This window comes from Hemicordylus capensis, chromosome 6 (genome assembly GCF_027244095.1).
Source record: "Hemicordylus capensis ecotype Gifberg chromosome 6, rHemCap1.1.pri, whole genome shotgun sequence".
In the NCBI taxonomy this organism is placed as follows: domain Eukaryota; kingdom Metazoa; phylum Chordata; class Lepidosauria; order Squamata; family Cordylidae; genus Hemicordylus; species Hemicordylus capensis.
In genome coordinates, this window is record NC_069662.1 from 8706362 (window position 1) to 8777662 (window position 71301).

At 44.7% G+C, this 71301-nt stretch overlaps 7 protein-coding genes and 1 pseudogene across 7 annotated transcripts; 5 read left to right on the forward strand and 3 right to left on the reverse strand.

Moving 5' to 3' along the window:
* Positions 1 to 1781: 1781 nt before the first annotated feature.
* Positions 1782 to 2708, forward strand: LOC128329699 (olfactory receptor 10G6-like). Its single transcript, XM_053261276.1, has one exon. It carries the CDS (start codon positions 1782 to 1784, stop codon positions 2706 to 2708), a length of 927 nt encoding a protein of 308 aa, XP_053117251.1.
* Positions 2709 to 11797: 9089 nt separating this feature from the next.
* Positions 11798 to 12727, forward strand: LOC128329703 (olfactory receptor 10G6-like). The gene has a single exon (XM_053261307.1). The coding sequence runs from the start codon at positions 11798 to 11800 to the stop codon at positions 12725 to 12727; it is 930 nt and encodes a 309-aa protein (XP_053117282.1).
* Positions 12728 to 17036: 4309 nt separating this feature from the next.
* On the forward strand, positions 17037 to 17993 carry LOC128330654 (olfactory receptor 10G6-like; annotated as a pseudogene).
* A 6626-nt stretch (positions 17994 to 24619) lies between these two features.
* Positions 24620 to 25543, forward strand: LOC128329704 (olfactory receptor 10G6-like). Its single transcript, XM_053261308.1, has one exon. The coding sequence runs from the start codon at positions 24620 to 24622 to the stop codon at positions 25541 to 25543; it is 924 nt and encodes a 307-aa protein (XP_053117283.1).
* A 6618-nt stretch (positions 25544 to 32161) lies between these two features.
* LOC128329705 (olfactory receptor 958-like) lies at positions 32162 to 33142 on the forward strand. The gene has a single exon (XM_053261309.1). The coding sequence runs from the start codon at positions 32162 to 32164 to the stop codon at positions 33140 to 33142; it is 981 nt and encodes a 326-aa protein (XP_053117284.1).
* Positions 33143 to 37252: 4110 nt separating this feature from the next.
* On the reverse strand, positions 37253 to 38176 carry LOC128329712 (olfactory receptor 10G6-like). Its single transcript, XM_053261323.1, has one exon. The coding sequence runs from the start codon at positions 38174 to 38176 to the stop codon at positions 37253 to 37255; it is 924 nt and encodes a 307-aa protein (XP_053117298.1).
* Positions 38177 to 46647: 8471 nt separating this feature from the next.
* LOC128329713 (olfactory receptor 10G6-like) lies at positions 46648 to 47719 on the reverse strand. The gene is made up of 2 exons (XM_053261324.1): positions 46810 to 47719; positions 46648 to 46706 (listed from the first exon to the last, which is right to left on the reverse strand). The coding sequence occupies exons 1-2, from the start codon at positions 47717 to 47719 to the stop codon at positions 46648 to 46650; spliced, it is 969 nt and encodes a 322-aa protein (XP_053117299.1).
* A 6575-nt stretch (positions 47720 to 54294) lies between these two features.
* LOC128330778 (putative olfactory receptor 10D4) lies at positions 54295 to 58449 on the reverse strand. The gene is made up of 2 exons (XM_053264099.1): positions 57543 to 58449; positions 54295 to 54320 (listed from the first exon to the last, which is right to left on the reverse strand). The coding sequence occupies exons 1-2, from the start codon at positions 58447 to 58449 to the stop codon at positions 54295 to 54297; spliced, it is 933 nt and encodes a 310-aa protein (XP_053120074.1).
* Between the last annotated feature and the right edge of the window lie 12852 nt (positions 58450 to 71301).

Sequence of the window (71301 nt, forward strand, 5' to 3'; positions counted from 1 at the left end):
GAAGCGACATCTGACCAAGAGTTCTGTGATGCACACAGGCTTATACCACAACATCATTTGTAGTCTTTAAAGTGGTTTAAGGTCTTTCTTGCTTTTGCTGCTGCAGATTAAAACAGCTACTCCTCTGGAAGGAAACTTTGGTTTCAGACATTTCTTAAAGCTAAGCTAATAGATATTATGCCTGAGGAAAGATATACTTGGGGGAACTGAAATTATATGTCTCTTACTGGAGAAGCCAGATGTGCTCTCAACAAAATAGCTTATGGCTTTATTGAACTGAAACAAACTGAAATGATAAGAAGCCATAGGCAACATTTAACCTTCTGCAATCTTTTACTAGTGATGTTTTGTAAAACAATCATATTTTTATCAAAGTCCATTCTTCCAGGCAACAGCAGTAGAATTTCTGAAGCAGGCAATACACTTCATAAAACTCATGATTTTGCTTGTTGCTGTTTTCATATTCTTGGCAAGGTGGGTTATATTGCTGGATTATTTAGCTGCTCCCAAATGTATTCAGAAAACAAAAAATTGGCTTTCAAGAAGCAGATGAAGCTGAAAAAACACTGTCTGAGTGACATGCTTGTTTTGATGATCTCCTGGGTGGTTTATGAGTCTTTGGAGTTCTATATCCAGCTCTTCAAAATAATGGCTATTTAGGAAACTAGTGGGAAAGGAGTACAGCTCAGAACTTCTGGGGTTTGCTCCAGTCCTTTAGATAAGGAGTGAATTGAACAGACTGGGGGGATAAAAATATTTTAAGACATGGACTCTCTTTCCTCTTCTGTTAAAAGAGTGTTTGCAGTAGAAACAAGAGAGCTGGTCTTATGGTAGCAAGCATGACTTGTCCCCTTAGATAAGCAGGGTCTGCCCTGGTTGCATTTGAATGGGAGAATGGAAGTGTGAGCACTGTAAGATATTCCCCTCAGGGGATGGAGCTGCTCTGGGAAGTGCAGAAGGTTCCAAGTTCCCTCCCTGGTGGCTTCTCCAAAATAGGGCTGAGAGAGATTCCTGCCTGCAACCTTGGAGAAGCCTCTGCCAGTCTGTGAAGACAATACTGAGCTAGATAGACCAATGTTCTGATTCAGTATATGACAGCTTCCTATGTTCCTATAGGAAAGAGATTGTAGGTCAGTAGCCTGTTGTTTCCTTTTGTGTTGTCTCTAGAGGTCTGTAATGGTGGTGGCATTCACTCAAGAGTTCACTGCCCTATGTGCAAAATGTCATGGCTGGTTGATTGGTTAGGGAATTGATTGCTATCACAGCACCTGGCTTTGATTCCTTAAAGTTAGTATTCTTCAAAGGTCTCAAAACTCCAGCCCTCTGTTACCCACCCAGCCCCCTTCCACAGCTGCAAGTGCAGCAATCCTCACAGGCAGTTGTCTGCATGCAACCGGATGTAGCATGCATTGATCTGTGGAATTGGACAGTAACTGCACAGTGGCATTAGTAGAGGGAAAGAAGAGGATCTTTCAGAGCCTCAAAGGAACAAAGCAGCAGCTCTTTCTGAATTCTCTGTCCCCAAATCGCATCAGAATGATGGGAGAGTAAAAGTGCAATAACCCTCACAAATCCACTGCCATTCTTAACTGGTGAAAGAGGGCACTGCTTTCCTTGGGATCTTCTCCCTCTGCAAATTTCAGCCTTCTCTCCCAGACCCAACCTGAAGAAGTGAGCCCATTGGTTTGAATAGCACTGTTTTAAGCAGTGATATTTTCCCCTCACTTATTCATACCCTGAAGAAAAACTGAGTCTATCTTGCTGCGAACAGTATTGCACAAATGGAGTGTCCCAATCAAACAGCCCCAACTGTTTTTGTCCTCTCTGGGCTCCCATACCCACAAGAGATGAAGGTCCCTTTGTTCCTCTTCTTCTTGCTCATATTTATATTAACCCTCTCTGGAAACTCCTTGATCCTCTGGGTGGTAGCATCTAACCTCAAACTGCACAAGCCTATGTACTGGTTCCTCTGCCATTTGTCTATCCTAGACATGGCTTTCTCTTCTGTGGTTGTTCCCAAAGTGATTGTGGGATTTTTTCCTGGTGGAAAGATAATCTCTTTTGTGGGCTGTGTGACACAGTTATTTTTCTTCCACTTTATTGGATGTGCAGAAAGTCTTCTGTACACCTTGATGGCTTATGACCGCTTCCTGGCTATTTGCAAACCCCTCAGGTACAACACCATCATGAACTGGAAAGCCTGCCTTATCCTCTCCTTGGGTACAGTGATTGGAGGCTGCCTGAACTCAGCTATGGAGACAACCCTCACCTTTTGCTTGCCTTATGGTCAGAGAAACCAAGTTGACTACATCTTCTGTGACATTCCTGCTGTGCTGAAGCTGGCTTGTGCTGACACAACACTTAATGAGATGGTGGCCTTCGTTGACATTGGCCTTGTGGCCATGACCTGCTTCCTCCTTATTCTGACCTCTTATGTCTATATTGTCTCAGCCATTTTGAGGATCAACAGTACTGAAGGGCGTCGCCGGGCCTTCTCTACTTGCTCAGCCCATGTAACTGTGGTGGGTATATATTACCTCCCTGTAGTTTACCACTATCTGAGGCCAACATCTCAGGGCTCGATGGATGGTGTGGTCAGCATGTTCTACACCACAATCACCCCATTTCTGAACCCTGTCATATACACACTTAGGAACAAGGATATGAAGACTGCTCTGGGGAAACTCTGGGGTAAGAATGCAGAGTAAACCGCAACCCATTCCACCAATCCCCACCACCACCATTTTGATGTAGTCACAAATGTTATCTTTGCCATGAGATGATCGGCTTATTACTGAAGAGACTAGAACAGATTGAGCTGGTTTTGTGTCAGTTTTGTTGACTCCTTCTCAACTTAAATCATCATCATCATCATCGTTATATTTATTTATTCGATTTCTGTACTGCCCTGCCAAAAATGGCTCAGGGTGGTTTACACAGAGAAATAACAAACAAACAAACAAACAAACAAACAAACAAACAAACAAACAAACAAGATGGCTCCCTGTCCCCGAAGGGCTCACAATCTAAGAGAAACATAAGATAGACACCAGCAACGGCCACTGAAGGGATGCTGTGCTGGGGGTGGAGAGGGCCAGTTACTCTCCCCCTGCTAAATAAAGAGAATCACCACATTAAAAGGTGCCTCTTTGCTAAGTTAGCAGGGGTTAGATTTAGGCTCATTTTTGTGATCATCAAGATCTCAGCTCGACGAGGACCTTCTCCGAGCTCCACTGAAACCTGATTTTTAACAAATACAATAACTGGGCACAGATCGTTTTATTCTCAAGCATAGAATATATTTACCATATTGGTAAATTAAACTCATCTTGGGGATCAGCTCCTTTTTTTTCAAAAGCAGCTAACACTGGGGAAATGATTGGGTTGCCCCCATCTGCTTCAATTCCACAAAAATACTTACAGTTCATATCATACATGTTAAAATTATGATATGCAAATTGTTATCAGTGTTGCCTTCAAGGATCGAATGGGAAATGTTGTTACAGTTGGTACACGTGTATGTCCACACACAACACATATTATATCACTGAAATACTGAGGCTGTTCTCATGAGCAGCCAAGCCAAGGATGGGCTGCCTGTGAGAACCACCAGGTTCCCAGCGGTGCCATGGTGCCAACTCAAGTGCTGAAGCCCAGCTTTTAGCCCTTAAATCAGCTGCCAGGATTGTGTGTCAGCACGAGCTGCTTGTGCTGACAAAAAGTTGGGAGCCTCCCCTGGGGGAATTCCCCACCACACCACGCTTGATACACAGTGCACTCTGGGATACCTGGCAGTCTTTGAGATAGATAATGAGCCCCTGGTGGCGCAGTGGTAAAACTGCCGCCCTGCAACCAGAAGGTTACAAGTTCGATCCTGACCAGGGGCTCAAGGTTGACTCAGCCTTCCATCCTTCCGAGGTCGGGGGGGCAATATGCTAAATCATTGTAAATATGTTGGAGGGCAATATGCTAAATCATTGTAAACCGCTTAGAGAGCTTCCAGCTATAGAGCGGTATATAAATGTAAGTGCTATTGCTATTGCTATAATGATAACAATAACGATAACAATAATGATAGATCTGTGGGATACCCAGCAGTCTTGGCCTCAGAGCGATCCGCCCTGCTCTGTGCTTCATGGAGCACTGCGGATCGTGTCCGAACATGCTCTGCACTTCCACCAAACATAGGGTGATGATCTGGGGGGGAGGCAAGATTTGTGAAGCTTTCTCCTCCATCTACCCACCCGCCTGGTAGGTCACATGAATGACCCTGCTACCTTCTATGTCTTGGTTAGAATTTCAGTTATCCCCACTACTAAGAATCCGCCCAGGTTAAAATAAGGCGGAATGTAATTTGGCCTAGGCTAGGAGCCAACATTCCTGATCACACTTTCATGGTTTTGGAAGTTCACTGGCTTACAACAGAAGAAGATCTCAATTTCAAAAAACAAAAAATTCCTCCCCTTCCCCACCCTCTCAAGAGTCCTCAAGGATAATCGGTTGACAATGGAGTAAAGATTTATCAACTTTATTTATCAAACCTGGATTCCACCCCTTCCCCACCCTCTCAAGAGTCCTCAAGGATAATTGATTGACAATAGCAATAGCAATAGCACTTACATTTCTATACTGCTCTATAGCTGGAAGCTCTCTAAGCAGTTTACAATGATTTAGCATATTGCCCCCCCGACCTCGGAAGGATGGAAGGCTGAGTCAACCTTGAGCCCCTGGTCAGGATCGAACTTGTAACCTTCTGGTTACAGGGCGGCAGTTTTACCACTGCACCACCAGGGGCTCATTATCTATCTATACATGCCATTTTCACAGGTAGCTTCCAGACGTCACCCTAACCACCAAAAAAATACAAAACCCTGTAAAAATAAATTTCTTTCCTTGAAAAACTGCACAAACTCTCCCATTGAAAATAATGGGGAATCAGACCTTATTGAGCTACACAAAGACCACAGACACAGGCTCCCTGAAGGCTGGCTTGCAAACTACAATCCCTTTACTGTATCTCTATAACATAAAGCTGCTTTGGCCTCACTGACCATTGAACACAATTTGTTTGGTCCCCTGTAGTCATGTACCACCACATTCAGACCCACTTGCAACTGGCCAGACACACCACCCTCTTTTCCAGCTGCTTGACTCACTTGTTGATTTCTGACATATTTGTGCAAATCAGGTTTCAAGAAGTCTAAATATGAGCAGAAGTCTTTGCCAATGAGCAGCATCTCCGGTGATCGGCTAGTGGTGGCATGGGCAACATTGCAATATGGTAATAAAAAATCATGCCAGTTTTTGTTGTAGGAATCCCCTTTCATCAGCAATTGCTTTCAGGGCCTGTTTCAAGGTTTGTAGAAATCTTTCCACCAATCCATTGGTGGAAAGTATAGTGCCAAAGTGATGCGCCAGGTGCTATTGTGGTGCATGATACAATTCAACTATTCTGAAACAAACTGTGGCCCATTATCAATAACTACAAGTTTTGGCAGTCCTGCTCATGCAAACAAGCTCTGAAGAACCTCAATTGTCTGAAATGTAGTAGTAGATTGCTTGCAAAATACCTCTGGTCACTTTGAATGGGAGTCCACAATAATCAAGAATATCATCCCCAAGAATGGTCCTGCAACGTCAATGTGCACACATTCCCATGAGGTGGAAGGCCACTCTCGTGGATGCAGAGGTGCTGATTTGGGATGATGCTGCACTTTCTGGCATCCTAAACAGAGCCTGGTTAACTGTTCTATTTCCTGATCAAGTCCAGGCCACCATGGTGAAGGCTCCCATTTTTTACTATTCCAAGTTGTCCTATGTTGAGCTCTTCCAGAACCTTAGAGCTCGCCTTGTGTGGTATAACAACTTGGATAGCCCATATCACACAGTCTTGGTGTATAATAAGCTCTATCTGGCGCCTGTAAAACGGTGTTTGGAGAGGGTCATCTGTAAACTTCTAGCCTTTGAGTGTGGCTTCAAACATGTGGGCCAAAACTGGAACCCTCTTAGTTTCTCGTTCAATCAGTTTATTCATCATAGAGACACCCTTTGGTGGTCTGCTTCAGGCAGCAAAATGACATAGGCTGGCACTGAATACACAAGAAATCAGTTGTCAGATCATTGCAGTGGACTGAGGTCTGACCTTCAGACTGTCTGACCTTTAATTAGGGATTGCAGCAGGGAATGCTTTCTTTTTAGAGGAGCATGTTAAGTGATGCCCACTGGAGTTTCAACTGTTACAATAAGAGTGTATAATAAGATGTGGTCAGTTGCACTCTTAGAAAAGATCACTGATAAGATTCGATTGATGCAGGCTGTGAGAGTAAAATCACAGTTCCACCGTATTTGAGCAGATTATATTTATTATATTTACAGTACTAGATATGATTTTGGATTTTCTTGTGATATTTGGTAAATATGATTGTTAAATGTACGGTGTTATTATGTGATACTGTTCTATGTTATTATGTGAATACTGCAAATAAAAATAAAAACAAAACTGTTACAATAATTAACTCAAGAACAAACCAAGTCTCATGAGGAGAAGTCCCAATGACGCAAGGGACACAAAGCACATAAGGAGCAGAAAAAGAAAGAAAAACACAAGAAGTATAAAAGAAAAGGGTAAAATATATTGAATACAGCAAGCAAGCAGTTGTTCCGCAGAAAGGTATGTAGTAGGACCAACTATCTCCTGCCTAGAGTGATTTGCCATTTGCATGAGATGAGTCTTTTCTTTGAGCACGGCTGTCCCTAGGGCATGGCAAGCAGGGGGACCATCCTGGGCCCCACTCTTTTAACCCCCATTAGAATTAACTGGAAGGGGGCCCTGCACTGGCTGATTTGCCCCGGGCCCCGCACTCCACCAGGGTTCTCTCAAGGCAGCCCTGCGGCCAGCTATTTCAGAAGAAGGCATCACACATTAGACAGTAGTTCAGATGTCCATAAGGAGTTCATTCTGAACACCTGATGCAGTTCTGGATTCGAACCAGCTGTTTTCTTCACTATGATCTTCAGCTGCTGGACCTTATCTCAGCTCCACTGCAACATGTAGACAGGTGAGGACTGAACCGACTAAGCAAAGCCTGGTTTATCTGTGACCAAAAGAGTGGTAGACATAGCTAAACTTTAGGAAATGCTGCTTTGTTCAACATTGGCTAACGCTAGAGAAGTGGTAACATCTAGTACCATTCTAGTTAATAATGGCTAACTAGCTGCTTAATTTAAACATATGACTTTCTTTCTTTCTTTATTTATTTATTTATTTATTTATTTAGTATATTTCTATACTGCACCATAAAGAAGCCCCTGGGTGGTTCACAGTCTAAAAACAACCATTAAAATATTAAAACAATTTTAAAATACAAATAAAAACTCTAAAACCCAAAGCTTTAAAATTATAAACTAAAAGCCTTGCTAAACAGGTATGTTTTCAGGTCCTTCTTAAGAACATTCAGAGAAGGGAAAACCCTAATTTCATTAGGAAGCACATTCCAAAGTTCCAGGGCAACTCTAGAAAAGGCCCAGTTTCAAGTCGCCATCAACTGAGCCAGTGGCAACCATAACCAGACCTCCCCAGGTTATCTGAATAGGTGGAAAGGTTGATGAAGAAGGAGTTCTCTTAAATACCTTGGGCCCAAGCCATTTAGGGCTTTATAGGTAATAACCAGCACTTTGTATTTCACCCAGAAACCTAATGGCAGCCAGGGGAGTTCTTTTTAAATGGGTGTAATATGATGTCTACAGGCAACCTCGAGGACCAAACTGGCTGCTGCATTCTGTACTAACTGCAGTTTCCAAACTATGTAAAAAGGCGGCCCGACATAGAGTGCATTGCAGTAGTCAAGTCTGGATGTTACCAGCAGATGCTGGGAAAAAGTCTCTCGTATTTGGGCCGACTTAGACTCTACAATTACTTCAGTGTCTAACGTGGAGGTGTCCAGTGACTCCTCTTGTGTGGTTCGGTTGGATCAGTTCCAGTTTGTGACTCCTGAGGATGTGGATGACTGCTTGGAACAGTGCGGCCCACCACCAGTTCTCTTGACCCTTGCCCCACATGGTTTATACTATCTGGCAGGGGAGTTGTTGTTCTACAAAATCTGAACTTTTGTATGGTGTCCTTCAGAGCTCTGTATTGTCTCCGATGTTGTTTAACATCTACATGAAACCTCTGGGAGAGATCATCAGGAGATTTGGTGCAGGGTGATATCAGTATGCTGATGACACCCAAATCTATTTCTCCATGTCAACATCATCGGGAGAGGGCATAACCTCCCTAAATGCCTGCCTGGAGGCAGTGATGGGCTGGATGAGGGATAACAAACTGAGACTGAATCCAGATAAGATGGAGGTACTCGTTGTGCGGGGTCAAAACTCAGGAGATGAGTTTGATCTGCCTATTCTGAATGGGGTCACACTTGCCCAGAAGGAACAGGTATGCAGCCTGGGGGTGCTTCCAGATGTGTCTCTCCCTGGTGTCTCTGGTTGAGGGAGAGGCCAGAAGTGCCTTCTATCAGCTTCGGCTGATATGTCAGCTGCGTACATTTCTTGAGATAAACAACCTCAGGACAGTGGTACATATGCTGGTAAACTCCAGACTGGATTACTGCAATGCACTCTACCTGGGGCTGCCCTTTTAGTGTTTTAATAGTTTTAACATTGTTTTAAAATATTTTAAAATTTTAAATTGTTGTAATGTGTAAATCTTTTTTATTATCATTTATTTTGTTTTAATTAATGTTTTAACTTTTCTGTCATTTATTCTGTTTTAACTAATGTTTTAACCTTTCTGTTGTAAACCACCCAGAGACGTGAGTTTGGGCAGTATAGAAATATGTCAAATAAATAAATAAATAAATATGCACTACTGTTTTAAGATCATTTATCTTCAGAAATGAACATAGCTGGAGAATCAGCCGAAGCTGATAGAAAGCACTTTTGGCCACTGCCTCAACCTGAGAAATCCGGGAGAGGTTTGGGTCCAGAAGTACTCCCAGACTACGTACCTGCTCTTTCTGTGAGAGTGCAACCAGAACAGGCAGATCTAAACCACTTCCTAAGTCTTGACCTCCCACTTCTGTCTTGCTTGGATTTAGCCTCAGTTTGTTCTCCCTCATCCAGCCCATTACCGCCTCCAGGCAGGCATTTAAGGAAGTTAGGCTATTTCCTGATGAAGTTGACATGAGGAAATAGATTGGGGTGTCATCAGCATATTGAGAACACCCTGCACCAAATCCCCTGATTATCTATGCCAACGATTTCATGTAGATGTTAAAAAGCATGGATACAGTATGGAGCCTTGTGGGACTCCATACCAGAGCTCTTGTTTTAAAGAGCATCTCCAAGTGACACCATCTCGAACTTACCCAAGAGGTAGGAGTGGAACCACTGCAAAGCAGTGCCTCCCACTCCCAACCAGTGTTCCCTCTAACAGAGATTCCCAGATGTTGTTGACAACAACTCCCAGAATCCCCAGCTGCAACAGCTTTTGCTTGGGGATAATAGGAGTTGTAGTGAACAACACCTGGGAATCCTTGTTAGCGGGAATATTGCTCCCAACCCCTTCAGGCACCCCAGAAGGATACCATGGCCTATGGTATTGAAAACCACTGAGAGAAACAAAAGGATCAACAGAGTCACACTCCTCCTGTCGATTCCTAATTGGAGATCATCCAACAGGCCAACCAAGGCCGTCTCAACCTCCTAGCCTATCCAAAAGCCAGTATGAAATGGGTCCAGATAATCCACTTCCTCAAAACAACCCGGAGCTGAGATGGCACCACCCTCTCAATCATCTTGCCCAACCTTCGGAGGTTGGAGACAGGCATATAATTGCCTAATTCTGAGGGATCCAGTGCAGGTCTCCTCAAAAGCAGTCTAATAATTGCCTCCTTGAGACAAGGAGGCATTATAGCCTTACTCAGAGAAGCACTGATGATCTTAACAAGACCCTTTCCAATAACCTCCTTGCTAGATCATATAAGCCATGTTGTACAGGGGTCTAGACAACAGGTGGTAAGGCAAAGTGGTCCAAATATCTTGTCCACATCCTCAGGAGTCACAAACTGAAATTGTTCCAATTTAATCATACAAGAGGAGCTTCTGGACACCTCCAGAGTAGACTCCACAGTAACTGTAGAGTTTAGTTCAGCTCGAATACAAGCTGAACTCATTAAAAATATCATAACTGGTAACTGATGAAACCAAATACTCATTCAGGGGAGGAGGGGCATGTACCAGCCCTCTCACAACCCTAGACAACTCCACCGGACCTGAGCTTGCAGAAGCAATGCGGGCAGAAAAGAACTGCTTCTTTGCTGTGTGCATTGCCGGAGGATAGATCTTAAAATGCACTCTGCGTTGTAATCTGTCAGATTCAAGCCAAGTCAATCAATCAGTCAATCTTTATTGTGGTCACAGACCATCATATTCGAGCCAAGTCTTTCTCCACTTGTGCTCTAGCCATCTACCTTGCCACTTCAGCCCCTGTAGTTCTTCCGTATACCAAATTTAGAAGCGGGTCAGAGAGGGCACTTAGGAGCAATCATATCTACTGCCCTAGTAAGTTCATTATTTCAAGTCGGAACCAGGGCATCGACAGAATCACTGGCAGAACCAACCTTAAAGCCTTCCAATGCTTCTTGCAATGTTATTGGATCCAATAGCCTTTGGAGGCAGACCATCCTAATAGGTCTTCACGCCTGCGGAGGAGGGTTGAGGCTGTGAATCCAATCTTTACCAGATAGTGGTCCATCTATGACAGGGGAAATCACAGGAGTCCCCTCTCATGGAATACCATTCTGATCAGAGCAAAAAAAAAAACCAAATTGAGAGTGTGACCAGCACTAAGTTCTGTCCCAAGACCACTTGGGATAGGCCCATAGTTGTCACGGCCACTATGAACTCCTGAGCTGATCCTGACAAACTGGTTCCAAAGTTAACATTAAAGTCCTTGTGTAAGGATGTTGAATCAAGCATGGAATAAAAATTTGTGTTGGGAGCTAGTACACATAAATGCCCATGCTTCTATGGTTCAAAAATAGTTCAGTGATGCCTTGAACAGGTTGGAATGAGGCAGATAATGATGTAGGCTGAGCTAAGATACAAGATTTTGGTGAGACCAGTGGTTTACTACATGAATTCAGAAACCCTGAATTTCAAACATATACACCCATGACACCGTGGGCGATGGAAGATTGCAGCATCTACTGATCTCCAGATTGAATATGGGAGGCAAGAAGTCATGTATTCTATTTTGGGATAAGAGGGAGAACTTACTTACTTTCAAACCACTGTTATTTATATACTCCTTTTCAACAACAAAAATTCTCAAAGTGGTTTACACAGAAAAAGAATAATAATAAGGTAATGGTTACCTGTTCTCAAAGTGTTCACAATCTACAAGGAAATATAAGGTAGACACCAGCAACAGCCACTGGAGGGATACTGTAGTGAGGGTGGATAGGAACAGTTGCTCTCCCTCTGATAAATATAAGAAAATCATAGCTTAGAAAGATGCCTCTTTGCCTAGTTAGCAGGAGACAGCACAGGTAGTGGACTCTATATCATAAGAAAGTGACCTGCTTTGTATCCAGAATCTTTTAATCTTTCTGGAGCTGCATGAAAACTGATAATGTATTCTTAATCATTAAAGTTCTTTCTAGACCAGTTATCTCAGATTCATTTTTAAACATCAAAAATGAATTCTAAAATTATCCCTCCAAAAATTGTTTTCTTGTCTTAAAACATTCCAGATAATCACCATGGGTCTTATTCTGCCATGATAAGTACTTCCTGAATGGAGTGTGAAAATGTAACCTCATTGCTTAAGAACTTTGAAATTATGGGATTCCAGTACCCCAAAGACCTGACGTTCCTGCTGCTCCTCTTCTTCTTCCTCATGTACTTGCTGTCTCTTTCTGGAAATGTCCCGATTCTCTTGGTGGTAGCTCAGGATCCTCGTTTGCACAAGCCAATGTACTGGTTCCTCTGTCACCTGTCCATCATGGACATAATGGTCTCCTCAGTGGTGGTGCCCAAGTTGATTTCTTGGTTGGTAGAGGGCAATGGAGTCATCTCCTTTGCAGGCTGTGTGTCCCAGCTCTTCTTCTTCCACTTTCTGGGTTGCACAGAATGTTTCTTATACACTGTGATGGCTCTGGACCGCTTTCTGGCCATCTGCAAACCACTCCACTACAGCACCATCATGAACCACCGAGTTTGCTTCTGCCTTTCAGTTGGTACCTGGTTTGGAGGCTCCCTGCATGGTGTGATACACACTTCCCTCACCTTCCACTTGCCATTCGGCCGGAGGAATCTGGTGCACCACATTTTATGTGACATCCCACCTATGCTGAAGTTGGCCTGTGCAGACACATCCCTCAATGAGATGGTGACCTTGGTTGACATTGGGTTGGTAGCCCTGACCTGCTTTTTCCTGATCCTGACTTCTTATGTCTATATCATCTCTGCCATCCTGAGGATTCCCACTGCCAAAGGGAGACGCCGGGCCTTCTCCACTTGCTCAGCCCATATCACCTTGGTGGTGGTATATTATGCTCCTGTGGTTTACAACTATGTGCGTCCAGCATCTCAGGACTCCCTTGACGGCATGGTGGCCATGTTCTATGCTGCAATGACCCCCTTCTTAAACCCTCTTATATACACACTGAGGAACAAGGAGATGAAAAATGGCCTGCAGAAACTTTGCAGTAGGAAACCACTGTGATCCCATAAGTAACTTAAATAACATTCTTGGACATTTGTGTGGTGTGGTGTTGAAAGTCCATGGAAAAAACATTGTACAGGTTTTGTATGAATCAGTTTAGCACATATGTTCATAGCATTGCATAAATCAATAAGCAACTGTTTTCTTTTTTTTAGTAGAGATTTTTTCTGGGAGTCTTATCATTCAAATTTTTCCCTAGATTTTAGAGTTTCCAAAGCACAACCTTCCATTAATTCATATTTTAATTTTTGGACTTTGTAGAGAGTACTTTGCATTCACAGCCTACCACAACTTTCTGTTTATGTGTTGTCTTCTCTCCCTCTAGATTATCAGTGCACTGTGTGTTCATAAAATGCTGGGGGAAAGCAAAGTTGATGTAATAATATATATAAATAAATGAAGTATTATTTGTTTGTTTTCCCTTGGTGTTTGCTTTATCAATGAATATGTGCATGTCAGTGATATGTTGGGGGAAATATCGCTGCGTCAAACTGTACACTTTAGTTGTGAAATTAATTTTAGAAATTCTCCAAGTTTTATTTTATTTTACTTATTTGTTTTATATACTGCCCCTCCCAAAGTGCCTCAGGGCAGTTTACATTTATAAGAAAAACCATAATAAAACAAAATTTAAAAAATATTTAAAATCAAAGCAAGATTTTAAAATAAAAACATTTAAACCAGATAAAATTGAAATTGAAATTAGACATTTTTAAAAGCCAGACTTCAAAGATGAGTCTTTAAAGCACTCCTGAAGGCCTCTCATGTCCATGTAGAACATGTTCCACAACCTAGTGGCAACAACTGAGAAGGCCCAATCCCAGGTCACCATCAGATCAACAGGTAGCACCCGAAAACGAACCCCTCCTCATGATCTTAATGAGTGGTGGGGATCTTGTAGAGAAAGGCGGTCTCTCAGGTAACCTGGACCTAAGACATTCAGGGCTTTAATGATAATAACTAGCACTTTGTACTTTGCCTAGGAACATATCAGCAGCAAGTTTCCAAACTACATTCAAAGGCAGCCCTACATGGAGCGCATTGCAGTACTCTAACCTGGAGATTACCAGCTGGTGCATCACAATTTCATTCTCCTCGAGAAATGGGTGCAGTTGTCAAACCAGTCGTAGCTGGTAAAAAGCACTCCTGACCACAGCCTCAACCTGAAACACCAGGGTGAGACCCAGATCCAAGAGCACTCCCAGGCTACGAACCTGTTCTTTTTTTTGGTGGTGGGTGGTGGGTAACCTCTTCCATAACAGGAAGTTCAATCCCATCTTGCCAATTATGACCCCAACAATGAGCACCTCCGTTTTGCTTGGATTCAGCTTCAGTTTATTATTCCTCATCCAGCCCATTAATGGCTGTAGAAAAAATATAAGGGGAGAGTGGTACTACTCAAAATAACAAAGAAAAAAAATACCACCCAATGCAAGAAATAGAAACAATGCTAATATATGCATGAATGGAACTTCTTGAATTACTTCAATAATATAAGTCACTTATTATAATCAAACACTGAATGTACATGAATCACTTGACAAGGTTTCACGATAAGTCCTTGTTTCCCAATAAGCTTCCTCAGAAGTGAAAGAACAATTATTCTGTCCCAAACGTGATAAACTTTACATCCTCCCTAGTGTATAGAGTTCTTCAAAATATTCTCCAAAAATGTTTCTTCAGTTCCTCCGAAGGGAGTGTAGATTGTATCCAAACATTCTTAGATTTCTCCAAGGGAGTTAGACAGAGTCCTTATAAATACAAAACACAAACCATACATAAAAGAAAACATTTGCAAAACATGAGAGAAAACGTTAACAATGTACTGAAATTCATATGTTTACATGAAAGATAATTACCCAAAAGGTGCAACGGTTCACAAACTGCTGCCCAAGCTGACACCCAGGGCATGATCAGATAGCAACCTTGATGGCTTTCAGGCCACATAACATTCAGGACAGCATCACATGACTGTTGGCAAGTCAGTAAGCCAGGAACATGTCGGGAACCAGGAGCATACACTCTCAGCAGGCATGATGTCTGAACTTGCCAAAAGCCAGATTCCTGAGATTTGCCTGACATTATCATAGGAACATAGGAAACTGCCATATACGGAGTCAGACCACTGGTCTATCTAGCTCAGTATTGTCTTCACAGACTGGCAGTGGCTTCTCCAAGGCTGCAGGCAGGAATCTCTCTCAGCCCTGTCTTGGAGATGCTGCCAGGGAGGGAACTTGGAACCATCTGCTCTTCCCAGAGCGGCTCCATCCCCTAAGGGGAATATCTTGCAGTGCTCACACATCAAGTCTCCCATTCAGATGCAACCAGGGCAGACCCTGCTTAGCTATGGGGACAAGTCATGCTTGCTACCACGAGACCAGCTCTCCTCTCCTGGGATTCTTTGCCCAACTTCAAATGTAGGTTACAAGGGGTTGGAGACTTTTGGGAGAATGTTGGATTTCTCTCAGGAATCTGGTTTGGGAACTGGACTTGCGTAGGTTCAGATGTCACACCCACTGGGAGCACATCCCCCCACTTCCTGACATTTTCTGAACATATTCCTGGCTTATTGACTTACTAGCAGCTGTGTGAAGCTTCCCTCAGAAAAAAGAAAGCAAGAAAAAGGAAAGGATATGTATTCAATGAACATGAAGTGAAGCTCTCCAGTCCCTATATCCTCTTATAATGGAAGCCCAAAATGATATGTATGTTGTTGAACATAATGTGTGGTTACAGCAATTATAGCCACTCCTCCTTGAGACTTGGACCAATCAGTACATAACCTAGCTGTTATGGAGCAAGCTAGATTTGGAAGAGCCAATTATGGGACCTCTGTAATCATAAGGTCTCCCTGTCCTAGGCAAATAGATGTTACAGGAGAAAATAGAGTTATGACCAGTTTGGCTTGTATCACTAGGAAGGGAAAATTTTCTATTAAGTGACTTCAGAACACATACAACTGAGTTAGCAGCACTGAATTAACAAGATGGTGGAGGCTTCTGCTGTTTAAGGTTACTTCCCACTGAAGGCTATGTCCCATAAAGAGATTTAGGCCTCTGAGGGCACTTTTGCAAGGCAAAGCTTTAAGTCTTGCTCAAAACAGATGCTAGGCCATCCTCAGATGTTTAAACTTTAAAAACCAGGCCAATATAGGTCTAATCTATCTGGTTAGCTGCTAGAGCTACAAGAGTAATATATGTACTGGATGCTTCTCCACCCATCCCTCACTGAAACCATTGGGAGATGATCCCATCCTGTGCAGGAGAGTTTGGGAGAAGATGAGGGTAAATGGTAGAACACATGTTTTGTATGTATACATTCACAAGAGCAAACCTCTAGCTCCAAGGAATGTCAGATGGCAAGACCCAAATGATAGATCTGCAGTCAGTTAAAAACTAAGATATGAGACAGTTTGTGAAATCTTAGGGACTCTCAAAACCTCAATCAATATCTCTTCTTCTTGATGAACCCTCTATTTTTGACAGCACCCACTTGAGTCTTCCAGAAAACAATGCCATTATTAATGTATAAGTAAAACAACCCCCTGGAATCTCCATAGGGCAATTGTGTGCTGTGCTTTGGAGGGAAGGTAATAATACACAAAGGGATAAGAGAAGAAAGGATTCGTGAGGAGCTTGTGGATGGTGTAGTGTTCTAAAGACATAGGAGAAGGAGCTGAAGGGAATAAATATCAGCATAAAAGCTAATCAGCAAGCGGTTTGTTTGCCTAGATTCTTAGCCTCCTATTATCTTCTGCCATTAAGACTTTAGAGGAAGAAAACCAGCTGTAGCTTCCTGAAGGATTACCTGCTTGTTCCTAATTTCACATCTCTGTCTTCTGCACATCAGGAGCAGTAGATTTGACAAGCTAAAATGTTAGAAAATGGGAAAAGTCTTTTAGGGATATGTGCATGTGAAGAGATGATTTGGAAGATGAGAGAAGAAAGATGCAATAGACTTTGAACTCCAATTCTCTGCTTCAAAGAAGAAGCTCCTTTCTGAGAGGTAACAGTGGTATATATTCCAAATCATATAGGACTGTCTTGTGAAAGAAACATCTCTTAAAGTCATTACCTGCAGTTTCTTTCCAGATTTTGTGCACAGCAGCAAACTTAGTACTATCTTCAAGGGTGATTGTCTGGCTGTGACTTTAGCAGAAATTTTTAAAATTGTTATTATTAATAATGATATACAACCCATCTTGGTTTCTTCTTCAACAATGCAAAATACAACTTAGTCAACATGGTTTTCTCCCATGTTCCATTAATCATTCTAACCAGATTATCGCCATGGGTTTTGTTCTGCCTTAATGGGTGCTTCCTGAATGGAGTGTGAAAATATAACATCGGTGCTTGAAAACTTTGAACTTTTGGGGTTCCTATACCCCCAAAACATAAAGTTCCTGCTGCTTTTCTTCTTTGTCATCATGTACATACTTTCCTTTTTGGGAAATGGTTTGATCCTCTTAGTAGTAGCATTGGAGCCTCGTTTGCACACACCAATGTACTGGTTCCTCTGCCACCTATCCATCATGGACATGATGGTCTCCTCAGTGGTGGTGCCCAAGCTGATTTCTTGGCTGGTAGAGGGCAATGGAGTCATCTCCTTTGCAGGCTGTGTGTCTCAGCTCTTCTTCTTCCACTTCCTGGGTTGCACAGAATGTTTCCTGTACACAGTGATGGCCTTGGACCGCTTTCTGGCCATCTGCAAACCACTCCACTACAGCACAATCATGAACTACCGAGTTTGCTTCTGTCTTTCGATTGGGACCTGGTTTGGAGGCTCCCTGCACTCTGTAATACAGACCTTCCTCACCTTCCGTTTGCCATATGGCCGGGGGACCCAGGTAGGCTACATATTCTGTGATATTCCCGCTGTGCTGAAGCTGGCTTGCGTGGATACATCCCTCAATGAAATGGTGACTTTGATTGATATAGGCCTTGTGGCCCTGACCTGCTTCCTCCTGATCCTGACGTCCTATGTGTATATCATCTCTGCCATCCTGAGAATTCCCACCGCCAAAGGGAGAAGACGGGCCTCTTCTACTTGCACGGCTCATATCACCTTGGTGGTGATCTACTATGTGCCTGTGATTTACAACTATCTGCGTCCACCATCTCAGGATTCCTTTGACGGGGTGGTGGGCATGTTCTACACGGCAGTGACCCCCTTTTTAAACCCTCTCATCTACACACTGAGGAACAAGGAGATGAAAGTTGTCTTGCAGAAGTTGTACAGCAGGAAACTACAGTGCCCCCTGAAGTAACTGAGACTGTATTCTTAGAAGCAGTTTTGCTGAAAGCCAGATGAAGCAAATATTGTATGAGGTCTGTTAAGGTCTTGTACATTCAGGAGTGGTCTTCTTATGAGGCAAGATGAGGTTGTCACCTCAGGCGGTGGATTACTTGGCCACCAGCAGGGCAGAAATATGCCTGGAGTAGCTCCTTGGGATCAAACTGACCCGTGCAAGCTTTCTAAGGAGTATGAGAAGAAGGAGCCTGCAAGAAGAACAGGGAGAGGATGCTGTCAACCTTTCCTCCTCCATGCCTTGTGTGCTGCTTACAAGGCTTGCAAAGGTTGGTTTAGAAAGAGGGTTGTGTTCCCCACCAAGGGTGTGTGGCAAGGTAGCATCGGGCACTTTGCCTCAGTGCAGCAATAACTTGGGGCACCCCTAATCATTATAGCATGAGTATTAAGAATATTGCAACATTATGTAAACGGTTGCTATCAGAAGTCAATTCCAGAGTGGACTTCAACATGCACTCATTTGTTTAATGTTCACACAGTACACAACTTGGACATGAAACAGTCACCTGATCTCTTTCCTTTTTTCCCCCATTTTAAATCTTTATTGGCTTTTATAATTCAAATTTTATTGGCTTTCACATTCAAATTACATTCATTTATCTAATTCTACCCATAAGTAAATATTGACTTCCCACTTACCTGTCTGCGCGGTTCACATTAACTATACATATAAACCATTGCTATAATAATTCAAAACATACATACTCCACAATACTACTCGATTTTACCCAACCCAACCTGCTGTTATTACTATATTTCAAACCCTACTGAAAAGTCCATATTAGAAAAATAATTCTTTAAGTCAAGCAAAAATGGTTCCCAATCTTCTTTGAAACATTCCAAATGTCTGATCTCTTTCCTTTTATGGCAATTACCGTCTCTTGTCCACAGGCTGCAAAATAAAAACCTGTAACCACAAAATCTTGCTTTTCAGTATCTGCCGAGCTAGCACTGGGAACACACACATCTCTCATGCAGCTGCCGGATGTGGTGAGCCACCAGGGCTACCTACAGGTCACAGCAACTCTAGCATCTCCCAGAGTGGTAATTGGCTCCCAGAGACAAGGTCCACCCATTCAAGCTGGCCACTGGCTCTCCTCAGCAGCAAAGATGAGGAATGATTCCTGCACATGTTGGAGTTTTGCTTGGACAATGATACTGGCTCTAACCCTTGGCCCCTGCTCCATGGCTGCCTACAGCTCAGTTCCATCACTACTGCTCTTCTGTACATCCATTTGTGCACACGCACAATTCCATAGTCCAATTTATAAGGTACAGTGTGGTTGCACCTGATCAATGGCAGGATCCCATACTGCAACATTAATAGATCATAACAAAGGCTGTAATACTGCACTAGTACCTTGCACTTTGATAGTTCCAATAAGTCAGGAGGTTATATTCCAGACTAGTGTTTCACTGGAACAAAAGGGTACAAGGTGTTCAGTCTGTGGCACACCTCCGGCTGTGAAATATTTTCTTCATTACATATAATTTTCGGAGGATGATGCAAATCTATCAGCTATCCTTGTTGCATAAGCACTATGCTTGTGCAAGCTAATTGAGAGTGCGAGAGATTGTGCAAATGTGAGCATCTGCTCAGTTACATGACTTCCTTGTATGGGTGCATCTTTGTTCATTGCACTACATAGGAACATAGGAAGCTGTCACATACTGAGTCAGACCATAGGTCTATCGAGCTCACTGTTGTCTACACAGACTGGCAGCGGCTTCTCCAAGGTTGCAGGCAGGAATCTCTCTCAACCCCCAGCCAAGTACCTCCAGTGACTGTTGCTGGTGTCTATCTTATGTTCCTTTTTAGATTGTGAGCCCTTTGGGGAAAGGGATCCATCTTATTTATGTATTATTTCTCTGTGTAAACCTCCCTGAGCCATTTTTTGAAGTGTGGTATAGAAATCAAATGTAATAACAACAACAACAACAATGACAACCCTATCTTGGAGATGCTGCCAGAGAGGGAACTTGGAACCTAGATGCTCTTCCCAGAGCAGCTCCATCCCCTAAGGGGAATCTCTTACAGTGCTCACACTTCTAGTCTCCCATTCATATGCAACCAGGGTGGAGCCTGCCTTAGCTAAGGGAACAAGTCATGCTTGCTACCACAAGACCAGCTCTCCTCTCAAGAGAGGAGATTAACATAGCACAGGGTTAATCTGGATATCTGCAATGTCTTTTACAGGAAATATCAAACTGCATAAACACAAAATGTGGATGTCATAAATGACCATCTGGTCATCTGGCAACATATGTATGGCCATGTCCAAACACCCAGGGTTCAAGCAATATAATTACCATGTTTGCACTCTTTCCTGGCTTCCCCTAAAACAGCACAAAAACAGTGGTGATCTACGATTGTGCTAACACCTGCTAGTAGTTAGGGATAATTCGATTTCTCTTTTAACAAACCAAAACATCTGCTCATTAGTGGCATGTAGCACCATCAGAATAGGTAAATATGAATGAGAATTAAGGCTAAATCTGGAATACATTCTGGAATATACTCCCTCTTGAAATAAGAGCATCTCCTTCTCTGCTTGCTTTTAGGAAGAACCTCAAGACGTACCTGTTTTCCCAGACTTTCAAATGAAATTTTAAAATTTTTAAATATGTTTTTATCTTTTGAGTTTGTTTATACTTGTTTTTTACTTGTTTTGTGAATTGTATCTGTTTTATATTGTTTCACATTCACTATTTCTTAACTTAGAACATTGCCCTTAGATGTCCATATCTGGTGGTATAGAAATATGATTGATTGATTGATTGATTGATTGATCAATTGTAATTTGAAATTGTAGTAAAAAAGCAAATAGAGGAATTAAAGAAATCAAGACCACATGGCATTTCTTAGAATAAGGGAAATTTCAAAATGCAACTGAAAAATGGGCCTTCTTTCCCTAGATGGAGAGACAAGGCACATATTTACTTCTATGGTAATGGCTCCTAAGCCCATGTTGCTCAGAAGAGAGCCAGATTAGAAGGTTGCTCCATGGCCAAGAACATCCAACTGGAACTGGAACTAGAAATCTAAATTCCCAATATCTGAGAGAGTCCTGTCTCTCATTAGAAGACAAGACTAGTTCATGATAAGGTATCTGCCCTCCCTTGGGAATGGAACCAATCAATAGTTGACTCACATGACTGTGTGGGACCAGGCCCAGAACAGCCAATCAGGGAAGCTTTATGCCAGGCCCACTCAACCTTGCTCCCCCCCAGCTGTTTTTGGACTTCAGTTCCCATAATCCCCAACCACAGTGGCCCATAGCCAGAGATTGTGGGAGTTGTAGGCCAACATCTGCAGGAGGGCCAAAGTTGAGCATCCCTGCTTTATGCTAATGAAGTCACCATATCCTACAGAAATACATTTTGCTGGAGAGGACACAATTACCATCCATTTGACTGGTCTCACTAGGAAGGCAACACTCCTGCAGCGGGACTCTCTAACACCTAATGTCAAAGCAGCATTTAGTTATCAGGATAACAGTGTAAAGAACCTTCTGTTGTCTAAGGTCTAATTTCCCCCGAAGTGTTAGATTTGTTCTTAGCTTTACCATTTGAAACTGCAGTTGGGGCTCACATTACTGAATACATCTCCAAACACCAACACCACCCCCGCCCAAAAACCCTCTGCACATAGGAAGCCTTTGTCAGCAGTTTTCCAAGCTGCCTGACTTCAAGACAGAACTCTAGGCACTGCTAGTAGTAAGAATGTTGAATTGACCAGGGAGACATGAGTTCAAATCCCCGTTCAGCCATAATACTCACTGAGTGAAATGCTAGTTGAGCTTGAGAAATCTGGCAAATATAGGCCTAGTCTGTCAGGCCAAGTGCTTGACCTACAAGAATAAAACATTTATTGGATGTTCCTCCATTCATTGTTCATGGCGAGCCCCTAGAGAGGCACAGGGAGGCAGCTTCCTCAGGTGGCAGAATGGTGAAGGTGGCAAATTAGCCACCTCCACCAGCCTGGCACCTAAAGCTGCCTGCCTCAATTAGTGCATCATTTGTGGTCAGGCAGCCACGCACCTTCCTCACACTGCTGGCAGCAGTCATCCCCCTGCTCTTCTTCCTCCTGCTTATTGCCTCACTACAAGGTGGGGAGCATGGAACGGAGTCCCCCACACCCTTCTTTCCATTCCAGGCCTGCCCCTTGTCTTTTGAAAAGGCCGGAAGCAGAAAGAAGAGGGAGGAGGAAGGGTGTCAGCTGCCACATAACAAGAGATCAGAGGGTTGAGGAGCCTTGGTGGTGGAAGTGATTGTTGGAGGATGCAGAGATCGACTGGGCATGATTTTCAAGAGGCGGCAAGATGAGGGGTGGATGTGATTTGGGGGAAAGTAAGGAAATCTGGATATGGTGACTATGGGGGGGGATTAGTGTGCAGCATGGGTGAGAAATCAGAGTGGGGTTGGGGGAGATTTGTGTACAGCACATCCTGAATTGTCCCCTTTGCTAAGCAGGGTCCATCTTGGTAATGCATTTGGAAGTGTGACTCCATGTGAGTGCTGTAATGTATCTCCCCTTAGAAGACAAAGCCATAACTCAATGGTAGAGTATCTGCATGCTTGCATGCAGAAGGTCCAGATTTACTCCCGGGCATCTTCAGGAAGAGCTGGGAGAGACTCCTGCCTGAAACCTTGGAGAGCCACTGCCAGTTAGTGTAGACAGTACTAAGCTAGATAGACCAATGGTCTGACTCGTATATGGCATACTGTATTCCAGTGGTTCCTCTGAACATCTTCAGGGTGAGGAGATGACAGTTCAACATGGCATCTCAAGCACTATGCATCCTTCAAAGCAGCCACTGGACAAATGATCCCAATCTCTACTGGAGAGGTAAAGATCAGTGGTAAAGCATCTGTGTTACGTGATGGATAAGTTCTGAAATCCAGATCTCTGGTTCAAAGAAATTTCAGATGGCACAACTCACGCTAGATAGTTCCTGCCAGTTAGATCAAGATATCAAGGTCATTCTTGACATCTTAGGCACCCTCAAAACATTGATCCATGTTTTCTTCTAGAGCACAGGTGTCAAACTGTGGCCCTCCAGCGGTTGTTGGCCTACAAACCCCATCATCCCTGCCTACTGGCTACTGTGACAGGGAATGATGGGAGTTGTAGGCCAACAGCTGGAGGCCTGCAGTTTGACACCCCTGTTCTAGAGGAAGAACCATCTATTATTGACAGCGCCCACTGGAATTTTCCAGACAACAGACCCATTATTAATGTACGAGCAAAAGAACTTGGCATCTCCATGGAGCAATTGTGCACAATACTTCAGAGGAAAGCTAATAATACACAAAGGGATCAAAGAAGAAAAGACAGATGAGGAGCACACAGATGGTGTAGTGTTCTAAAGGCATGGAAGGAGGAGCTGAAGGGAATAAATAGCAAACGAAAAACTATTCTTACGAGTGAAAACCTTTTTGCCTGACTATTAAGCCTCCTATCTTCTTCTGCCATTAAGACTCCAGAGGAAAAAATCCATCTTGAGCTGCATGAAAGATTACCTGCTCATCCCTAATTTCTGCACGTCGGAGTGCAATAGAATCACCAAGCTAAAATATTTTAAAATGGGGAAAGTCTTGTAGAGGGATGAAGAGATGTTTGAGAGGAGAGGAGAGGGGAAATGAATTCGATTTCCGAGCCTATAATGGAGCATCTGCTGCAAGCAAGGTACTATGTTTGAGGCTACTGTGCTATTCTCGTTGTATTAGACCAGGCTTCCCCAAACTGCGGCCCTCCAGATGTTGCTGAACTACAATTCCCATCATCCCAGCCACAATAGGTTGTAGCTGGGGATGATGGGAATTGCAGTTCAGCAACATCTGGAGGGCTGCAGTTTGGGGATGCCTGTATTAGACTGTCCTCACCTCGGAGATGGCATTCCGTCAAAGACAGCACTGGGCTGTGAGTGAATCTGAACTCTTATTGAAAATAAGATAATAATAACCCTTTCCTTCCCCAGTGGAAAAGGCAACCAGTTAAGATGAGAGGTAGAAGAGTGTGCATTCTTTAGTGAGCATCCAACAGTCACAGGGGAAGCCAAAAGGTGCAGTGATTTAGGACACGAAGTAGTACAGCTGGCAATGGCACTGTAGATGCAGCCTTAGTGAGGACCAGAGAAATGGTTCCACCTCTTGGATCTGAAAGGGGGAAGATGTAAAGCAGTAGCCATTCTCAACTCATGTGGGTTTTCCTCTTGAATGTCCATGCAGCCTATTGCTGCAGAAGGTAAGAAGTCACCTGTGGGCTGGCCCTCCTGAGTGAAGGAGGCAGTTTCTCCATGGAAAATCTTGACAAAATGATCAATACCCACAAATCTATCTCTAGTCCAGAGTCAGGGGTGCAATGAGGGGAAGGTTCTAAATCCAGAATCCTTTGTACTACTTGTGAAGAGCATGTGATTCTTAACTACCTGGGAAAACTTTAGCAATCTGATACTTCATAAAGAACACATTTTTATCTCCAGTATATCCACAGAATATCCTTGTATTTCTCAGAAGCCTTCCAATGTTCTACCTTGAATAATCTCATCAGTTTTCTTCTGCAGAGAGAGCACTGTTGCATGAATGGAGTGTGAAAACCAAACTGTTTTGCCTGAGTTTGTCCTCTTGGGCATTCCGTACCCTCAACAGCTCCAGGTCCCCTTGTTTATCTTCTTCCTGCTCATATATCTACTGACCATCATTGGAAACGTCTTGGTCCTCTTGACAGTGGTCACCAAATCTGATCTGCACAAACCCATGTACTGGTTTCTCTGCCATTTATCTGCCCTGGACATTGCCATGTCCACTGTGATAGTACCCAAAGTGATTACCGGGTTTGTAGAAGATGGTGGGATCATCTCCTTTGGAGGCTGCATGACTCAGCTCTTCTTCTACCACTTCTTAGGCTGCTCTGAGTTCTTCCTCTACACTGTTATGGCCTATGACCGCTTCCTGGCCATCTGCAGACCTCTTCATTACAACACCATCATGAAGCCCAGGGTGTGTCTCTGCCTCTCATTGGGCGCATGGCTTGGTGGATGTCTTCACTCTGTGATGGAAACAACACTTACCTTTGGCTTGTCCTATGGCCTGAGAAATGAGATCAACTTCATCTTCTGTGATATCCCAGCCATGTTGCAACTGGCTTGTGCAGACACAACCTTCAACAAGTTGTTCACTTTGGTTGATATTGGTCTAGTGGCCATAGCATGCATCTTCTTGATTCTCATGTCTTATGTATACATTGTCTCTGCCATTCTGAGGATCCGCTCAGCCGAAGGACGACAGCGGGCGTTCTCCACTTGTGCCGCCCACATGACTGTGGTGATATTTTGCTATGTACCTCTAGCTTTCAATTATCTGAGGCCAGGGGTTCAGGATCTCCTAAGTGGGATAATAGCTGTCTTCTACACCACAGTAACGCCATTTCTAAACCCCCTCATATATACGTTAAGGAACAAGGAGATGAAAGCGGCTATGTTTAAACCAAGGAGCAGAAAACTATAGTGTCTCTGACTAAAAGGGAAACCCTGGCACTCGGATGTGAACATTTCAGCTAATATGTGGCCACTCCAGTCCCATGCTCTTAGCAAATGGCCACTCCATTCCTATGCTCTCAGCAAATCTTCACACAGGACAGTTGCTCACTCCACTATAATGTATTTGACTGACTGACTGACTGATTTGGCATAATGCCTCTCAAGGAATCTTACATCAAAATAATGCAACTTTGGGATGTAATGCACATTGGGATGTAAGGCACATTGGCCAGAATAATCATTTGCACCACAAATGTACAGCTTCTTTCTCCTACATGAACCTGTTCAGGTACTCAGAGACTCAATGCAGTGCCCTTCTAGGGTCCTCTGCCATCTGAAAGGAAACAAGCTGTGGTCCAGGATAGAGGGTTTGGAACACTCCCCTCAAGGAGTCTTGCCTTGCACTGACTCTGCTACCCTTTCAGCCCCAAATGAAGGGCTCTTATTCACTCATACTCTGTGGAGTGTTTGACCTTGGTTGATGGTTTGACCTGGCTTTTAAGATGTTTTTCTACGGCTCACTCTTCACTTTTAACATGTGTTTTTGTGAGGCTTTTAGGTCTAAAGTATAGGGTTTTGTGAGGTTCACCTGGAAACTGGCATATGGATGCCATAAATAAATAAATAAATAAATAAATAAATAAATAAATAAATAAATAAATAAATAAATACTTCATACATAACGCTCCTCCTCCACTCTCTCTTCCTCCTTAACAATGCTCCACCATTCTCATAATCAGTTGCACATAATGTGAAACTGCAGTTAAGCAGGGCAGAGCTTGGAACTCCATTACATCCAAATGCACGCAACTGCAGTTTGGTGGCAAAAGCGACCTAAGGTCCTTGTCAAACTCCAAGTTGAACCTTCAATTTTTAGTGAGTTTTGCTTCCGTAATCTGAGGTTTTTCGGCAGTAGCGTTACGTCCGAACGCGGATGCTGCCATAACTGCGGTTTTGTTCACTTTTCTGGAGTTGTAATCATAGAGAGGGCAGTACAGAGCCACCCAGGATTGTGCTTCCCCTATGCCTGTGCTGCTTCTCTCTGGCCACTTCCCTGAGCACTCACCCCGCCTCCTGTCTCTGATCCAACAAAGCTGTTGCCTGGCAACAGGGATGCCACAACGCCCCATCCCTAGCTTGGCAGCCTGTCAATTGGCAACGTCACACAGGGGCATGCCCTCTCCCTACCTTGGTATCCCCTTGGTATAAGGTGGCTTCATGATTTTTGGGAATAGAGCCATAGCCCAGTGGCCGAGGTTCTGCCTTGCATGCAGAAGGTCCCAGGTTCTCTCCCTGGCAGCATCTGAATGTAGACCTGGGAAAGACTCTTGCCTGAAACCTTAGAGAGCATCTGCCAATCAGTGTAGACAATACTGAGCTAGATGGACCAATGGTCAAACTCTGAATAAGGCAGCTTCCTATATTTCTCTGAACACCTTCTGTGTCGGGGGATGGCAATTGACCATGCCACGACTAAGGGGTCTTCAGCCAAACTTGCCATCCTGCATTACAACCACTGGACAGACAATTCCAATCTCTATCGAAAATGTAAAGATCAGTGGTAGAGCATCTGAAGTACAGATCTCTGGTTCAAAGGAATCACAGATGGCAAGACCAAGATTGGAGAGCTCCTGCCAATTAGCCTAAGATATAAGGTTGTTCTTGACATCTTAGACACTCTCAAAACAGTACAGTCTTTGGGATGACTGCCCTACATCCAAAGATCTGTGGGGGATAATTTGTTCGAAAATATCCTGATGCGATAATCTTGCAGATTGGGAGGGTCTTCACAGTTGGTTTATTTCAGCTGTATGTCTTCTAAACTTTTTAAAGTATCTAGATACTTTCTTGACGGGGGTCAAGAAACTCTTGAAGGGGATACACAACTCTACACATAAGAACATAAGAACAGCCCAGCTGGATCAGGCACAAGGCTCATCTAGTCCAGCATCATGTTTCATACCGTGGCCCACCAGATGCCACTGAAAAGCCTGCAGGCAAGAGATGAGGGCATGCCCTCTCTCCTGCTGTTGCTCCCCTGTTGCTCCCCATCATGCCTCTGAGGCTGGAGATGGCCCACAGCCACCAAACTAATAGTCATTGATAGATCTGTCCATCAAGAATCTGTCTAAGCCCCTTTTAAAACCATCCAAGCTGGTGGCCATCACCACATCCCATGACAAAGAATTCTACAGATTAATTATGTGGTATGTGAAAAAGTACTTCCTCTTCCCAGCCTTCAGTTTCATGGGGTGACCCCTGGTTCTAGTGCTGTGAGAGGAGAAAAATTTCTCCTTTTCCACCCTCTCCACTCCATGCATACTTGTATACACCTTGATCATGTCTCCCCTTGCTGGAGCCTAGCCTCATAAGGAAGGTGTTCCAGGCCCCTGATCATTTTTGTTGCTCTCTTCTGCACCTTTTCCAGTTCTACAATATCCTTCTTAAGGTACGGTGACCAAAGCTGTACACAGTACTCCAGATGTGGCCACACCATAGATTTGTATAAGGGCACTATAATATTAGCATTTTTATTTTCAATCCCATTCCTAATTTTTCCTAACATGGAATTAGCCTTTTTCACAGCTGCCTTGCCCTGAGGCAACACTTTCAATGAGCTGTCTACCACGACGCCAAGATCTCTCTCTTGGTCAGTCAACAACAGCTCAGATCCCATCAGCGTATATGTGAAGTTGGTGTTTTTTGCCCCAATGTGCATCACTTGCTTACATTGAACCTCATTTGCCATTTTGTCACCCACTCCCCCTGTTTGGAGAGATCTTTTTGGAGTTCCTCACAATCCATTGTGGATTTCACTACCCTGAATAGTTTACACTGCTTTGAAAGTGCTAATCACCTGTTCAGAAGAGGGATCAAAAAGACCAGTGGGAATAGTCATCATCCTTTCTGCAACCAGCCATCGGATCAGTGATTATCAGCATTTGGGGGGGCCACATATTCTCAGAGAAAAATGCTTCTCCTTTGACTATACTTACAAAAGTATAGTATTGGGGGAACTGCCCTGAGCCATTTTTGGAAGGGCGGTATATAAATCAAATAAATAAATAAATAAATAAATAAATAAAAGTTCAAAGGTATATTCTCATCATTTGTGTTATTTTTCAACTTTCCTAATTATGGGAGAGTGATAGGGAATAGGGTTGTAGGTCAATGGTAGAACATCTGCTTTGAATACATAAAGTCCCAGATACAATCCCTGATAGGATCTCCAGGTAGATCTGGGAAAGTTTCTTGCTTGAAACTTTGGAGAGCTCCTTCCAGCTAGAGTCGACAATACACTTGTCCTTCAACAACTGCAGGTTTTCCAGTTGCGGTTTTGAGTATCTGCAACTGGGGAATTGTGTCAGGACTCACCAACCACAACCTGAGTATCCACGGTTTGGTGAGATTTTTTGGAAATTAGGGGGGTTGGGGAATTTGGGGGGTGAGTGGGTCATTTCTTGGGGCTTGGGGGAAATTGGGGGGTTGGAGCAATTTTGGGGGGTTGGGGGTCATTCCCAGGGGCCAGGGAGCATTTTGGGGGGCAGGAGGTGATTTTCAGGGGTCAGGTGTGATTTGGGGGGGTCAGGGGGTGGCTTTTTCTATTTTAACTCTTTTTTCAGTCTTTTTGCAACTGTGATTCCCCTAACCCCAGTTCCCATTGGGAATAATGCCTTCTCAACTGCAAATTCACCAACTGCAAGGTTTTCCAGGAATGGAACCCTCACGGTTGGCGAGGGACAGCTTTACTGAGCTAGATGGATGAATAGTCTGATTCTTTATAAAGTAACTTCCTGTTTTCCTGTGTCGGTATTTGTGAAAATCACCAAGTATAAAAGCATTTGGAAAGCATTTGGCAAATTTAACATTATCAACAAGACTTAAGGTTAATTAATTGGCATGGTCCAGCCAAATGATCCACATGATAATTGGCATGATCCAGCTACGTTGAGCACTTCAATGTCTCATTGCTTCACAGTGGGAGAGATCAAAACATGTGCTTAATTGTCCCATTGAAATCAATAGAGGTTTTAATGTGTAACTTTGGCTGGGTTGTATCCTATGGTTAGTTAGCTTGCTTTTTATAAAGCACCCTTCAAAATCAAATTTCAAAAATCTCCCCCCCCCCATTTTAAATTCTGTGCAATTTTGTTTAGTTGCAATATACAACACATATGTATGCAACCCACTGAGTTCAATAATTGCATAAGACCAAACAAATTCTTGCACAACAAGTCAGGCTTTAAAAAGTAAGGATCACACCTCTTTTGATGACCTGAGTGACATCACCAATAACTTACATCAGCCAAGAGTCTCTTGAGTTTACTCTAACCAACATTTGCCTTCAATGAAAACAACATGATTAATTGCTGTCTCCATGGAAGATTCTGGACTAAAAACTCAAGGGGGCTTCACTGTAGGGAACTGGACCCTGACGGACTCCGATCAATTCAAAAGATTGTTGAGGTCTTGAAATGCTCAAGGCTACAGAGAAGGCCTGAAATTACATACCTGTGTGAAATTTTAATTGTGCACAGTATTGAATAGACTGCAACAGAGTCAGCCTCATGCCTAGACAATGTAAGAAATAATCATGTATGCTTTCTTTCATTAATGTGCCGCCACCACCCATCCTCCTCCCTCCATCGTCCTCTGGCTGGAGGAGGAGGCCAAGGCCCGGCCAGGGGGGAGGTGGAAGCGGAGGCAGCATGGAGGCAGTCCAGCCGGGGAGAGGGGAAATGGGGCAATGCTTCCCTTCCCAGCCGGGGAAATGGGGGGCCAGGCAGTTGGTGGGCAGAGACTGTGTGCCCGCCAGAAATGGCTGTGCGGGGGTGAGGGGGTTGGTGCATGCACACACACACACACACACCTTAGAGGGAAGCCTGGATTCATCCCTCATCCACCCAATATTGAGCTGAAAGACTAAGGCAAAATGTGTGTGCATTAAGCCTAATTTGTAAACTGAGTTGCTGACTGAGCAATATGCAGATGACACTCAGCTCTATCTCTCCTTGTCACTTGATCCTAGGGAGATAGTGGATGTCCTGAATCGGGGGCTGGAGGCCATGATGGGTTTCACGTGGGCTAATAAACTGAGACTGAGTCCGGACAAGACGGAGGTAATGTTTGTCAGTAGGAGAGCCAATCGGGATGAGGAGATTTTACCGGTTCTGGATGGGGTTGCACTCCCCTTGAAGAAGCAAGGATACAGCTTGGGAGTATTACTGGACCCGGCTCTGCTTTTGGAAGCTCAGGTGGAGGCGGTGTCCAGGGGTGCATTTGCACGGCTTCAGCTAGTGCGCCAGCTGCGTCCCTTTCTTGAAAAGGCAGATCTGGCCACATTTACCCATGCCTTAGTCACGTCATGGCTGGATTACTGTAACGCGCTCTTCGTGGGGCTGCCCTTGAAGAATATCCGGAAACGGCAGCTAGTGAAAAATGCGACAGCTAGGGTTTTATCCAGAGCTGCCTGGTGGGATCATATCACACCCATTTTGAAAGAGCTGCACTGGCTACCAGTTTGTTTCCATGTCTAATTCAAGATGCTGTTTTTGACCTTTAACCTTTGACCTTAACGGTTTGGGACCGCAATACCTGAGGGACTGCCTGCTCCCAAGGGTTGCTGCCCACTTGACGAGGTCATCTGAGGGGGCTCTGCTCTGGGTGCCGACAATGAAGGAGGCTCGATTGTCATGAACACAGGACAAGGACTTCTCTGTTGCTGCCCCCAGACTCTGGAATGCATTCGCTCCTCAGTTTCCATCACAATGTTAAATCTTGGCTTTTTACCCAGGCTTTTATATGATTGACTCTGCTGCTGCTTCTTTGTATTTTGTACAGTTTTTATGCTTGTATTTTAACTCTTTTAAATCAGATTTGTTTTATATTTTAGCTTAATATTTTAATTGTGTCATTTTTTATAGTCTTGTTTTTAATTTTTGTGTAAACCACCTTGGGATTGTTTTAATGAAAGGCGGTATATAAATTTAACAAGAAAAGAAAGAAAGAAAGAAAGAAAGAAAGAAAGAAAGAAAGAAAGAAAGAAAGAAAGAAAGAAAGAAAGAAAGCTAGCATGATATATGAGACTATACAAAAATGTTACTGCTTACATGGACAGAAGTAGAGGTGACTACCTTAACTTTCAATTTCCAGGCTATTTAGAGCACTGAGATTAAAAATTTGAAGCTCCTTAACTTTGAACGTTTTAAAAGCAAATTATTTTGGTATTTTAATAATCTATCTTCCATTTATACAAAAAGCACATTTCCTCTAGTATAAGAGACAGAAACAATAAGCAGCTACCCTGAATACCATGCAAATGGATGTCAAATGTACTGTACCTGTTAAACACATGACATTCCTAGAATTTGTTTGTTTATGATATGTTTATTGTGCTTTATCACTGACAGTCTCATGGCAGCTTACAATAACAGTGATGTTATTTTTCCACTGGTTACATTTAGGGGCATCTAGACTAAATGACATCTGAATGCTCCTATTCAAATTAAGCAGTCCTTTGAAGAACTCCTGAGTCGTACCAGTGAGTAACGTAGTCTGAATGTCAGCCAGTATTTACTAATCCATTATGCATTATTTTTTGTTGTTCTTCTGTAGGAATGTGCCCCACGGAGAGAATCACACAGTGGTGACCCATTTCATCCTCCTTGGAATCCCCAACACTGAAGGCCTCCAACCCATCCTCTTCCCTGTCTTCATAATCTTCTATGTGTGCACTTTGTTGGGGAACTTGCTGATCATGACCGCTGTCTTCACAGACTCTCGACTCCACACCCCAATGTACTTCTTTCTTTGCAACCTCTCTGTCCTTGATATTGGTTTCTCTTCTGTCAGCACCCCCAAGATGTTGGCCAATCTTTGGGGACAAAGCAGAGTAATACCATTGGGTGGATGTGTGTGCCAAGTTTTCTTCTACCATTTCTTAGGAAGCACTGAAGCACTCCTCTATACTGTCATGGCCTATGACCGGTACGTCGCCATCTGCCATCCACTGCGGTATCTCATCATCATGAACTGGAAGGTGTGTGTTGTCTTGGCTGCTGGCACATGGGTCACCAGCTCCTTTCATGCCACTATCCTCACCACATTGACTTTCACACTACCATACTGTGGGCCCACCAAAGTTGATTACTTTTTCTGTGATATCTTCCCTGTGGTCAAGTTGGCTTGTGCTGACACTGTCATCATCGAGACGGTGAGCTTCACAAACATTGGTGTAGTGCCCATGACCTGCTTTGTCCTCATTCTTGCTTCCTATGTTCGAATTGTCTATTCAGTCCTCAGGATGAGCTCTGGGGAAGGTCGGTGCAAGGCAGCCTCCACTTGTGCCTCACACTTAACTGTAGTTACCCTCTTCTTTGGTCCCTGTGCTCTGATCTACACTCAGCCACAGCTAAGTGAAATTCTGGTGGTCCCAGTGCAGATCTTTGGCAATGTGGTCACACCCATGCTCAATCCAGTGATCTACACACTGCGGAACAAGGAAGTGAAAGCAGCTTTGACTAAACTGACAGGGGGCAAAAAGGTGTCCCAGACAACAAGCCACTAGCTTCCTGGGGTTTATTGTGCTTCCATAACTTGTGTGTTAGCTGTCGACAGGCAAAACCTGGGTTCAGATCATCCCATTATTTGTTTAGCACCCTTGATCAAGTCACTGTCTTTCTCAACTTAGCATATATTACAGGGCCCTGTGTGTAACAATTGCATTTATTGCAGACAAAATCGGGCACAATTTCCAGGCTGGTCATGACAAAGTCCCATTGAAAACAAATGAATGTGACCAAGTCATGACTAATTTAACGTATGGCTTTCTTTTGCTGAATTGAGCTAAATAAATGTAGGCTTTCATTAAATAGATTGTTATACATTTGTATAAGATATGGCTAAGGATAGTTGCTTTTTTGTTAGTTTCTTAATTAGAACCAGCTCACCCAGATGCAGAGAATCTGCACCTCTAGTTCTCCCCCGCCTTCACGGATCTCCCCCCATTCTCAGCCCCCCAGCTGCCGCCACTTTCTCTCCCGTAGCTGCCGCAGCTTTCTTTTTCCCTTGCCGCAGCCGTTTTGTTCCCCCCGCCATCACCATTTTCTCTGTCCGTCACCACTTTCTTCTCCCCCTCCCGGACGCTTACTCATGAACTCTCACAAGAGCTGCCACACATGGGATTAGTGACAGGTACGTCTTAGAGAATTATATTTATAGATCTTCAATATTAAAAGCCTACCTTGTGAATGGGAATAGCTTGTCATTAACTAGTTACAAGTTAATGACCCAGATTGTCTTTTTTCACTTTTTCTTGCTGTAATATATTAAAATGTCCTTATCTCTCAGACATTGATTTAATAAATTGCTATCAAGTGTGGCAGAGAATGTAAGAACATAAGAACAGCCCTGCTGGATCAGGCCCAAGGCTCATCTAGTCCAGCATCCTGTTTCAGACAGTGGCCTACCAGATGCTGCTGGAAGCCACAGGCAGGAGTTGAGGGCATGCCCTCTCTCCTGCTGTTACTCCCCTGCAACTGGTACTCAGAGGCATTCTGCCTTTGAGGCTGGAGGTGGCCTATAGCCCTCCAACTAGTCCAGCATCCTGTTTCATACAATGGCCCACCAGATTTCTCCAAGAAGCTCACAGGCAGCAGGTGTGGGCTTGCCCCCTCTCCTTCCATTGCTCCCCTACAACTGATATTTAGTGGCATCTTGCCTCTGAGGCTGGAGGTGGCCTATAGCCACCAAACTAGTAGCCATTGATAGACCTGACCTCTATGACTATGTCCAAGCCCCTTTTAAAGCCAGCCAGGCTAGTGGCCATCACCACATCCTGCGGCAGAGAATTCCATAAGTTAATTATGTGCTGTGTAAATAAGTACTTCCTTTTGTCGGTCCTAAGTTTCCCGACCTTCCGTTTCATGGGATGACCCCTAGTTCTAGTGTTGTGAGAACAGATTTGCTTTCAGAGTCTCTCCTGTTTATATATGCAAATCTTGACCTGTAGGTAAGATCTCTGTATTTTGAATTCCAGTTAATTATTATAATACAGTATTGGGCATGACTGATAATCAGATAAATCACAATTTTATATATATACAGAGCCAGGGGCCAAACTATAATTGTCGGGTGGGTTCATAGAACCCGAGCCGCCCAGCTCCTGAGAGCCGCCTGGCTTGTCTCTCACCCATTGCTATTTTCTTCATTCTCTCCCTTGCTCCAAGCCAGCTGGGAAATGAATTCAGGAGAGCCAGATTGGCCCTTCCAGGTGCTGGACACACCCACTGTGTACATCACACACAGGGGGTGTGGCAGGCATGCATGAGGGGCTGCTGGGAAGAGGGGCAAACATGAGCCCCCTCTCCCCTTGCTACACACCTGTAAAGGGCAACATCTAGACTAGTTAACCCTAAGCACCATCATGACAAACATTAAAGGTAAAGTTGTGCCGTTGAGTCGATGTCGACTCCTGGTGAGCACAGAGCCCTGTGGTTTTCTATGGTAGAATACAGGAGGGGTTTACTACTGCCATCTCCAGCACACAATGAAATGATGCCTTTCAGCATCTTCCGATATTGCTGCTGCCCGATATAGGCGTTTCCCATTGGCTTGGAAACATACCATCGGAGATTTGAACCAGCAACCTCTTGCTCCCATGGCAAGTTACTTCCCCACCAGGAGCGTAACTACTATTAGGCAAGGGGAGGTGGCTGCCTGGGGGCCCCCACACCTCAAGGGGCCCCCCAGAGGCAAGTCACATGTGAAGAGTGTGTGTGTGTATCAGCGAGGGGCCCATTTTAAAATTTTGTGTCTGGGCCCACTCCAGCCTTGTTATGCCCGTGTTCCCCACTGCACCATGACAAACGTTAATTTACATTTAAGTTACATTAATTCCAATGGCAGTTAATTCTGACTAACTCAGTCTGGATGTTGTCCATTTGTTTTGAAGCTGATAGATGTCAATTTGATGTTAGAATCCTTAAAGCCACAATTCTTATTTATTCTACTCATTGCTATTAGCATGGTTTTATAATTATAACAGTACTGTTGTGTGATTATGGCTGAACAGGTGTAAGTTGTTTCCCCTCCTAAATGTAATGTACCACCGCACTGTGGATCCTCGATTGGCTGTGGATAGCCGGGCCCAGTGCAGAGAGCCATCCGCCTTGACAATGGAGAGTGGCCAGAAGCAGACTGCCTCTCGCCCGTAGCACATGGCATGTCCGTGGGGAACCTGGGGCTAAATCATCCATAGACAACCTGATCCTGGGTTAGGGTTTCATACATAGCAGAGCAGTTACCTCACTGCAATCTATTGAAACTTAGCCCTTGACACAAGGTTTTGTGGGTGAAACTCTTTGAAGATATGAAGTAGAATGGGGTTTGCACCTTGTAATACACACACACACACACACACATCTGTCTCATATATACCACATGTATTCACTTTATCGCATTATTTTAAGCATATTATCACATATGATTGGATTTTGCATCCAAGGCAATATTTTTTTAATTATAATCTATAATGACATCTTTCTAATTAAGACGGGTGATATCTTCTAGTTAGAAGTGGCCTATCAAAACGTAACAAGTACCCCAACTATCCTCTTGGGTGGGAAGGACATTCCCCTAAATCAAGAAATTATGAAAGTTTGGATCACAGATCAGAATTTATATTTTTTTTCCCTTTTTGAACTCTTTTGATTTTTTTAACTTTTCCATCAGTTTGTGCATCAAGCTCTAGCACTAGCTATAGTCCCTTTTTGGTTTGTCTTCTAAATTTTATCAGGTCTCCTGTTTTGAGTTCTATCTTTTGTATTGCTGAAACTGATCTTTGGAGAGGTGAGATACCTATTGAATTATTTAATATATTTAGACTTTTTAAGATTTGTTCCTTTGACCTACTTCTAATATAATTAAAATAAAACATTAATTTGATTTCTGGAGTGTGTGCTTCATTTTCTGGGCAGTGGGCAAGCAGCTGGTCCATCCTCAATGACCTCATGCCTAAAATTTTGGCTATTGGGGAATATTAGGAATTAGACATGAATAATTCCAACATTACCACCTATGTTGTTACATAACATTGATACAATTCTTATCTAGGAAAATAAAACAGATTTTGTGTTGGTCAACAGGGTCTGTTGTTTCTCAGCTTGGCACTTTAGCTATTTGCAACCCAGAAAGCATGTGCAGATATTTTATTTAACCTGGGGATGTTGGAAATGTAAATAGTTGCATGATGATATCTTCACTGACAGAAAAGTTATTAGAAAAGACAGCATTAGGAAAGTTAGTCTGGCCTGCTTCAGGCAGCAGGTAAGAGCAACAGGCAGGAGTACCCTCTGTCTGCCCTGTGACTGCCTTGACTAGTGGCAAGGGCCACTGGGGGTCTGCTAGCAAGACTTAGAAGAGCCACCACCACCAAAGCTGGTAAGGTGCCCTCTCATCCTCCATCCCCACCTGGCTGCCCTTAGAACACATTTAAAGAATCCCCCCACTCCTTTGCTTATGAACGTGACTCCTCACTGGATAGTTTATTATGCATAGAATAAACATTTTTTTCGAACTGAAAGCTGAAATTATCAGGTCAAGGGACCCTGTGCCAGCCACCAGATTTTGTTTTTTGTGTAGCAGACCATTAGACACATGGGATACCCAAAACTCTGTACTAGGGTGCTTTGCTAGACAGTCTCGCCAACGCAACTTTTATGTCCTTGTTCCTCAGTGTATAGATTATGGGATTCAGAAGTGGAGTCACTGAAGTGTAGAATACAGCCACCACCCCGTCTAGAGGATCCTGGGATCCAGGCCTCAGATAGATGAAGACAAGTGGTATGTAATAAGTCACCACAACAGTCACATGGGCTGTGCAGGTGGAGAAGGCCCGCTGGCGCCCTTCAGCACTGCGGATCTTTAAGACAGCAGATACAATGTACACATAGGAAATCAGAATAAGAAAGAAGCAAGTGGTGGCCACCAGTCCAACATCAACCATGGTCACCATCTCGTTGAGTGTTGTGTCAGCACAAACCAATTTCAGCACAGCTGGGATATCGCAGAAGATATAGTTCACCTGGTTTCTCCAGCCAAAAGGCAGGCGAAAAACAAGGGCTGTTTCCATCACAGAGTGAAGACAGCCACCAAACCAGGTACCTATGGCAAGAAAGAGGCATGTCCGACGGTTCATGATAATGCCATAATGGAGCGGTTTGCAGATGGCCAGGAAGCGGTCATAGGCCATCAGAGTATAGAGGAAGCATTCTGTGCATCCCAGGAAGTGGAAGAAGAAGAGCTGGGACACACAGCCCCCAAAGGAAATGGTCCCACCATCCATTACAAATCCAGCAATCACCTTGGGAACTATCACAGAAGAGACAGTCAAGTCCAAGAAGGACAAGTGACAGAGGAACCAGTACATGGGTTTGTGCAGCTGTGGACTGGAGACCACAACCAAGAGAATCAGAAGGTTTCCAAACAGGGTCAACAGGTAGATAAGCAGGAAGAAGATGAATAAAGGACCCTTCAGATATGGGGGATATGGGATCCCAACAAGAACAAACTCAGTCAATGAAGTTTGATTTTCAGATTCCATTTCTGAAACATAAAAGTCGTGGATAGAATTAGTAATGATGGAGGTCCAAGAGAGAAGCTTTCTGTAGCCAGCAAAGAGCATTAACTAAATTGTCATCACAACATTTGATATATAGCCTATCAAATTAACAAGATCCTTGTTTTCCTTTGTGTCTCAGAGTGGATAACCTTCTCTCATATTTGCAATGGTAGGACATAAGAACGGCCTTGTCTAAGCCAAACCATTTATCCATTTAGTTCAATATTGTCTACAGTGCCTATTAGTGTCTGCAGACTGGTGTCCCCAGTCCTACCTAGCAATGCCAGTGATCTCTGATTCAGGAGCCATGCACACTATGTTTTAAGATTGTATGCTAGACAACAAAATAAGAGTAGGACCTGGGAGCTTGATTGTGAGCTGAAACCCAATTGGAATGAACATGCCCTACCCAGATTCTGTCCCAAGCTTCGGAAAGAAATAGGAAGAAAAATTGTTCTGCCCAGCTGGGACTTAGCTCACAATCAAACTCCCAGCCTCTGGCCTTGTGTTACATAAAAATGATCGTAAAACACGAGACTGCATGGCTCTCAAATTAGGTCAGTAGACTTCTCCTACCCTGATGCTGATCATGAGAACAGCCCTGATGTGTTCCATTACAGTCCTTACCCAAAGGGAAACCTAGAAGCCTAGCCCCCCACCCCAATAAAAATGTCCCAAACTGTCCCCAAGCAGGGTAAGCACATTGAGTACAAAAAGAATGAAGCCACACCCTAGCTATTCTTCCTCACATATGGGAGTGATCCAGGCATGCATTGTTCAATCCAGCCCCTTGTCCCTAACTGGAAGAAATTCTGATGAGCCCCTTGAATCCTACATGCTAAAAAGTCTGCCTTTCCCCCACAAATCCTATTTTACATGTTCTGCTCAATCAATAGTAGCCTCCTCCATGTATCACTCCTGCACCAGGTTGGAAGAAGAATTCTTCATGGTTGCATGCTAGAGATGAGAGCTGGTCTTGTGGTAGCAAGCATGAATTGTCCCCTTTGCAAAGCACGGTTCCCTGGGCTCCCTGGTTTGCCTTTGAATGGGAGACTACAAGGTGATTCACACGAGCAGCAGAAACCAGGCTAAGGGAGCCCAGGCTGGTTTCTGCTGTTCATGTGCAGCAACGGGAGCTGTGCAGCTCCCGGCAGCATGCCTGCCTAAATGCCCTCTCCCTTAAATGAGGTTAACAGAGGAAGAGCTTGGTTGACGCCAGTGTTTTGGCCATGTGTCCACTGCGGCTGCTTGCAGCCTCAGTGGACACACTCGGGGAGGGGGGAGAGGAACCCCAGAAATGCACTGCACACTCATGTGGTACATTACTGAGGCTCTGGGGGGGTGGGGCACTGCATGTCAGCGCTTCCCTTCACCCAACCCCCGAAGCTGCTGGACGAGCCGCGGCTGGGCACAGGAGCGCCTGAGTGAAGCTGCCACTTATCTGGGCGGGTGATCCTCCTGCCCAGCAAAAGGCCAGTGATTGTCTGCAGGGAGAGTGGATCGAACCCGCTCTCCCTGCAAACCCCCTTACGGCTCTTCAAACTAATTGTGTGAAGAGCCTCTACATGCGTGAGCACTGTATGATATTCCCTTTAGGAGATGGGGCCACTCTGGGAAGAGCATCTGAATGCTTGCATGCAGAAGGTTCCAAATTCCCTCCCTAGCATCTCCAAGACAGGGCTGAGAGAGACTCCTGCCTGCGACCTTGGAGATGCCACTGCCAGTCTGTGTAGACAATGCTGAAATGGACCAATGGGTTTGGTCAGCATAAGGCTCAGCATAAGGCAGCTTCCTATATTCCTTTGTTCCTAGTTCCGCTGTTTCCTTCCTTCTGCTGTTTCCTTCCTTTACACCAATGTCTGAGTGGAAACAATTTCAAAAAAAATTTTTTTTTAAAATGAGCAAGCGCCTCATGTTGCAGAGAAATTACTTATCTTTTATAAGTAATTGAACAGGAAACCAACTTTAACTGAGAAACAAGAGTTTGATATTTATTACTTACTAAAGATAGGCTAAGAAAACAATAAACTGGCTAACAGTCTCTTATGCAGAGACAGAGATAACCTCAGTTTGAATTTAAGTCAGCAAGTGAGGAGCTGAGATGGAACTGGATATTTAATAAATACAGTCTTATGACCTATAAATATTAACAATGCATATCACCTAATAAAAAAACATATCCTTAAAATAACACAAATTTTACCATCGGAACCACCAATATCAATATACAAAGAATATGGGAACTTGCAGTGTAGTTCTACACTGAACTATTATTTGTTGGGAAACTTGCCATATGAAAGACTGATTTGCAAGTTCCCATATTCTTTAGTATATACATCACTAAGTCTGATTCGACGTTCATGCTGTTAAACACTATGGAGCTCTTCTCACGATCAGTGGGAAGAGCTTAAGTTGGGTCTGTGGGGAGAACGGGTTTAGCCCACTCTCCCTGCAGACGATCACTATTGCAGCCCTGGGCAGCCAGATCGGCTGCCCACGTGACTGCTGGCTCCATCATAGAGCTGACAACTCACTGTGCTAACCCTAACCGCTAACCCCGATTAAGGGGAGGGGTATTTAAGCGGGCTACCCGCTTTGGGGAAACCAGGCTCGCCTATGAGCCCGGTAGTTCCCACGATCCATAAAAAGCAGGCTAAGCTCCCTTAACCCGCTTTCCACTGATCGTGAGAATACCCTCAACACATCAGTTTATAACATATGTTATCCATTAAGTCTGTAGGTATAAAGCTAAATCAATAAACAGATTCAAGTAGAAATTAATAAGATCCTTGCCTTCCATTAGCTTATGGAGAACCCAGAATTACTAGTCATCTCTCATAGCAGGGGACATCATCTGAGAAAAGTGGTCATGTCTACATCCACTGACACCTGTTTACCTGCATGGTTCAACATGGGGCATCCCAGTAGACCAGCATCTGCTTCATCCTCTTCTCTATAGAAACATTATACAACTTGATGAGGTGCTTTCAAACTCTGTGCTTCAGTTCCGATTCCACCCAGATAATGCTTTTGTCTTCCAACACCAGCATTAGTGAGGCTCAAAAGAAGAGCTTTCCTCTCCATTTAGCAAATGCTCACAAAATAGATTATTTTATTTTATTTTTTATTGTTCAATTTTATACCACCTTTCATAAGACATGCCAAAGTGGCTTACAAAAGTTAAAATACAATACAACTCCATAAAAATCACATTTAAACCTTTAAAATCCATTAAACAGTAAAAACCATAAAACCTTTAGAGCATTTAGTAGTGCTTTATTCTTCATGGAACCATGAGACTAGCCTGGAAAGGGAATCTGACATGACCTAGAAGCGATGTCTCAGGTCTCCCCATCCTTTGCTTGTTATTCTTCAGATGCTCCTGACTTCCTTTGTGATTTTATAATGTTGTTTTTATTATGGTCCCATGTTGTCTCTCTCCCCCACCCTTTGCTTTAAACCTAAATATATTTATCTTCCCCGAGGCCCTATGACATCAGAACCACTGAGAGTTGGGCATATTTCAAAACAAAAAAATAACTCTAGTGGACTCCACTAACTTCAAAAAGATGACAATTATTTCAAATAGAGCCAGATACGCAAGAGGACCCAATATGCCCATGTGGCTGTTGTTATTCACAGAAGGATATACAAAGAGTTCAGGTTCCTGAGAGACTGATCCTGATGAGATTCCCAGTTCAACTACGATTTCTCCATGTTTCTCCCAGAGTCCACACACTAAGAACTAGCATAGAACCAGAGGCAGAAAACACTCAGAAAGACCTCAGAGAGCAACACACACTCTATTCACAGTTGCATCAGGCTGCTTTAGTTCATAACTCTCACTTCTTGTGCAGGTTGTTTACCTTCTTATCATTTGATCTGATGCCTAGTCTTCCCAGGTCTGATTAGTAATACTTCACTGAGGTTTTAAGATTGTCCTTGTATCTCTTAGGCTGCCTATCTCAAGTTCCTTGACCCCTGTTTCCAACATTTTTATAAGAGGTCATCTTCTGGAAACATTAGGGCAATTCACCATAAGAACATAAGAACAGCCCTGCTGGATCAGGCCCAAGGAAGCCCATCTAGTCCAGCATCCTGTTTCACACAGTGGCCCACCAGATGCCACTGGAAGCCTACAGGTGGAAGACTAATCCTACCCACTTTTAGGAGCCCCACACACTCCCATTTTGCGATGGTGTGAGATAAAAGCAAGGCAGGGGGCTTGATCACCTGTTAAGCCCCAGCTGGGTAGAACAAGCCTGCCCTACCCAGATTCCATTCCCAGCTTCAAAATGAGGCAGGCAGAAAAACCATCCTACCCAGTTGGGGCATGACATGATCAAGCTCCTGTCATCAACCTTGTTTTTATCTAGCCTACAGTCACAAAAGCCACCTAATGGTGCAGCAGGGAAATGACTTGACTAGCAAGCCAGGGGTTGCCGGTTCAAATCCCCACTGGTAAGTTTCCCAGACTATGGGAAACACCTATATTGGGTAGCCGCAGTATAGGAAGCTGTTGAGAGGCATCATCTCAGGCTGTGCAGGAGATGGCAATGGTAAACCCCTTCTGTATTCTACCAACGACAACCACAGGGCTCTGTGGTCGCCAGGAGTCGACACCAACTCGATGGCACACGTTACCTTTTACAATCACAAAACAGGACCATGCACAGCTCTATAAACTGGGTCGGACTTATCTCCTACTCGGTTTATGGTTATGCAAACTGCCCTACTATGTCATTGAATGTTGGAATTACCTGGTGCAGCTGGGCCAGTGCTATCAATGGTGTCCACCCTTTGTTATTTAGCCTTAGGAAGAATGTAAGAAATTATTCTGTAATGAGAGGTGATATCACTCACAATACCTGCAAAATAGCTCTGATACTCAAAGAGGCTATTCACACGTGCACGCAGAACCAGGCTAGGGAGGCCCAGCCTGGTTTTGCACGTGTGTGTGTATACCACCAGGATCAGACTGATCCCGGCGGCACCACAGTGGCAAACCCACCAATTCGATTTTACTATATGTGCTGCCGAAGTGAGGACCCAACCCACCTATGAAGCCTCCCTTTAAAATGAGGTTAGGAGAGCGCGCGTTCTCCTAACCTCGGTTTTTTAATCGTCTGTCAGCTGCGGCTGCTTGCACACTGTGGCGCTCTCGGGGAGAGGAGGGGGGATCCCCACACCACGCACTCCATTATTGGAGCTCTAGGGGGCAGGGCCACACGGGGCAATGCATCCCAGCACCCCGACCCTCGGAGCTGCTGGCAGTAGCCGATGCTCGTCTGGGCGGGCAATCCGCCTGAGCAAGGACAGCGAACTGCTCATGTGTGGGGACGTTCGGGCTTCCCGCAAACCCTCACAAGCCGTGAGAAAGGGCTCAGTATGTTTCCAGTGTGAACCTGCTTTTTCTGGCCATCCCTCCTTAGCCATGGAAATAGCCTGAAATAGGAACATAGGAAGCTGCCATATACTGAGTCAGACCATTGGTCTATCTAGCTCAGTATTGTCTTCACTGACTGGCAGCGGCTTCTCCAAGGTTGCAAGCAGGAATCTCTCTCAGTCCTATCTTGGAGAAGCCACCAGAGAGGGAACTTGGAACCTTCCACTCTTCCCAGAGCGGCTCCATCCCTTGAGGGGAATATCTTGCAGTGCTCACACATCAAGTCTCCCATTCAGATGCAACCAGGGCAGACCCTGCTTAGCTAGGGGGACAAGTCATGCTGGCTACCACAAGACCAGCTCTCCTCTCCTAATGTATTACTCATATTTGGGATCTGCCTAAAACGATGGACTGATTTCAAGCAAACCTGGTGGCAGCGGTGCTGGTGTGCTCTGCTCCTCCTTCCTGTCTTGTGGTAGCAAGTATGACTTGTCCCCTTTGCTAAGCAGGGTCCAGGGATGTGCCTGTGCTGGTTCGGGCAGCCACCAACAGGGTGGGGAGCAATTCACTTAAGAAGCAGAGAAGGCTCTCCTTACCTGTTCGTCTGCTGCCCCACCGCAGGGTCACATGCTCTAAATCAAAGCAGTGAGTGAAATGATGTAATTGCATGTGAAGAAAAACCTAAGTATAATGTAGTATGTTGGGGGAGCGGGGGGGCACGGGGGGGTGCCATTTCAGTGCTTGCCCCGGGTGCTGTTTTCCCTAGTTACGCCTCTGCAGGGATCTCAAGGGGACCAGAGAAAAAAATTAGGGAGAGCAGGCCCACCCTAGCCTCCTCCCCCTTCCCTTGCTTGTCTGCAGAGCTGCAGACTACTGTTGCGCTCCCACACGAATGCTTGCACAACCGTCACACAATCTGCAGCACACCTTGTCTGCTCTAAAGGGAACTTTTGCACAACAGCCCGATAGCAGAACAGTGCCGTTCCAAAAATCTCCATTTTTAAGTGGAACTACATGATCGTACATGATCTTCTTTGCTTGCGCAACTGTATTTGGTATGCGAGTGCTTGGTTAGTCAGGACATCAACCACCGTATTCCAGGAGCAATGCTCCACGTGATTGAAGACACTGGGCACCCAGCACTGAACATGGCCAAATCAGGTCCCCTGTGGATTGGGACTGTGTCAGTGGGTGGTGTTAAAGCACCCTACCTCCTCCCCATAATCTCAGTTTGGGGGGGCCTCCATTCCAGCTGCTGTTGACTAAATAAAAGTAAGTCCATCATAGCAATTAACACTTTAAACATTTCAGGTAGGTTGGCCCTGAGATCCAGTACTGTAGTTATAAAGCCTATCCTCATTTTCTTCTGCAAAATGTTGGAGGCATAGCTCAATGGTAGAGTACCTGCTTTTCATGCAGAAGGTCCCAGGTTCAATCCCATCCATTTCCAGGTAGCACTGGGAAAGGATCCTGCCTGCAGGCTTGGAGAGCTGTTGCCAGTCAGTGTAGACCTAGGGTCCCCAACCTTGATTCCCCAGATGTAGTTGGACTACAACTCCCATCATCCCCATTGTGGCAGGGGATGATGGGAGCTGTAGTCCGACTACATCGGGGGAACCAATATTGGGAACTCCTGGTGTAGACAATACCAAGCTAGATGGGTCAATGATGTGATTTGGTATAAGGTGGCTTGCTATCTGTTCCTATGGGTCAGGTGATGGGAAAGCCCTCTCTTTGTCTGAGATTGTGGAGAACAGCTGCAAGTCATTGTAGACAGTTGTGAGCTAGAAGGATGAATGATCTGACTTGGTATAAGGCAGCTTCACAATTTACCTTCTACTTATTTCCAAAGGAAAATGTTATGATCCTTATGGGCGCACAACCTATGGGAGAGAGAGAGGTGCTGGCAGCATTGGGGTGACCCACAAATCTGAAGAAAAAAACCTAAGGGGGCCTGAAACTCCCCAGACTGATGTTATCTAAAACACTGGTTAACATGGGGGCATGTTAGTGGAACACGTGGAATGGAATGTTTATGGGCTCAGAGTGCAGTTAACAGAAAAGCCAGTGGGCAAAGCTAATGGAACTCGGGGAGGAATGCTTGAACAAAAAGAGCAGAAAATTTCTCCACCTGAAGAATGCTCCCTCAAGACAGTCACAACTCTCCGTTTCTGAGGGAGGAAACTATTTTGTGGTCTCACCAGCTATTTTACAAGCTTTATGTTTCTGAGGGAGAAGGGGGTTGACACATTTAAGCACTTGGTGTGGGGGCTTAACCCTCCCAAAATAAGCTAAAAACAATTATATGTGTGTGAACTCCTGAAGAAGGGAGGGGCAAGTTGCACACTGAATCTATTAATCTGCTGATCATGTTATGCTCACACAGGGGCTATTCTGACGATCAGCAAAAATCGGGCTAGCCTCCGCTAGCCCGATTTTTGCTTATCGTCAGAACCACCGGGCTTGCAGCCGAGCCCAGTGGTTCTGGAGTGGCAAACCCGCTCTGGAACCCCTGGTAAAAAGCAGGTTTGCGGAGCAAGCACTCCGCAAACCTGCTTTTTACAATTGTGAGTTACAATCGTGAGTTGCCACAGCACGCCTTCACGCTGCGCATACTCATGAGTAGACCCCCTGGCCGGGAGGCGAAAAGCCACCTCCCGGCTTGGGGGTCTCCCCAGTATGCCCTGCGTGCTCACGCAGGGCATACTGGGGCTTGCGGGGGCCGCACGGCCCCCGAGCTCCCCAGCCCCCGCGGGCTCCTTCTCGGAGCTGGCAATTGTGTGGCCGGCCGATCCGGCCGCCCAGAGCTCCCTCCTCGCTTACCCGAAGAAACCGGGTCTCACGAATCGTGAGACCCGGCTCACAGTGTCACACAATTAACTCACAAAATCCAGCATTAGATATAACCCAGGGGTTCCCAACCTGTGGTACTCCAGATATTACTGAACTACAACTCCCATGATCCCCAGCTAAGATTTATTGTGACTGGGGATGATAGGAGTTGCAGTTCAGAAACATCTGGAGGAGCACAGGTTGGGAACCCCTGATATCACCTATTCCATGATCCCTATATTGTAACGTTTTGTTGCGGATCTATCCTTGCATCTTCTGAATGGTTCATCTTCTCTAGGACAGGCACTAAGAGAACAGGAGAGTGTTCACCCATTAGTGGAGATGTCCACACAAAGCTTGCAGGATGTTCTTGGCCAGAGAAACTATCGATTTCTGCCCCTTAATCTCAACATAGCCTCTTTCATCTCCTTGTTCCTTAGCGTATAAATAAGGGGGTTCAGAAATGGGGTCAGTGTTGTGTAGAAAATAGCCACTATCCTCCCCAGAAGATCTTGAGCCCCCGGTCTCAAATAATTGAAAGCTAGTGGCACATAGCAGGTCATCACTACAATGATGTGGGCAGCACAGGTGGAGAATGCCCTGCGTTGCCCTTCAACTGAGTGAATCTTTAGAATGGTAGAGAGAATGTAGACATAAGACATCAGAATCAAGACGATGCAGACCATGGCCACCAAACCAACGTCTACAAACGTAAACATCTCATTGAACTTTGTGTCCACACAGGCGAGCTTCAACAAAGCAGGTATATCACAGAAGATGTAGTAGATTTCATTCCTCGTGCCATATGGCAAATAGAACGTGAGGGTCGTTTCCAAAGTTGAATGCAGAGATCCACCAAGCCATGCGCCCAAAGAGAGACAGAGACATACTCTCGGGCTCATGGTGGCATAATAGTGGAGAGGTTTGCAGATGGCCAGGAAACGGTCGTAAGCCATTACTGTGTACAGGAAGCACTCTGTGGAGCCCAGGAAGTGGTAAAAAAAGAGCTGGGTCTTGCAGCCTCCAACAGAGATGACCCTACCACCTTCCAAGAACCCAGAAATCACTTTGGGCACTATCACGGTGGACATTGCCATGTTCAGGATGGATAAGTGGCAGAGAAACCAGTACATGGGCTTGTGCAGCTGAGGTTCAGAGCCCACGGCCAAGAGGACCAGGATGTTCCCAGTGATGGTCAGCAAATAGATGATCACAAAGAAGAGGAACAACGGGACGTGCAACCCCTCAGGGTGGGGTATGCCCATGAGGACAAATTCATGCAAAGCAGTTCGGTTTTCACATTCCATTCATGCACGATTGCTTCCTGCAAATTAATTTGAATGATAACTGTTGGGGAAGAGAGAAATACCAAGATGTTTGGTACATACATTGGAAATTAAAATGCACCCTTTGTGGGGGCCGATCCCAACTCACCCAGAACTCCTAATGTTGCACGTTTGGTTAAGAATCACTTAGTTATCAGAAAGACAAATAGCAGAGGCAGAGCTACTATTGGGCGACCATGTTCATTGAACACAGGCCACCCAATGGGGAGAGGCTGAGGGAGCCACGTGCCTTCTGCCTTTGTAGTCCACCCACCCACCCATCTGCCTGGTGGCAGCAAAAGATCAACACATGAGCTAATAATGTCACCACCTGGTGAAAAGCACGGGACAGTGATGTCATTAGCCCATATGCCAGCTCTTTGCTGCCACCAATGATGTGCAGAGAGGCAGGCAGGCCGCAGCAGAGGGAGGCAGGCAGGCACACAAAGGATAGTGGCAGTGGCAGGAGCTGTCGGTCACCACCCATATCACTCTGCTAGTGACAAAAATAGCATACAAGATTCTAGACACAGAACCTTTACTCTCTAGATTAGAGCATCCATCCATCCATCCATCCATCCAGAAGAGCTGCCCCTTTCTCTCAGCTGTGCCAGGCAGCAGATCCATCACCACTAGTACTCCAGTCAAGTACTACATGGCTGAATTGGCCTGAGGCCTGTGAGGCCTAGCCCAGGCCCCCTGCCTGCACCTGAGGTACATAGGAACATAGGAAGCTGCCATATACTGAGTCAGACCATTGGTCTATCTAGCTCAGTATTGTCTTCACAGACTGGCAGCGGCTTCTCCAAGGTTGCAGGCAGGAATCTCTCTCAGCCCTATCTTGGAGAAGCCAGGGAGGGAACTTGAAACCTTCTGCTCTTCCCAGAGTGGCTCCATCTCCTAAGGGGAATATCTTCCAGTGCTCACACTTCTAGTCTCCCATTCATATGCAACCAGGGCAGACCCTGCTTAGCTTAAGAAGATAAGTCATGCTTGCTGCCACAAGACCAGCAAGCTTCACCGCAAATGGGGGCATAGCAATGTTGGCATGGGCCCTGAGACAAAAAATGAGATTGGGCCCCCGGGCCCCCCAGGTTCTTTCCTCCCTCCGCCTCAATTAGGACTGGGTGGTGCAACGATCATCGGGAGCTTGGGCGGTGGGCAGCAAGTGATGCATGGCAGCCTGGGAAGCCCGCACAGTTGCTGGGAGGACACAGGGGCTTCTGGGGATAGCAGTCTCATTCAGAATGGGACTACAATCCCCAGAAGCCTGTGTGTCACCTCATCAGCCTCACAGGCTTCCCAGGCTGCCACGCATCATTCCCTGCCTGTCCCCCACAAGCTCCCAATTATTGCTTCTCTGCCCAGTCACCCCCATGACAGTGCTGGGCGGCCAGTTAAAGGGCCCCCACCACCAGTGTGCTACCCCAGGGCACTTGCCCCATGATATAATCCTGCCTGGTGGTGGGGAAAGGGAGCTTCGATGTCGGGGCTCTGACTTTACCGGGCTCTGACTTTACCGATGCGCACAGTCCTACCCCCTGCCTTTGCTGCAGAAGAACTGAAAGGACATGGTGAAGAACAAAACACTCTTGGCATGCCCTTTTTCTCACTCTTATGCAAATCATGTCTCACATTTCCCACTCACACAGACACTTTCACATGCAATGTGTGCATTCATTCCTCTGTCTCAGAAACATTTTTTTAAGCATATATACCTACTACATATGAGAGAAGAGGAGAGGAGAGCTGAGGAGAGGAGAGGAGAGCCGAGGGGAGCCGAGCCAGGAAGGGGGCCCTCTCAGGGCACCAGGGATATCCCCCCTTGTTCAATTATAGCGATGCCTGACCACATCCCCACAGTGTGCCAACACACCAAGTAGTTAATTTATTCCCTCACACACACACAGCCCAGCTCTTTCTCCCACCCACCGACATGACTCCAGTCTCAGCCAACCAGCAATTTCTTCCCCCATCCACACACCAATCTCCCCATTTGTCCCCTACCTGATCCTGACCAGCTACCACTCAGGAGACGTTACTGAGACCTTGAGCTCATAACACACACATCGTTTCTTTCATTTTTATCCTCCAGGGGACTCAGGTCAGCAAAACCTTTTTTGCGGGGAGACGAGAAATCTTTTACCCTTACAACTCAGTGCAGTAGGTTAGAAGCTATTCTTGGTCCCGATTCCGGCACTCTTGCCCTGCCTAACCCTACTTTTAATCCTGGCCTTAACCCCGGCGCTTGGGTCATGTGTATGCTTGGACTACAAGCAGCCTGAGCATACATGAAATTGGGTGGCAAGAGTGCCTGGCTGAGGGAGGATCCCTCAATGCACAATGCTCCTGGCACAGAACATTGAGGAATGCCAGAGGACTTCCTCCTCCTGCTGCCAGAGGACTTCCTCCTCCTGCTCCCGGTTCTAGCGCTCACTGCGGCAGCATCACTCATGTGCAACAGCGAGCAGCAGAGCAAACTGGGGAGGGAGATCATGCCTCCTCACCAGCTCTCCCCACCTGCCAGCCTGTATGGTCATGTGCATGACCTTGCTCCGAAGCGAATATCATGGCTGAGAGAGGATTTGATCCCAAATCTCTTGGGTCAAAATCTGATACAGTGGATACTATATCACATTGCCTTTCCTACTGCACCATACTTAGTTGTTGTTGTTTTAAATAAGTCCAGATCCATATACATCCAATGAACCACCTCTCCAGAGCAGGGGTTCCCAACCATGGTGATGTTCTAACAACTTTTGGCACGACATCAGAGTCACTGGCCCATATCTCAGATCGTTAGTATTTTGGTGACAGCAGGGAAAAGAGTCGGAACTTGTTCTCTTGACCTCACTGTTCTGCAGATAGTGATATAATGGAACGAGATATCTGTACAACTGAACAGAGGAGGATAGGAAACTGCCTTATAGCAAAGCAACACAAAAATGTCTCCATGCATGCAGCTACCGATGCTTGTACAGCATAATGTTGGAACTGGGATAAAGTGTGCAGACAACATTTAGGGAAAACAAGAAAGGTTACCTTCCTGGTACTAAACCTGGATCTTTTCCCTTCCTATTTACTGCAGGGGGAGGTAGAGGGATCAAGGCAGAAAATATCATTTTCTCCAGAGATAAACTTTGCTGCTGACATTTATTCCATTCCGCTCCTCCTGACATCTCTTTATTGTGCTGGGTGTTCCTGTTCTTCTCCTTGATTCTCTTTGTGCTTCATGTATTGCTTCTTTTCCCCAAGGTCAGTACACACAGTTACTCTACTGAGACTCAATAATATACTTTTAAGGGGAGAGAGAGAGAGAGAGAGAGAGTGTGTGTCCTGGGGCACTTGAAAGATAACAGGTTTCACAGGGCATAAGAATTCATGGACTAGAGGCCTCTTCACAGATGCGGGCACAGAAGAAAATGTGTCAACAGCAGAGCCATAAAATTTATGTGACATTTCTATGCAAAACTCAAACGTATACAAGTTAAGTGCAGTGGCCATAAACAACAGCAGAAGGCAGCAATAACAACATATTTGGGGCTTTACAGGGGAAATGTAACCGTCCTTAACCCGATTCAAACATTATGCTATACGAGTATACAGATGTCTGTACACTCGTACACGTGTTTGTGTGAAGGACTGTACCTGTGTTCATTTTAGAAGGGAACCTGGATACAGGCCCTTCAAATGCAGGGTACAGATAGGAAGTGTACTTTTGAACCTGTGTTCAGCATAACATGTGAATGATTGTACCTTTGTACACTGTACACTTGTTGTACGAGTGTTGGACATAACATGTGAATGGGCCTCTTGTGAGGGAGAAACCCGGGTCTCAATTCAGCCCTAAACAGATAGGGCTGGTTCACACAATCAAAACCAATGTTGATTAATCCAGGAATCTGGGATTCCCAGTGGGGAAGTGCTCCCACAGAACATGTCATGCAGACTGCAAACAACCTTCCAATCCTGGGTTAGCAAACGCACCAACCAGACATTAACTGGGTATGTTAAACTGATATCTGAACTCCATTGGTTGATCCCAGTTAAATTCTGGTTGGCGTGCTGCAACCCAGGATAGGGATGATTTTTTTGCAAACCACACAAGAGTGTGCACAAACCAGGACCCCCAGATTCCAATAAAATTGACATTAATTTTGATCAGGCAGACCAGAATCATTTGCTGATATATTCGAGTTCTTGCTGATATAGGCTCATTCACACTTTATGCTCAACACTCATACAAGTGTACAGTACACACAGGTACAGAGCTATGCACAAGTACAATCATTCACATGTTATGTTGAACACAGGTACAGAAGTCCAATGTACAAATGTACCATGCATCTGAAGGGCCTGTTTCCAGGTTCACTTTTGAAATGAACACAGGTGCAGTTATTAACACAAACACATGAAAAGCTGCCTCCCGGCTCCAGGGGTCTCCCCAGTATGCCCAGTGCACTCGTGCAGGGCATACTGGAGCTTCTGGGGGCCATGCAGCCCCCGCTCCCCACAGCCCCCGCCAGCTCTGTCACAGAGCTGGCAATCGTGTGGGCGGCCAGATCCCTGATCATCTACAGGGAGAACGGGCTTATCCCGCTCTCCCGCTTCCCTTCCAAAACCAGGTCTCACTGATCGTGAGACCTGGCTCCATAAGTCTATCTAGCTCAGTATTGTCTGCACAGACTGGCAGCAGGTTCTCCAAGGTTGCAGGCAGGAGTCTCTCTCAGCCCTCTCTTGGAGATGCTGCCAGGGAGGGAACTTGGAACCTTCTGCTCTTCCCAGAGTGGCTCCATTCCCTGAGGGGAATCTCTCACAGGGCTCACACATCAAGTCTCCCATTTATATGCAACCACGGCAGACCCTGCTTAGCTAAGGGGACAAGTCATGCTTGCTACCACAAGACCCGCTCTCCTCTCTAACCTTGGGTCCCTAGACAACTAACCACAGTCCATAGTGGCTGAGGATGATGGGAGTTGTAGTCCAACATCTGGGACCCAATGTTAGGAACCCCTGCTCTAAGCTAAAATGCACTCTGAATCAATAACAAATCGGCTAATAGGGACATAAACCTCAGGAGTAGACCTTGCGACAAACCCCAAAGCCAGTTCTGCTCTCCTATCTACACAGGCAACACCTTACAGGACCTAATAATATTAGCCACATGCTTTTGCTTAGGGGGTTGTTTACTGTTCATCCTCCAACCTGATATATGCTATCTAACTGCTAACTGAGCAAAAGGAACTTTTTGAAGTGGTGATTCTCTTTATTTAGCGGGGGAGAGCAACTGGCCGTCCACCCCCAGCACAGCATCCTTCCAGTGGCTGTTGCTGGTGTCTGTCTTGTGTTTCTTTTTAAGATTGTGAGCCCTTTATATCTATCAGTCTGTATCTATCAGTCTGTCTGTCTGTCTGTCTATCTATCTATCTAATCCATTTTGGGAACATTTGCTGAAATGCAGTATATAAATATTTGTCGTATTGGTATCTACTGTATTGTCAATGATCTACAGCCAATACATAACTAATTGTCCAGTGCTGAACTATAATTTATCAAGGGGGGGGGGGGTCCACGGTACCACAAGGAGAAAAACAAAAACAAACCATGAACAAAATGAAAACCAATCGAATAGGCAATTAAATAGAAATGGGATTTAATCAATTAATGTGCTAAATGTAATATAGGATATACCAAAAACAGTATATATGCAGAAAATGTATGACTGAAATATACTATACAAAAAACCAGCCAGGTAGATGTCTACAGACAGCATGTATGAATGATAGAATACAATACACAGAAACAGATGATAAATAATAAACTCCCATTAGGAGCCCAGAGTCTGTTGGCATCAATATGTGGCTCTGAAATAGCTCACGTTCCCAATAGCAAATCTTGTTCTCCCAGTGTGAATACATGCATCCAATATGTTCATAAACCCTCGGAACGGGAAAACAAAGGCACTCTACTGTGTCTGGTGGTTGGGAGCGATGATTAGGGATGTAATCGATTGTACTCAAAGTCTCAGAAGTGGAGAGCAGGGAAACAATACATGCTGTGTACTCTGCTGGATGACGACTGAAGAGACTAGAAAAGGCACTACAGCTGCCCCAGGATAAATAGCTGTTTCACTGGATGCTTCTTCAGGAGCACATTTCATCAGTCTCAATTGATATGCAGGCTAAGAACATAGTAACATTCAATAATGTTCCTCCAAGCAAGTAGAAGCCTGAAAGCATACACAGTGTGATGCGATGCTTGGGAACGAGACGTTTCAAGTATATACCTGCAGCTTGAAGTCAGGACCTACAAGTTCATAAACAATTCTCCCTTTGCCGTTATCCTGCACTCACTCACCTTTATGTACAGGAATTTGGCAGATGCTGCTTGAAATTCCAGACCATTGCGTTTAAGATATAGGAAGACAAAAAGTCTCTTTTTCCTATATTTGGGCGACTCTGCCTAAAGACAGAGTGGCAGCAAGGCAGGACTTGAACTCAGAACCTGCAGGTTCATAAAGCACTGCCTTTGATGTTATCCTACAATACAGCAGTTCCTCACACTTTTGACAAGGTACTCTTCTCTGATGGCCAGCCCATCACAGAACTGTAGTCATCAGAATTCATAACTCTCCCACCACCCACCCCACCCAGTGGCTGTTGTGAGAGTCTGTCACGGGTTGCATAGGCAACTCAATGTGATGCAGTGACACTTAGGCAAAATGGATTTAATAACCCATTCTCTTAGCCATCCGGTAGGTAGGTTTTATTGTATTTTTCTGCACATGACAGACAGAGGCAATGCTTGCTCAGAAACAAGGTTTATCTGTGACAGCCTCTGCAAGAACGTCATAACATCCAGCTATAGGAAAGGGGTGGGTCATTAATTCTAGAAAGGTTTAGTTGTGCCCAATCTGTAACTATCTTTTTAGAACTGTTTAGGCACGCCACTGCAGCATGATCAGTACTACCAATGAAACTGCTGGTATTGAAATGTGAATGGGTACTGAAAATGTATAGCCAACTCCGTCACAAAATATTACCCACCAGAAAAACTTATCCCATTATTGAAATATGAACAGGTACTTATGGTCTAGTCCATCATAAAACACTGCCCATCAGAAAAGCTTACCCAGTACTAAAATCTGGCAATGTAATGGAAAATTATGGTCTAGTCCATCATAAAACATTACCCATCAGAAAAGCTTGCCAGATATTGAAATATGACAGAATAATAAATAATACTGGACTAGTTGATCATAAAAAAATAACCCATTAGAAAAGCTTGCCCTAGTTCTGAAATGTGAATGGGGACTGGAAATTTTCAGTCTCAGCCATAATAAAACATTATCCAACAGAAAAGCTTGTGCCAGTACTGAAATGTGAATAGATACTGAAAATGTTTAGTCTAGTCTATCATAAAATGTTACTAATCAGAAAAGCTTACCCCACTATAGAAATGTAAATGGATACTGACCATTTCAATCTAGTTCATCATAAAACATCAACCATCAGAAAAACTTACCCTGGTACTGAAATTGAACAGAGTAATGAAAAATTATGGTCCATCAGAAAATGTTACCCATCAGAAAAGCTTGCACCCGTACTGAAATCTGACACAGTGATGAGAAATTATGGTCTACTCCCTAATAGAACATTACTGCAGCATTGAAATCTGATCGGGTAAGAGAAAATTATATTCTTGTCCATCAGAAAACATTACCTGGTAAGTGAATCTGACAGGGTAAGTCAAAATAACATCACACCCACACTAGGAAAAGTGCAGCACTGGGCAGAGGTCAGCACAGTAGAAAATGGCTGTCATGCTGAAGTTTTCCCCCCCTTTTCTTTTTTTGCCCAAGTGGCCCCTGCTTAAAAAAAATACTGAAGATCATTGTCATGGGCTCTTTAATAACGTCAGGTGAATACTCCGATATCAGAAGACAGCTAGAGCAATTCTGACTCCTTATGTGAACCTCAAGCAGCAACATTCATGGTGGCATCCATCACAAGTCTATTATATCAGCTTAAAGGAGATCTGGTCCTTTTTGCTCCATGAAGCCAAATCCACTGTGTGTTTGTCTGCAAAACTCCTAACTCACACTTAAAGTGATAGCTGAATCAGGTTAAATAATGTTAATTAGGGATGTGCAAATCGATTCAAACTTGAATCAATTCAACTCAAATATGGGTGATTCTAGTGATTCAAATTTGAATCGAATCACCCCTTAAAATGGCAATTTGATTTGAATTCAAAATCACTTTTTGAAATTGATTTGAATTCACTTTGGCAGTCATTTGTCACATTTTTAAAATCATTCAAGCCCCCTGATTGGTTTTTTAAAGGTGCCAAAGAAGGGCCGAACTGAATTTGAATTGAATTTTCTTACCAAATTTGAATGTGATTTGAATTCAAAATGAATATTTGGAATTCAATTCAAATTTGAAATAAATTTTTAAAAATCATTTTGTGTACATTTCTAATGTTAATGTTTCTGTGGTGAATTGTTGCTTGGTAGATGGTTACATTTTATATCTGTTCTCTGGATGAACTGGAGCAGATACATGGCAAATTAGTGAAGTGTTTGTTTACTTGGCCAGCTGATTGTACAGACAGTAACTCTGGTTTTTTAAAAAATCTATGTGTTTGGTGACATCCCGAATAGACCAATGGAAGACCTCCACAAGGTAAGGTGCTGGTCAATCAGCTGGAAGAGTTACACTTGGACTATGATTGGTTAGATCTGGCTGAAGATTCCAAAGGGAGGGGGTTGTCTGGAGTTCAGTGCCTCGGGAGTGAGGCTCAGGAGGTGCAGGGGGAAATCAGAGAAGAGAGCATGAGGGCAGACGCATTGGATCAGATCTGTGGGGAAGACTGAGGGGGAGGAGATTGTGTGGCTCCATTCAAGATTCAGCATCTCCAGGAGGAGAAATACAGCCCTGACTCTATTTCCACAGTATCAGAATTACTCCCAGATGATGTTCCTGTTCTTTCTGGGGGAGCGTAATCCCATCCAGAACAGGCAGGTCTAAACCACTTCCTAAGTTCTGACTTCCCACAATGAATATCTCCATCTTGTTTGGCTTCAACTTCTGTTGAAGTCTTGTTTGGCTTCAACTTGTTTGTCTTGTTCTGTTCTCCCTCATCCAGCCCATTACCGATTCCAGGCAGGCATTTAGAGGGGTTACACCACCGATTCCTCATGAAACTCATATGGAGAAATAGATTTGGGCATCATCAGCATATTGCTAACACCCTGCACCAAATCTCCTGATTATCAGCCCCAGAAGTTTCATGCAGATGTTAAAAAGCACTGGAGACAGAATGGAGCCCTGCGGGACTCCATACAGTAGCTCTCACTTTGAAGAGCAACAACAGTCTCCAAGCAACACCCTGCTGGGATCTACCCAAAAGGTATGAATGGCCCACCACAAAGCAGAACCTCCCACTCCCAACCCCATCAGGCCAGAAAGATATCATGGTCAATGGTATGCAAGCCACCAAAAGTCCCAAGAGGACCAACAGAGTCACCCGTCCCCTGTCAATTCCTAATTGGGGATCATCCAACAGGCTGACCCAGGCAGCCTCCATCCCACATCCTGCCCGAAAACCAGTTTGAAATGGGTCCAGATAATCTGGCAGTAAAGGTGGTTTGCCTACTCTTACAACTGCTCAACTCTGTGCCTTATTTTACCAAAGTGGGGGTGCAATAGCAACATATTATTCTATCATGCCATGGAGATGGGAAGACACAGATGATGTTCTGTGTCCAGTTTTCTTGCTGGTTTTCAGGAAAGGATCTAGCTACCTTTCATCCTTCTAAATGCTGCCTGAACCTCCTTGTTTCGCAGAGTGTAGATCATTGGATTCAACATGGGGGTGACCACATTGCAGAAAATCTGGATAGGGGTGGCTAACACATCACTCAGGGATGGTTGAGTGTAGAGCAGCGCACAAGGCCCAAAGAAGAAGCAAACGACGGTCAGATGCGACGCGCAAGTAGAAGCTGCCTTGCGTCGGCTTTCCGCTGAGCGCATCTTCAGCACGGAGATGGCGATTCTGACATAGGATGTGAGGATGAGGCAGAAGCAGGCCATCGGCACCACCCCAATGTTGGTGAAGCTCACTGTCTCAATGATGTAGGTGTCTGCACAAGCCAGCTTGACCACTGGGAAAATGTCACACAAGAAATAGTCCACCTCATTGGAGCCACAGTACGGCAAGGTGAAGGTCAAGCTGGTCAAGATGGTGGCATGGAATGAGCTGGTGAACCATGTGCCGGCAGCCAAAAGGGCGCACACTTTCTGGTTCATGATGATGGTGTATCTCAGTGGATGGCAGATGGCTGCATACCGGTCATAGGCCATGACTGTGTAGAGAAGGCACTCGGTGCTGCCCAGGAAGTGGTAGAAGAAGACCTGGCACATGCAACCACCCAAGGAGATGGTTCTGCTCCCTGCCCAGAGATTGGCCAGGAACTTTGGTGTGCTGATGGAGGAGAAGCCAAGGTCTACCAGAGAGAGATTGCAGAGGAACCAGTACATGGGTGTATGGAGGCGTACATCGGAGATCACTGCAGAGAGGAGGAGCAGGTTACCAAGCAAGGTGACCAGGTAGAAGGATAAAAAGACAGCAAAGAGGATATTATGGATGCCTTCTGTGTTGGGAATTCCAAGGAGAATGAATTCCAGGATCACTGTGTGGTTTGGCATTTCAGAGCCAGTCAACACATTCCTAAGGGGTATAAGAAAAGCACAATCTTGGTGTTTTTTTTAAAAAAACTTTAAAGGCAGATAACTTATTTAGTCATTGCTGGACTCCTTCCAGCATCATGCCTGGAGGCGGTGATGGGCTGGATGAGAGATAACAAACTGAGCATGAATCCAGATAAGACTAAGGTACTTATTGTGTGTGGTCAGAACTCAGGAGATGATTTTTATATTCCCCAGAAGGAACAGATACGCAGTCTGGGGAGTGCTTCTGGATCCACACCTCTCCCTGGTCTCCCAGGTTGAGGTGATGGCCAGAGGTGCTTTCTATCAGCTTCGACTGATACACCAGCTGTATCCATTTCTTGAGATAAACAACCTCAGTACAGTGGTACATCTGCTGGTAACCTCCAGGCTTGACAACTGCAATGCACTCTTTGTGGGGCTGCCTTTGTATGTGGGAAACTGCAGTTGGTCCAGAATAGGGTAGCCAGGTTAGTAATCTCAGAGAGACCATATCACTCCAGTATTGAAAGAGCTACACTGGCTGCCGATACATTTCCGGGCTAATGCCAAGGCTCTTTTAGCTTGGGAACCATGATGGAATATAGATAACTTGCAGGTCTCAGCAGAGGAGAACCACTGCTAAGAAAAACATCTCTTGATAAACTGGCTATATCCTCTTGGAGATATAGATCTATCAAACCTTTTTCATAGCCCATTGACAATAAAACCTCACTTGAAAACCCAGGATAGGGCAACTTAAGCTCCAGTGCTTTTTTCCAACTTGACTTAAAATTATCAATTAATATCAGTGGAACTAGGCCAGCTGACCAAGGGGGCGAGTGCATATGTACACCACCCATGAACCTCCTGGATCTTTTTCACAAGTCAGTCCTCAGACATCTATGCAATCTAGACATGGGATTAAAATCATCATAATAAAAATAATTCCAGGATCAACCCTGTTGTAAAAAAAATACCATACTGCAAAAGGTCCCCGATGCATCCTAAAATGAGGAGAGACTTGGGCTCAATTCCTGCTTCTGCCATTAACACACTCTATGGCCTTGGGTATGTTTCTCTGGCTGACATCCAGACTAATGTAGTGCTTGCTCAAGGAACAAAATTGTGCTAGCGCAGGAAGATTGCATAGCTGCACAAAGCTCAAAATTATACAGGCTACAGCATCTGGGGCTCTTTACCTTGGAAAAGAGGAGACTAAGGGGAGACATAATCAAAGTGTATAAAATTATGCATGGAGTGGGGAGGGTGGACAGAAAGAAAATTTTCTCCCTCTCTCACAACACTAGAACCAGGGGTCACCCCATGAAATTGAAGGTTGGGAAATTTAGGACCGAGAAGAGGAAGTACTTTTTCAGACCGTGCATAATTAATCTATGGAATTCCTTGCCATGGGATGTGGTGATGGCCACCAGCTCGGATGGCTTTAAAAGGGGCTTAGACAGATTCATGGAGGACAGGTCTATCAATGGCTATTAGTTTGGTGGCTGTGGGCCATCTCTAGCCTCAGAGGCACGATGCCTTTCAATACCAGTTGCAGGGGACCAACAGCAGGGGAGAGGGCATGCACATACCTCTTGCCTGTGGGTTCCTCGGAGGCATCTGGTGGGCCACTGTGTGAAACAGGATGCTGGACTAAATGGGCCTTGTGCCTGATCCAGCAGGGCTGTTCTTATATTATGTTCTTATGTACTCTTGTCCTATTTTATGACATTCCGCTGCAAAACGTATGAGATATTTCACAGGCTTCACACTTCATTGCACTAGTGCAGGAGTTCCCAACCAGATGTTGCTGAACTACAACTCCCATCATCCCCAGCTACAACTTATTGTGGATGTGGGTGATGGGAATTGTAGTTCAGAAACCACTGGAGTACCGCTGGTTGGGAACCCTTGTCCTAGTGCAAAGATCTAGTGCAATGCTAGACTGAGCATCACTAACAAGCATGACAGCCTTGCAAGTTTGACTCATTTGCACCAATGCAAATGGATATCGGCCACTACCTTGTCTTTGGGTCCTCAATCTATAAAATGGCAAGGGCAGCAGCACGCCTCAAAGGGTTGGTTGTAAGGGTGAACCCCGTTATTTTAAAGGTCTGTGCATGTTACAAGTTCTGTATAAATGATAAGCCACTATAGTAGCCAGAGCAAAAGTTTGCCTTTAATATGGTGTAGATATAAAAACAGACATTGAGCACCAAAGAGAACACAGAACCAAAGAGGAGAAGGTGGAGAAAAAAGATGTTCTCTTACACTGTTGATGCAGAAAAGAGGGAGCAACTACATGGTGGGATGTTGGTTCTTTACTCTCAGGGTCGTTCTTTTTGCTGATGCCAGATCACATCATCCTCGCCCAAGATGTGCCTCTGAATCTGAAGGAAAACTTGGATTGCCTGGCCTGAGAGGACACGTTTCTTCTCACTGCTCCATAAAGGCTCTGTGCCACCCCCAAAGCTGTTCAGCATCAATGCAGATCTGTTGCCATACAGAAGAAGCAAGTCTGAAGGGCATTAATCTTGGAGGAAGCATTTATGTGTCTTCTGCATCTTTGGGTAGGGAATTAAGACCCTGGAGAAATTCTAGCTTTCCTGTCTCGGGGTAGAAGTCAGTGACGAATTAGCCAAGATAGTTACATCAGTTGTTTTGATCAGTTAATGAGCAAACTACAAAGAGTGAAAGAGTGGGTCATGGAATAAATTCCCTTGGAATACTGTGTCCCATTCTAAGCACTGCATTTTAGGAAGGATGTTGATGAACAGGAATTGGTTTAGGGGAAGGTAACAAAAATGGCGAGAGGCCAAGAAAGCAAGTCCTATAAGGAACAGTTGAAAGAGGTGGGTATATTTAACCTGGGTGCTTTCCAGATTAGCCACTCATTCAGGCAAAACGCAGTCAAAACTTAAAACCTGCAGGGGGAGCAATCTCATTGAAAATAATAACCTGGAAAAGCAACACCTTTTTTACCCCGGATAAATGACATCATAGCACTAAATCTCAGTGATTAAATTCGAAACAAGTCATCCGAAATATGAACGGCACCCTGTGGTCAGCAGGGACTGCAGGGTCATGACACAGGAAGTGTGTAGGCACACTTCAGAGATACGTCCTGACCCCATTCTAGGGTCTAATCTGGAAAGCACCCTGGAGAAGAGAAGACTAAGAGGGGAGATGTTGGCCATCTTCAAATGTCTGAAGAGCTGTTACGTAGGAGCGAACGTGTTCTCTGACACTCCCGAGGGAAGAACTTGAACCAACAGGAGAGCTGGTCTTGTGGCAGTAATCATGAATTGTCCCCTTTGTTAAGCAGGAAGGCTCTTCATAGGATCAATGTGTAGAGCCGAAACACGGTCTGCGAGGACCCGCTCTCCCCGCAGATATTCGGGAGCCCTCCCTGGATGGCCGGATCGGCCTCCAAGATCATTACTGGCTCTGTCATGGAGCTAGTTGGGGCGACGGGGTTCGAGGGAGTCCCATAAGGCACCATGCCTTTTGGGGAGCCTCCCAATGCCAGAAGGATTGTTGTAGCCTCCTGTTGGGAGGCTATTAATGAGTCAGTGCAGCACAAAGCCATGCCGCAACAACACACAATCCAGGAACCTGGTTTTTGGGTGTACCCAAAACCCAGGTTTAGCGGCGGGCTTCATAAGCGGGCTTGTCAGGAGCCACACTACTCTTGTTGCTGCATGAGAATAGCTGCTCATGAGAATAGCTTCAGGATCTGCTGCAATTCTGCTGCTCATGAGAATAGCTTCAGGATCTACCCTGGTTTGCATTTCAGTGGGAGACTCCATGTCTGGAGGACTGTAAGATATTCCTCTCAAGGGATGGGGCCGCTCTGGGAAGAGCACCTGCCTGCTTGCATGCAGAAGGTTCCAAGTTCCCTCCCTGGCTTCTCCAAGATAGGGCTGAGAAGGTCTCCTGCATGCAGCCTTGGAGAAGCCGCTGCCAGTCTGTGTAGACCAGGGATTCTCAACGTTGGGTCCCCAGTTGCTATTGGACTTCAACTCCTATAATCCCTAGCTCCAGTGGCCTTTGGTTGGGGATTATGGGAGTTGAAGTCCAAAAACATCTGGGGACCCAACGTTGAGAATCCCTGGAGTAGACAATACTGAGTAAAATGGACCAACAGTCCAACTCAGTAGAGGGCAGCTTTCTATGTGCCTATGTGCCTAATTACAAGGAAGCAGATTTAGGCTAGACATTATTTATCTATTTAGAAGTTGTCTATGCCATGCCTCTAGTTTGAGAACTCCTTGCTTAGGTAACACGCGGAGGCTAAAAGATGAATTTCAAGAACTGTCAGGGTATTCTGAGCACAAGTCTATATACCTCTGTCCATTATAGTTTATAGAGTTTATCTGTTTATAGTTTTATAGTTTATCTGTCCATATAGTTTATACCATTTTGCTGCTGAATAAATCACTTTATTTGGGGTAGAAGAAACATTCAGTGGAGGTTACTCCCACATGATTATTGTGCATAGGATTACAGCTGGACATTGAGTATAGTTAAACTCAAGCCCAACATCCAGCTATAAACCTGGACATTCTTTCTGTAATCCTGGACAACCCTGGACATAATTTCTTCAATCAAGTGATTTCAATGTATTTTAACTATATTGTTAAAAGGGAAAAAGAAGACAAATATTATGGGATTCTGCAGAACTGTGTAACAACCAAAAAGAAATTCAGTGATGACACTATATTCATGAAATAGTACCCCAAATCATCAAAGTTTCATGTGGATAATAGAATAACACAGTGAACAAACATACTTTTAAAATTATATCAAAATCATAAATACATCATTTCAACCCTTACAACTGAACTTTAAAGCAAATCCAATTCACAGGGTTGTAGTGACATAGTTATGATTTTGATATAATTTTATTCAATGTATTATTTCTTGTTTACACAGTCAGACAGGTGTTATTGACTGGTTTGTTTTATCCAGACATCGAGTCCTTCCCAAGGACCTGGGATGCCAGAATTTTATTATCAATGTTGTTGCTGTTATTATAGATATCATCGCAGAATATTTATTTGTTTGATTGATTGATTGATTGATTGATTGATATACCGCCCTTCCAAAATGGCTCAGGGCGGTTTACAGTTAAAACAAACCACTAAACCAGTAAAGAGCTAAAACAAATTAAAAACAATATAACAACTAACAATTTAAAAACACTTTAAAACAACAATTAAACCATTACAGAATATAGGCTGTTCCCAGTAAAGTTGCTTTTTGTAGTTGGATGATGGTGATTTCTGTGGCCCCTAAGGTGTTGAGGCGCTCTTCAAGGTGTTTTGGAATTGCACCTAGGGTGCCAATTACTACTGGGATTATTTTGGTCTTCTTCTGCCACAGCCTTTCAATTTCAATTTGTAGAACTTTGTATTTTGTTCCATGCCCGGCTTTATTGTTCAAAGGCTCCATTGCACTTTGCCGTGTTGACGTTCCACTCCCCAAGCAACACAGGCTTGTGGCTTTTGTACTGGTCACACCTGGCTTCCTCTCACTGTGCCCCTTACAGCACAGAAGTACATGCCAGCATCCTGCAGTCTTGCCGTCTCTCTGCTAAGCCTGGTGAGGCGAGAGGCCTTGATCACATCCATGTTGAAATCTCCAGCTGGAGTGGACACAGCTTCGTACGCCTGTCCCAACAAAGACAAGGTCCCCCCAGCAGACAGCTGCTGGTACCAATACATATTGTCATGGCTAGTTACGTTTTGAGTGCATGTGATCTGGATCTTGTCTCCCTCTGTACAGCAGAGTACCTCAGGCTGGAACACTTGCCCAAAGACAAGGCTTGGAGCCACTGTGTGAAAAGAGAGAGAGAGGAGACGCACTGGATGTAGAGCATAACAGCGACCATCAGTTCAGGGCAGATCACATCCTTCAGGTCTTGGCTTCAATCCTTGACCACTCCGGCTCAAACATCAGATAGCAAATGATGAACAACCAAAATGCTGCTGCAAATCAGTGTAGATGTACAACTTGGGCCCTCCAGCTATTGTTGGACTACAACTCCCATCACCCCTGACTACTGGCCACTGTGGCTGGGGATGATGGGAGTTGTAGCCCAACAACAACTGGTGAGCCAAAGTGGTACAGTCCTGGTGTAAACCAAGGATTCTAAACCCTGTGGGCCTCCAGATGTTGCTGGACTACAACTCCCATCATCCCCAGCTACCATTTGTTGTGGCTGGGGTGATGGGAGTTGTAGTCCAGCAACATCCAGAGGACCCCAGGCTGGGTACCCCGGAGTAGATAATACTGGGCTGGATGAACCACTGGATGACTCAGCAGGAAATAACTTCATACATTTACATGCAACACACTAGGATTGTGCACTGTAGCCATAAGCTACAGTTAATTAACTGACCGGTGCAATCAATCAAGGAGGGTCTTGTGCAGGTTTAAATTTGCCTCTTTCTGTTCCTTCACTGCAGTTGGGAACAAGCACCCTTCAGGCTGGAAGGACAGACTTCTGTCAAATCTTGTCAGCTTCTCAGTTATAGTTTCTATAACATCAGGAGTGACTCTAGAACACTGCGGGGTACAAAGGAGGAACAAGGAACATTATTAGGGGAGCAAGGATTTTGCTATATTTTAAATACTTGTAGAGGTGAGGTGATTAATGTAATTAAAGTAATTAGTAAGTAATTAAAGTAATTAATGAGTCTCCTACCTGTCTGGCTGCACAGACTTCTACAGCTTGTTCTGGGGTAGAGGAGGACGCTTCTTTAAGCTGGTCTGGTGGTAGCAAGCATGACTTGTCCCCTTAGCTAAGCAGGGTACACCCTGGTTGCATATGAATGGTAGACTAGAAGTGTGAACACTGGAAGATATTCCCCTTAGGGGGTGGAGTCGCTCTGGGAAGAGCATCTAGGTCCCAGGTTCTCTCCCTGGCAGCATCTCCAAGATAGGGCTGAGAGATATTTCTGCCTGCAACCTTGGAGAAGCCGCTGCCAGTCTGTGTAGACAATATTGAGCTAGATGGACCTATGGTCCATTGAGCTAGATAGACCTACAGACACAGTATATGGCAGCTTTCTATGTTCCTAGGTAACCAAGGCCTTTAAAAATAATTAATTGAAGCTGTGGGACCATAATATACTATGACTGACACTTTCCTGTCAAGCTCCAGTCTAGTGAATGGGGGAAATATTGGAGGGGTGTGTGTGCCCACTACTCCTTGAAGTCATTCCTGATAACATCGGTTGGTCAATCCTTATTATGGTCAGTGATTTTTTTAATCATACATACATCACTGACTATCATTGATTATATCATTGTTACTCATATTGACTAGACAAGCATAAGACCTGCCATAGATACTTTAAAAACCCAAAATTTAGCTACTTTATAGGTGACATAGGACTATCTATCCTCTAAAAAAAACTTAACATAAAAATCATCCAAATGTCCCGGGAATCCAACTAATAATGGTGAAATCCAATCCAATCTCAAATCTCAATAGAAACAACAGCACAAAAGAATATGAGTTATTGAGGTTTGGGAACTGTGTGTACACTCAATCTTCTGTTGCGTGGAAGCAAGGTAGGAGGAAAACCTGGGAAGCTATCACTCCTACACAGGTTTTCCTTCTACCTTGCTTCCACACAACCAAAAATTGGAAGCACACACAGCTCCCAAGCCCAGATAGAACACAGTTTTTGACTGCGTGAATGATCTCATTGTTCAATCTCACCAGCGCTACAAGGACATTGCTGCTGTGAAACAAGGATACTCGGAAATCTACCTTCCAGTAATGCCAAAGGAAGGGCATTGAAAGAAGCCCCTAGAAAATGCCCAGCAGTATTTGGAGTATGTCAGAGATGAAAGACTAGGCACTGATGCAATTACAGAGGATTCCCTCCGTATCTTATAGGAGCTGGGTAGCAGACTTATATCTTTCTGCTGTTCAATGTCCTTTATACATGGTTGAATAATTTCTTTTGACTGTTCGTGACCCAAGGAAAGAACGAAATCTTCTATGCTAATCAAACCTGCTTCCAGCTTTAGTGCAGCATTGGCAACACATTTTGGCGTTATAAAGAGGGCTCTGAAAAATCCAGATTGGACCCTCTCAAACAAGTCAAAGTTAGCATAAGGGCCCAGTTGTGCTCTGCTCAAGTGTTGTGCTAAAGATTTTGCCAAAAACAATTTGATAGCCGCAAGGAGGAAATCTCCACCCTGGGCAGGACGAACATCAGTTATCCAAAAATCAGCAACGTATCAGTTATAGTTAAGTTTATAACATCAATTAAACCAGCAGATAAGTTGGCCTTTGACTGAAATTCAAAAGCTGGCTCACCAAGGATGAAGAGAAGAGTGGAGGAGGACATCTCTCAGATGGAAGACAGAAGCAACCTGCTCCTTCAGCCTCTGAAATAAGGAGGCAAACCAACTCTGTTTTGTTCTTAAGAAGCCCAGCGATCTGAATATATCTGCATGATGAAAGGCAGTAAAGAAAACTCCTGTTCTCTTGTGAAAGGCCCATTTGCTCACCTAGATCTCAGAAAACCACAGACCACAGGCATCTTTGGATGGTTTGATCACTTTTATAGAGTGTTGTTTTTGTTGCTGCTGCTCTGTATTTTATGGTCTTATTGGGTATGTTTTGGGGTTTTTTAAAAATTCAAATAGATTTGTATTTGTATATTACAATTTAATGTTTTTATTCTGTGACTGTTTTATAGTCTTATATTGTTTTAAATGTTTTGTAAACTGCCTTGAGATTGTTTTAATGAAAGGTGGAATAACAATTTGACGAGAGAGAGAGAGAGAGAGAGATCACACTATTCCCCTCACACCCCCATGAACCTGAAAACGTTCTACACAATGCATGATCAGTTTAAGGAATAGGGTATCTGTGTTTTAGGAAAATCGTGGGTATGAATTTAAACACCCTCTTCATAAGCACCACTGCATCAATCCTCTCTGGAGAGCACCATGCCTGTTTTAATGTGTTTAAAAAAAAAAAAAAAGATCAGGAGATCCAATTTTTCATGACATGCGGCTTGGCCCTTAGGTAGATTTTTTTTTTAAGGGTTAGACAAATTCATGAAAGTTCTTTCAACGATTAGGAAGCACAGTTGCTAAATGGAATCTCCATGTTCAGTGGCAACATATCCCTGAAAAACAGCAAGAGAAGGAAAAAACGGTATATAAGAACTTTAAAATGGTTCTCGTGTTTCAAGCTGGAGTTAACAGCTGGTCCCAGGTGTAGAAGTACCTCTTCTTGGAGATACTACATTAAATGTTAACTATTAAGGGTTGTGTCTACACCTTTAATCATGTGACTTTGCACTTAATACAACAATCCCTTGCCATTCTCGCACAAAAGCTAGGTGATCTTCAGGCCTTCCAACTCTAAACTTCTATGAGTCTATGTAGCAGCTTCCTGCACTGAGCAGGGGGTTAGTCTAGAAGACTGATCCCTTCCAACTCTAAAACGCTGTTCTGTGACTTGACTTATCACAAGGCTTCCAAATCCAAATTTCAAATTCAACTTCTCCATCGAAAACACGTGCAAAACTTAATTTTCTTCTTTCTTTACATAGTGCCAGATTTCTTAGCTGAATGATGGGGCTTTTGCTGGCATTCACAAAGAAATGTAATAACTGTGAAGTTTCTAATTCTGTTTAAACGGGCTTCATGCCCTCCTCCCCTGCACTCCGAAAGGATGTCCTTCGTGACCACAAAAGGCCAAATGGCAAATAATTCTTGATTGTCTCCTGCCCCCTAGTGGTCATTGTAGGCATCTCATTCTTCAAAAGAATCCACTTAGTTCCACAAAGTTCTAAATTAGAAAAAGAAGCTTGCAGGATAAATCTCAGCATCTTCCTTCCTTCCTTCCTTCCTTCCTTTCCATCTATCCATAAAATATCTCTCAGCAAGTACATTCCTACAAGTAGGGATGTGCCGAATCGTGATTTGGCTACCGAATTGCAGGGCACATCCCTTTAAAAACGAGGGCTTCCACAGACCCTTTAAAGCGAAGGAGTCAATCATCCCGGAGCTCCCCGCAACTAGGCATCTCCCAGCTGCTCCTGCACCATGCCAGCACATACACGGCCTCTGCACATGTGCAGGTTGCCAAAGACAGCCTTTCCATAGCAATTGTTCCATGCTACAATTATCACTCAGGTTTTCTGTCAGCTAGATCTGATTCATACAGGCTTTTATTTTATTTTATTTTATTTTATTTTATTTTATTTTATTTTATTAACCGCCCTTCATCCTAAGACCCCAGGGTGGTTAACAATAAGATAGAAACAATCCAATATTGTACACACATGTACAGCACTTAGGTTATTCAACACTTGACATGGGGAAGAGAGCTGCTCTTGTGGTAGCAAGCATGACTTGTCCCTTTAGCTAAGCAGGGTACTCCCTGGTTGCTTATGAATGGGAGACTAGAAGTGTTTGCACTGTAAGATATTCCCCTTAGGGGATAAAGCCGCTCTGGGAAGAGCATCTAGGTTCCCAGTTCCCTCCCTGGAAGCATCTCCAGGATAGGGCTGAGTGAGATTCCTGCCTGCAACCTTGGAGAAGCCACTGCCAGTCTGTGTAGACAATACTGAGCTAGATGGACCTATGGTCTGACTCAGTATATAGAAGCTTCCTATGTTCCTGTGACTGGCAGCAGCTCTCCAAGGTTTTGTATATCTGTATACCTCTTCTATGGGCCAATGTGCGGAACAGGATGCTGGGCTAGATGGACCCTTGTTTGATCTGGAAGGGATTTCCCCCTTATATATCTTCAAGAGACATTTTCTGCATAAATTTGTCTGCCATAGACCCCCTGAATAGTGCAGAGTTTTCTGGGGAATGTTTTCAGGGCCTCATTGCCACCTTGCTAAAACAAGCCTGACACCTTCCTCTCACCATACATGGCAGGGGAAGATCGAAGGAGTGGCAAGCATGCCATTGGTCGAGGGAAGTCTGTCTGCTCAGACTGGTCCTTCCACTGATGACTTGCATGTGCGTATTGTCCAGTCTTAGATATTCTCCACCACAGACAGAATTTCCTATCACTTCATGGGACCCTAAGTATTCTGCTCTTCCAGGGAGTCAGCTTATCTATTAAGCTGCCAGGTGTCATAGGAACATAGGAAGCTGCCCTAGAGGGAACTTGGAACCTTCTGCTCTTCCCAGAGCAGCCTCATACCCTGAGGGGAATCTCTCACAGGGCTCACACATCTAGTCTCCCATTCAGATGCAACCAGGGCGGACCCTGCTTAGCTAAGGGGACAAGTCATGCTTGCTACCACAAGACCAGCTCTCCTCCTAAAATGTTGTTTTGACATTGTTGTCAGGATTCGAACCTGCACGGGGAGACCCCAATGGATTTCTAGTCCATTGCTTTAACCACTCGGCCACGATTACCACATCCGAGCTGACCATACTGAGCTTGATAGACCAGGTCTAGTCATTGTCTCCTCTGACAGGCAGCAGCTCTCCAAGGCTGCAGGCAGGAGGTCTTTCCCAGCCCTACCTGGAGAGGCTGCCTGGGATTGAACCTGGGACCTCCTACGAGCAACGTCGGTGCTCTGCCCCTAAGCCAGGCCTGCACAACACCAAGCCCAGGGGCCAGATGCAGGCCACAGAGATGTTTTTGGTGACCCCCAGGTAGCAATGTCCTGCAGCAAGAACAGGAGCCATGAAGAGCTCTTGTCTTGCCCCACTGACAAGCAGCCGTGGCCACTTGAGACCATGTGACGGTGAAGGCCAGAGGAGCGACTGAGGCATGGGTGGAATGCACGGGGTTCGAGGCAGCACTGCAGCAGCATCAGATGGGCACCGGCAGCGCGCACCCCAGGGAGGCAGAGTTCTTTCCGTCAGTTCCCTCTTCTCCGAGGAGGCCCTACCCTCTCTCCTCATACAGACATAAGAAGCTGCCTTCTACCGAGTCCGGCTCTCGATCCATCAAGCTCAGTCTTGTCTGCACAGACTGGCAACGGCTTCTCCAGGGGCGGAGCAAGGTTGGAGTGGGCCCAGAGACAAGATTTTAAAATGGGCCCCCGCTCACTGAAGCTCAGCTCATGAAGTAAAGAAATCTTCAATGAGGCTGAATAGTGGTAACAAAAAAGGATATATATATCTATCTCTTTATCTATCTATCTATCTATCTATCTGTCTGTCTTATGTGCCACAATAGAACATCATCCTAAATTATTATTTTTTAAGGTTTTGTAAATTGTGGACGATGCAAGTCATTTAGTGGTACTAGAGAAAGGCCTGCTGTTCTGGTGGCTCCAGGTCTTAACACTCACATCAATTTCAGAGGATGATTACAACTGAAGGAAGCCCGGGCAGGTGCTCAGCTGGGGGAGTCATGTGACTTGCCTCTGGGCTCCCCCCCCCACCAAGGCAGTGGGCCCCCAGACAACTGTCTCCCCTTGCCCTATTATAGTTATGCCCCTGGGCTTCCCCAAAGTTGCAGGCAAGAATCTCTCTCAGCCCTACCTGGAGATGCCAGGGAGGGAACCTGGAACCTTCTGCACGCTAGCAGGCAGATGCTCTGCCACTGAGCTATTGCTCCTTCCCCTGAAGGGAATGTCTTACAGTGCTCACACATGTCGTCTCCCATTCAAAAGCAAGCCAGGGCAGACCCTGCTTAGCAAAAGGGGCCATTCCTTTCCTCCTATCCCAACTCTCCTCCTCTCTATTTAGGAACATAGGAAGCTCAAGCTGCCATATACCAAGTCCAGACCCTTGATCCCTTGAGCTCAGTCTTGGCAGCAGCTTCTCCAGGGTTTCAGGCAGGAGTCTCTCTCCGCTCTGTGTTGAAGATGCCAGGGCGGGAACTCAGAACCTTCT

Coding starts and splice junctions, on each gene's coding strand:
- LOC128329699 (XM_053261276.1), top strand. CDS start 1,782: ATGGAGTGTCCCAATCAAACAGCCCCAACTGTTTTTGTCCTCTCTGGG.
- LOC128329703 (XM_053261307.1), top strand. CDS start 11,798: ATGGAGTGTGAAAATGTAACCTCATTGCTTAAGAACTTTGAAATTATG.
- LOC128329704 (XM_053261308.1), top strand. CDS start 24,620: ATGGAGTGTGAAAACCAAACTGTTTTGCCTGAGTTTGTCCTCTTGGGC.
- LOC128329705 (XM_053261309.1), top strand. CDS start 32,162: ATGCATTATTTTTTGTTGTTCTTCTGTAGGAATGTGCCCCACGGAGAG.
- LOC128329712 (XM_053261323.1), bottom strand. CDS start 38,176: ATGGAATCTGAAAATCAAACTTCATTGACTGAGTTTGTTCTTGTTGGG.
- LOC128329713 (XM_053261324.1), bottom strand. CDS start 47,719: ATGGAATGTGAAAACCGAACTGCTTTGCATGAATTTGTCCTCATGGGC. Junction 46,707..46,809: donor GGCTATGTTGAGATTAAGGG/GCAGAAATCGAT, acceptor TGCCTGTCCTAG/AGAAGATGAACCATTCAGAA.
- LOC128330778 (XM_053264099.1), bottom strand. CDS start 58,449: ATGCCAAACCACACAGTGATCCTGGAATTCATTCTCCTTGGAATTCCC. Junction 54,321..57,542: donor ATTTAGAAGGATGAAAGGTA/GCTAGATCCTTT, acceptor GCTGGCCATCAG/AGAAGAGTACCTTGTCAAAA.